Source organism: Saccostrea cucullata, unplaced genomic scaffold (assembly GCF_032062105.1).
Source record: "Saccostrea cucullata isolate Sc308-1 unplaced genomic scaffold, CSIRO_AGI_Scuc_v1 ctg332, whole genome shotgun sequence".
NCBI lineage: Eukaryota > Metazoa > Mollusca > Bivalvia > Ostreida > Ostreidae > Saccostrea > Saccostrea cuccullata.
In genome coordinates this window covers 185,826-257,914 of record NW_026932235.1, presented here as the reverse complement: position 1 = coordinate 257,914, position 72,089 = coordinate 185,826, and the positions used below count along the sequence as shown (strand labels likewise).

Here is a 72,089-nt window from a genome sequence, read left to right as displayed (position 1 = left end):
GAATGAGTTCACTTAAATACGTCATTTGGAACCTTTTCGGCTACCCATTTTAAGCTTAACATTACAATATATCGCTAAATTAATCTATGATTAATGTGCAAGCATATGCTCTTGATATTTATTTCTAGAATTTTTTGTCATACATATTTCTATGATTATAGAAAATGTAATTGAAAAGAACATGTAAAAGCCTTAAATTCCGGAAATTTGAACGGGACCACTTTCAAATCTAAGGTATCTGCAAATAGGCGGAGACAGTTAAGTCGCATGGTTGTGGAATGTAAACATTAGCACATATGATTTTTTCGCATTGCGAATTGAAATGGAGAAGAGAGAGATCGTGATGATTTCATGGTGCACAATTATTAAATGATTCTAATGTTAAGGGATGGTGTAAATGTCTCGCTGTGCAGACCATAATACAGAGGCGACATTAGCTTATACATGTACTTACTAATGACACTCTCAATACCAGAATTCTTTCAAAACACCCCTAATGAAAAGCATAAAGATAAATAAGAGACATATTATCTTCAAACCCTATTAAAATTTTCGCAAAAATTTCCCATAGTTTGAAGTTGGAAGTACGATAGATAATGTCACAACAGAGACTTAAACACAATGAAATTTTCAATGAAAGCGTTAGCGTATCGAACAGCAGAAGGTCACGTGAGAAAGGTGATTATAATATCAATCGTTGTTGCTCAGTGACCGGTTAATTTAGTAGCTATCTCGACCCTAGTTTGGGGACATTTTTTTGAAAATTAGATATGAGCCGCAACTTGGCCAACATTGTCCTTTGGATATGTATAAGTTTAAGTTAAAATACATATTATGTGCAAATAAGAAAATGGCCAAGTTGCCGCTCGATGTAAACAAAGTCGTTGAAAACTGGTATGCATATGAATAACAATAGAAATGAGACAAAACTGTTAGACCCCCGTCTCAAAAGCTAGTGTCGTTCGGCATTATTTAATACTTTCATGTAATATAATATACCAAAACCTGCTCTTAAGACTTTGTTTAATACCTATAAAACGTAAATTTAATGAATTTTGGAATTTTATTTTGCGCAAAACATCGGGATCCAACTCTCATAGCTTAAGTGTACCCATTCTTTCATTTGTATATAAAAACATTTTGGATATCTATAGTTAATCTTACTCAGACATGATATTATTTCTCGTAATTGTTTCCATACCCAAACCCATACCTTTACTCATTCGAACATATCAATTCACTGAGCACGAGGAACATGGACTCAGACCAGTTACCCGATATTTCAGAAGGTAATGTACTTGTCTGAGTGTTTTATTATTAAGTTTTTTTTCTCTGGACATAAGATAAAAGTTCAATGCAACTTACTTTAAACTTAGGTGTGAATATCATTCAAACAGCAAAACTGGGTTCGTTTCAGAACTATGGGAAGCTATGTGTTGATCTCTCAGAAAAATCCGTTTTTACGATGAAAGATACTAATACACAGAAAACTGCAAAAACATATGTTACTCATATTTCACTTATTTTTCTTAACTTGATTTTTGTCTTATGTTTGTCAAATATTTTTGTTTCGTATCATTTTGTTACCATTTGATTGTTGCAGATGAAATTCAAACCATTATTCAAAGAAAGAAAAGGAATGTGAAATTGCCCGACGAGGAAATTCTTTTGATGCTACGTTCGTATCAAGTTTATCCTTGTTCATGGGCAAAAATCATTGAATGCATCAAAGAAAACAAACACCATCTCCCCCAAGCCGCACAGAAAATGATAGGAAGTTCTAGCTTCCAGAAGCTAAAAAACAGGTTTTCAAACAAATTGGCAAAACTTCTGGCAACGCCTGAAAAGGCTATAAAAAACGAATTGATCAGGTAATGACATATTTTAATTTTTATAAATTAATTTTCTTTGCCCATCTTATATTACATTTTTGAGGCATCTCTTCATGGTTTTTACTTACAGAAAGGAGGTACAAAAAATAAAAAAGCATGAAAAAAACTAATTAAGGAGCCCCAGAAAGATAGGCGGGAGGATATTCTCCAAACACTTTCTAGTGATGATGCCATTCAACCTTCCACCAGTACAGGCACCACCCAAGGGACCAGCACAGGCACCAACCAAGGGACCAGCACGGCCACCACTCAAGGGACCATCACCGCCACCACTCAAGGGACCATCACCGCCACCACTCAAGGGACCATCACCGCCACCACTCAAGGGACCATCACCGCCACCACTCAAGGGACCAGCACGGCCACCTCTCAAGGGACCATCACCGCCACCACTCAAGGGACCAGCACCGCCACCACTCAAGGGACCATCACCGCCACCACTCAAGGGACCAGCACCGCCACCACTCAAGGGACCATCACCGCCACCACTCAAGGGACCATCACCGCCACCACTCAAGGGACCATCACCGCCACCACTCAAGGGACCATCACCGCCACCACTCAAGGGACCAGCACCGCCACCACTCAAGGGACCATCACCGCCACCACTCAAGGGACCATCACCGCCACCACTCAAGGGACCATCACCGCCACCACTCAAGGGACCATCACCGCCACCACTCAAGGGACCATCACCGCCACCACTCAAGGGACCATCACCGCCACCACTCAAGGGACCATCACCGCCACCACTCAAGGGACCATCACCGCCACCACTCAAGGGACCAGCACGGCCACCACTCAAGGGACCAGCACGACCACCACTCAAGGGACCAGCACGGCCACCACTCAAGGGACCATCACCGCCACCACTCAAGGGACCATCACCGCCACCACTCAAGGGACCATCACCGCCACCACTCAAGGGACCATCACCGCCACCACTCAAGGGACCATCACCGCCACCACTCAAGGGACCATCACCGCCACCACTCAAGGGACCAGCACGGCCACCACTCAAGGGACCAGCACGGCCACCACTCAAGGGACCAGCACGGCCACCACTCAAGGGACCAGCACGGCCACCACTCAAGGGACCATCACCGCCACCACTCAAGGGACCAGCACGGCCACCACTCAAGGGACCAGCACGGCCACCACTCAAGGGACCATCACCGCCACCACTCAAGGGACCAGCACGGCCACCACTCAAGGGACCAGCACGGCCACCACTCAAGGGACCATCACCGCCACCACTCAAGGGACCATCACCGCCACCACTCAAGGGACCATCACCGCCACCACTCAAGGGACCATCACCGCCACCACTCAAGGGACCATCACCGCCACCACTCAAGGGACCATCACCGCCACCACTCAAGGGACCATCACCGCCACCACTCAAGGGACCATCACCGCCACCACTCAAGGGACCATCACCGCCACCACTCAAGGGACCAGCACGGCCACCACTCAAGGGACCATCACCGCCACCACTCAAGGGACCAGCACGGCCTCAACTCAAGGGACCATCACCGCCACCACTCAAGGGACCAGCACGGCCACCACTCAAGGGACCATCACCGCCACCACTCAAGGGACCAGCACGGCCACCACTCAAGAGACCATCACCGCCACCACTCAAGGGACCAGCACGGCCACCACTCAAAGTCCAGCACCGCCGCCACTCAAGGGACCATCACCGCCACCACTCAAGGGACCAGCACGGCCACCACTCAAGGGACCAGCACGGCCACCACTCAAGGGACCATCACCGCCACCACTCAAGGGACCAGCACGGCCACCACTCAAGGGACCATCACCGCCACCACTCAAGGGACCAGCACGGCCACCACTCAAGGGACCATCACCGCCACCACTCAAGGGACCAGCACCGCCACCACTCAAGGGACCATCACCGCCACCACTCAAGGGACCAGCACCGCCACCACTCAAGGGACCATCACCGCCACCACTCAAGGGACCATCACGGCCACCACTCAAGGGACCATCACCGCCACCACTCAAGGGACCATCACCGCCACCACTCAAGGGACCATCACCGCCACCACTCAAGGGACCATCACCGCCACCACTCAAGGGACCATCACCGCCACCACTCAAGGGACCATCACGGCCACCTCTCAAGGGACCATCACCGCCACCACTCAAGGGACCATCACCGCCACCACTCAAGGGACCATCACCGCCACCACTCAAGGGACCAGCACGGCCACCTCTCAAGGGACCATCACCGCCACCACTCAAGGGACCATCACCGCCACCACTCAAGGGACCATCACCGCCACCACTCAAGGGACCATCACCGCCACCACTCAAGGGACCAGCACGGCCACCACTCAAGGGACCAGCACAGCCACCACTCAAGGGACCATCACCGCCACCACTCAAGGGACCATCACCGCCACCACTCAAGGGACCATCACCGCCACCACTCAAGGGACCATCACCGCCACCACTCAAGGGACCATCACCGCCACCACTCAAGGGACCATCACGGCCACCTCTCAAGGGACCAGCACGGCCACCACTCAAGGGACCATCACCGCCACCACTCAAGGGACCATCACCGCCACCACTCAAGGGACCATCACCGCCACCACTCAAGGGACCATCACCGCCACCACTCAAGGGACCATCACCGCCACCACTCAAGGGACCATCACCGCCACCACTCAAGGGACCAGCACGGCCACCACTCAAGGGACCAGCACCGCCGCCACTCAAGGGACCATCACCGCCACCACTCAAGGGACCATCACCGCCACCACTCAAGGGACCATCACCGCCACCACTCAAGGGACCATCACCGCCACCACTCAAGGTCCAGCACGGCCACCACTCAAGGGACCATCACCGCCACCACTCAAGGGACCAGCACGGCCACCACTCAAGGGACCATCACCGCCACCACTCAAGGGACCATCACCGCCACCACTCAAGGGACCAGCACGGCCACCACTCAAGGGACCAGCACGGCCACCATTCAAGGGACCAGCACGGCCACCACTCAAAGTCCAGCACCGCCGCCACTCAAGGGACCATCACCGCCACCACTCAAGGGACCAGCACGGCCACCACTCAAGGGACCAGCACGGCCACCACTCAAGGGACCATCACCGCCACCACTCAAGGGACCATCACCGCCACCACTCAAGGGACCATCACCGCCACCACTCAAGGGACCATCACCGCCACCACTCAAGGGACCATCACCGCCACCACTCAAGGGACCATCACCGCCACCACTCAAGGGACCATCACCGCCACCACTCAAGGGACCATCACCGCCACCACTCAAGGGACCATCACCGCCACCACTCAAGGGACCATCACCGCCACCACTCAAGGGACCATCACCGCCACCACTCAAGGGACCATCACCGCCACCACTCAAGGGACCATCACGGCCACCACTCAAGGTCCAGCACGGCCACCACTCAAGGGACCAGCACCGCCACCACTCAAGGGACCAGCACGGCCACCACTCAAGGGACCATCACCGCCACCACTCAAGGGACCATCACCGCCACCACTCAAGGGACCAGCACGGCCACCACTCGGCCACCACTCAAGGGACCATCACCGCCACCACTCAAGGGACCATCACCGCCACCACTCAAGGGACCATCACCACCACCACTCAAGGGACCATCACCGCCACCACTCAAGGGACCATCACCGCCACCACTCAAGGGACCATCACCGCCACCACTCAAGGGACCATCACCGCCACCACTCAAGGGACCATCACCGCCACCACTCAAGGGACCAGCACGGCCACAACTCAAGGGACCATCACCGCCACCACTCAAGGGACCATCACCGCCACCACTCAAGGGACCATCACCGCCACCACTCAAGGGACCATCACCGCCACCACTCAAGGGACCAGCACGGCCACCACTCAAGGGACCATCACCGCCACCACTCAAGGGACCATCACCGCCACCACTCAAGGTCCAGCATGGCCACCACTCCAGGGACCAGCACCGCCACCACTCAAGGGACCAGCACGGCCACCACTCCAGGGACCATCACTGCCACCACTCAAGGGACCAGCACGGCCACCACTCCAGGGACCAGCACCGCCACCACTCAAGAAACCAGCACCGCCACCACTCAAGGGACCAGCACGGCCACCACTCAAGGGACCATCACCGCCACCACTCAAGGGACCATCACGGCCACCACTCAAGGGACCAGCACGGCCACCACTCAAGGGACCAGCACGGCCACCACTCAAGGGACCAGCACGGCCACCACTCAAGGGACCATCACCGCCACCACTCAAGGGACCATCACCGCCACCACTCAAGGGACCATCACCGCCACCACTCAAGGGACCATCACCGCCACCACTCAAGGGACCATCACCGCCACCACTCAAGGGACCAGCACCGCCACCACTCAAGGGACCATCACCGCCACCACTCAAGGGACCATCACCGCCACCACTCAAGGGACCATCACCGCCACCACTCAAGGGACCAGCACGGCCACCACTCAAGGGACCATCACCGCCACCACTCAAGGGACCAGCACCGCCACCACTCAAGGGACCATCACCGCCACCACTCAAGGGACCATCACCGCCACCACTCAAGGGACCATCACCGCCACCACTCAAGGGACCATCACCGCCACCACTCAAGGGACCATCACCGCCACCACTCAAGGGACCATCACCGCCACCACTCAAGGGACCATCACCGCCACCACTCAAGGGACCATCACCGCCACCACTCAAGGGACCATCACCGCCACCACTCAAGGGACCATCACCGCCACCTCTCAAGGGACCATCACCGCCACCACTCAAGGGACCAGCACGGCCACCACTCAAGGGACCATCACCGCCACCACTCAAGGGACCAGCACCGCCACCACTCAAGGGACCAGCACGGCCACCACTCAAGGGACCATCACCGCCACCACTCAAGGGACCAGCACCGCCACCACTCAAGGGACCATCACCGCCACCACTCAAGGGACCATCACCGCCACCACTCAAGGGACCATCACCGCCACCACTCAAGGGACCATCACCGCCACCACTCAAGGGACCATCACCGCCACCACTCAAGGGACCGTCACGGCCACCACTCAAGGGACCATCACCGCCACCACTCAAGGGACCATCACCGCCACCACTCAAGGGACCATCACCGCCACCACTCAAGGGACCAGCACGGCCACCACTCAAGGGACCATCACCGCCACCACTCAAGGGACGGCCACCAACCAAGAGAAAAGTCCTAAATCAAAGGCAGCCTCAAAAAAGTCCAGAAAAAGACCTCTTTCTGATTTAGTGAGAGCTAACCAGGAGGCTTACAACGGTTTTATTACCAAAAAAGTTCCAAACTTTTTGAGTGTATTCGATTAGGACAACCCTTGTCGCACTAGTGTTAAATATGCGCATGCTCATTGATTGAACTCTAGTGATCTAAATAAAACAGCTCGTGTTGTTTAGTGATAATATAAATATGGCGGGGAAAACAGTATATTCCCTGTATATCGGGTTTGAACAGGACAAACAATTGATTAACAAACAATATACAATTATCAAATAAAAAATAGCAGATAATTTAATACAAGACATCAAAGCTGAAATTAATTGTTCAACAAAATTTATTTTTTACAGATACAACCACAGGAACCTGTCGTTACTTATTTTTCTTTTAATAAAAAAAAATATATATTTGGTATGGGTATATTCTTTTTTATTAAACGAAAAATAAGTACACATGTAACGTCAGGTGCCTGTGGATACAACATGTATTTTGTAGATTATTTATCCTTGCAATATTATTCAACAAGTCAATACCTCCTCTTATTAAGATAAACAAGATGTGTTTGTGAAACACAGATGCCCCCGTATGGCAACATTGTAAAGATTAAACTTTTTTTTAATGCAAATTCAATTAATTGGTAACAAAAGTAGGGCATTCTCACTGGAAAACAATTGTGAAATTTGAAAATAAGCCAATGTTTAAGTTTTTTCAATAAGTACAAAAATCTCCAAGGTCAAGGTCAAAAGGTCAATGTAATTAGTATCAAATGAAAGCTCTTGCAACATAGAATACTTATGGAGAGTATAGAAGCCCTAGCCCTTACTGTTCAGAAGTTATGGCCAAGGCTAATTTTTTTTTAAAAGTACTAGTAGGTCAAACTCCAAGGTCAAGGTCATAGGGTCAAAGTTCTTGTTATCAAATGAAAGGTCTTGTCACAAGAGTTAAATATGTAAAGTATGAAAGCAATAGCCCTAATTATTTAAAAGTTATGTCAATAATTGCATTTTTTAAAGAAGGCCAGTACCAAAGGTCAAGGTCAAAGGGTCAAAATTCTTGGTATCCGATAAAGGGTCTTCTCACAAGGATAACGCATATGAAGTGTGAAAGCCCTATCCTTTCCCGCTCAAAAGTTATGGCCAAGGTTAAAGTTTTTTTCACAAGTAAGGAAATCTACAAGGTCAAGGTCAAAGGGTCAAGGTTGTTGGTATCCAGTAAAAGGTCTTTTAACAAACATTACATATTGGAAAAAATAAATGTCCTGGTGTCTACTGTTCAAAAGATATGGCCAAAGTAAAAGTTTAAAATTTTCATGTAAAAGTGGGTCAAACTCCAAGGTCAAAGTCAAAAGGTCAAATTTGGTGGTACCCAAAGAAAGGTCTTGTCACAAGGAATACACATATGAAATATGAAAGTCATAGCTCCACTAAATCAGAAGTTATGAACAAGGTTAAAGTTTTTGCGGACAAACAGAGAGACGGATAGACAAAGAGACAGATAGACAGACGTACACGACAAAAACTATATGCCCCCGAAACTTCGTTTACGGGGGCATAAAAAAAGTAGAATAAGAATGTCTCCAAATATATACATGGAAATAGTTTTAAATATCATAGTGACGTACCATCGTTTTTGAAAGGGGTGGGGGAAGCCAGAGAAAAAAACGACACTTCTATTTAGTTAGAGGAAGAGGATGTAGGTTCCATTTCCTTCAGTACCAAATGTTTATGCATACGATACGACTTCAGCCTTGCTTGGCTTTACTATAACAAAAAGGGAGAGGAAGCAATCGGTGGTCTTTCAATGAAGATTTTTTAAAAGGAAAGAGATGTTTGGAAGAAAAAGTGTAAGGAGCGCTTCCACCAGCTGCTACGTGCATGTATCTCCCCTTTCCCCCTGTAAAATTTTGCACGGGTTATAATAATTGGTCAGAAAAGTACCATAGCTGACATTTTTCATTAATATAGTGTAGGTCATAGGATGTGAGAGACATATACTTTTACAAAAAAAAAGGAAAACTTGAGTGTATGTGTTTTTCATAGTCTTACATTTCTGTGGATTTTAATTTTGAGTCTGTAAAAATAATGTTCAATATTTCACATGTTTCCACTAAAAAAAAATTTTTTTTTTTTAAAATACACATGAAAATGTTCAATAATTATTACGATTGTAGTTAAAGGCTGAAAAAGTAATTTCTATATATACTGAAAGGAAAAAGAAACGCAGGGTAAACTATTAAGGTGAATTAAATTTGTTTTTCTTAAATTATGTTTTAGTTTTCCTATCTAACTTTTAAAATCATCTTTAAAAAAGATATAACCAAATTTCCATTTGATTTTGTCAGATAATTAATGAGTTTTTGAAGCTCAAATGACGATACCCCCCAAAAGTTAAAATCGGAAACCTTCATTATCTTCAATGTCTCTCCCGTGCATCTGTCAGAGCCTTATTTCTCCTTTGAATGAAATATCCTCAGAGTGTTAATCTTTCAAACCCTGGCTATATTTGGCATGGGTTACCAGGCAAAAAAATAAGTCAAACGGCGCGCGCATGCGCCAGTGAAAGGAATACAACAGTAGGTTGACTGGCACAAAAAAACAAATTGCGGAATTGTTTTCTTTCAAATTTCGTATGAATGTAATGATAATAATTGTCTACTGTATAAATGGCTGTTTTTGTGGTAGTAAGGTGGCGATTTAAGAGATGACAGGACGAATAATCCGCTCGAAACATGGCTCTGTCTGACGTTAACGTCATCGTCACGGTTGATTAAAAACCATTCCAGGAATTCAATGACAACAAGTAACAAGTTTTATGGGGGGAAATTTACAGGAAACTGCTTAGTAAACCGTTGTTGCCTTTTTCATTAATCAGTCAATTCAAAAACAAGACTCCATTGAGCTTCCGTAAACTGTGCCAAGATCGCAAGAAACTCATAAAGTCTCTTAATATTGAAAAACGATGTGCATACCTCATGTGCCTCAAATAATGCAACAAGATTTGTTGACAAACTCGTCGTTATCAAATTGCACGTGTTTTGGGCTTTTTAGCGTTTTCCCTACGTGACGTCATAAAGTTTATGGTTGAGTGATTCTGAATACTGATTTTGGTGCACAGAAACTAAATTTATCTTCTGACCAATTTTCGTCATTTTTGGTCAAGTGGTCAATTTTATTTCGAACATTATGCTACCCTGCGTTTCTTTTTCCTTTCAGTATACTTATAACATTTATTGTAAACAAAGGACCGGTTGGTTCTGGGGACCCGACCTCCATATTTATAAGATTACATTGTAATACATGCATGTAACTGAAATTGCTCTCACATTTGATCCTGTAATTATGTTAAAACTGAATTATTAATAATAATTTTTTAACTTCATAAGGTAATTAACACGAGATATCTATGCTGCGATTGTTAAATCTATCAAAATAATTTTAGTAAATCAATATGCATCTATTACTGGGTATACATTTTTGTAATCAAGGGACCCGTTTTATAAGAACTTACACCTAAGACCAAAATTGATTCTGCGATTTTATTCTTCTTGAAAAGAATTTAGAATGTTTCTATGGTAACAATTTCCAAAAAGGTAAATTTTCAAAAATTTATAATCAACATAAGTTTTTTGGTTTTAGTCGTAAGTTCTTTTGTAAAACGGGTCCCAGAGGTTCGGGCAATAATTATAGGCAGATTTACAAAAAATATATATATATAAACTTTGTTTTTTTTTTTAAATTAAAAACTGCCAATGATAAAACAGCTGTAATTTTAAGAGGTTGACCTAAAAACTAATAAAAGGGGGGAGAGATATCAAAATTGTAATGCAGACTTTTTTCATTGACGTTGTAAATTTCTAATACAAACACTGACAAATTTATGCAGAAACAGTTTTCGCATTAACAATGCGACTTCACTTCCCGCCATTTCTTTCACCTGTTACTCCAGGTAAACTGAGGAGTATACTCGCGTAACACGGGTTGATCACGCGTGTCGAAGATAGGTTGTTTTATTTACAACTCTAGTGACTCGTGTAACCCGTGTCGCTTAATCGAATATACTCTTTGAGAGCTTTGGGTGTAAGCTCCGATTCAGATTAGCGCAAATTACATCAAATTTAAAGTTATCTATATTAAAATACATAAGTTGAGATCATTAAAGTTAAACTTTTAATGTCAGAAAAATATACAAATACAGAAAACAGAAATAAAGATTTGATATGTTTTATGTGTTAATTTTTACAAGTAAAGATTAAATGACTGTTAAAAGGCCGTACAGGGTACATACATGTATGTTAAGTATTCAGGGTATGAAATGCCGATAAGTAGATTTTATTAAATGATAGCATACATAATGTCAAAATGAAAATGTAAAAAATGTATTTTTTTAATTTCAAATTATTTAAAGCTGTAAATAAAAGCTGTCGTCTAAAACAATATCATGCTTATATAATTGCAAGATTTTTGTATTGTTTGGTAAATTTAACGTGGTATATAATTTGCAGTTTTGTCCAGAAAAAAACCTTAGAAAAGGAAATACAGATATGTCTACAAACAAGACTATATCAAAGTGTTTAATGTAATCAACATAATAATATAGAGTGAATTCATGGATTATTTAGTCAGTTGCATTTTTCTCCTACGTATAATCTAGCAAAGAAATCTTTAAAAAGTAAAAAATTGTATTCAGAGCGCTTACATGGTATACAGTATGCTCATATATTACAGACAGCTAAAATAACAATTTGCGGATGATGTAAGGGTTTTAAAAAGTGCAGTTGCAACTATAATGTATAAATGTATTTTGTTCATAGGCATCGGGACCGGGGAGCTGAACCCCCCCTCCCCCCCTTCCCTTTTTTTTTTTTTTTGCAAAAATAGATAATATATAGGCATTGAAAATAGGAATTTATCTTTTTAAGCTTGGTTTAGCCCCCTCTCCCTACTATCGATTAGCCCCCCACCTTTTCAATTTGCTTCCGACGCCCATATTGTTAACTATAATTTACTATGTAACGTTACTCTATAGCATTTTAAAGATTTTTACCCTTGACTCTTCCTAAATAATATACCAGCTGCATCAGAAAATTGCTTGTATAGCACGATAAAATATATCTATCTGATAACTATAGTAAAAATGCCCTGATTTACTATAAAAACTTTTGAAAAAAAATTACTATATACAGTAACTATAATTAACTAAAAGTAAACTAAAAGTAAACTAATGTTAACTATAGTTAGCTCAAATACCTTTTAGCAGGGAGTTCCTTATCTGGACAACGTATTATTTTCTGTAAATGACCAAATTAATCGCATTTTATTATCAACTGTTTATTTCAATAACACAGATACAAGTATATATTCACATAAAATAGAGACAATGTACATAATGAAACATTAATTAAAGCAATTTACCCATGGTGGTATGCAAATATTGTAAATACAATATATAGTAATATTCAAAAATCATATACAATATTTTGATATGAATTGACTTAATAATCTTACAATTTACTCTTTTTCATTTGTAAAAAGTCATATTAGCTTTTCATTAATGAACATAATAAAAAGATTAAACCAATATTAAAATGGTGATGTGCTAATATAGTAAATATATCGTAAGATGCAGGTCTAATAATAGTTGCCAGTCTATAAAAGACATATGTTTCAGGAAATGTACAAATTGTTGTCTAACATCTAAAATGAATAAAAGGTTGCATTCCTCCTCATGTCTAATGTAGATAGGCAAAATGAGCACAATTATAATTTACAAAAAGTGACAATGTAGTAATGCTCAAATATTTACACTATTTTGATATGAATTGACTTAATAATCTTAAGATTGACTCATTTTCCTTTGTTTAAACGAGCAATATTATCTTCTCACTAAAATCAAGATCAGGAAAATTTGTACATCAGTACTGAGATAGATTTTCAAAAAGTTTCTCTTTCATCTTTGAATTTAGTGCATTTAGTACAAGAGAAAATGTATTTCATCCAGCACCTCATTTAAATCACATTTTGAACATAATCGCATGTGTGCTGGGATACCCTGAAACCTTCAAACTTCAATCTCTAAATGGTGTAAAGATATTCTAAATCTACTCAGGCATCTCCTCAACTCAAAGTTTTTGATGATATCAAGATAATTTTCAAATCCAAATTGATCTTTAATTTTAACATAAGTGCGCAGTTAACCATCTCTATAGCTACCCAAATTGTCATGCCATAAATTAATGTAACTTTTCTTCAGGATTGTATATTTACAAATTTTTTTTATGTTATTTAAACATCCCTTAAGATCTGGTATGTTTTCTAGGATGAAGTTTATTGATCTGTACCAAAAGGATCTATAATCAGCATGTAATTTCTTAGAATGTAGATATGGATTTCTGAGTAAAGGAAATTCTCTATTATTTACTTTCAATCTTTCAAGTATTTGCCAATATCTAATCAAGCTTTTTACTATGTCAAAATGTAATGGGAATCTATCAAGCTTTGATAGAACAGCAACATTTGTAGATTTTTATGTACACTAAGAAGAAATTTACAAAGCTTTAAGTGAAGTTTTCGCTTAGGGAACTAGAATATATCTGATCAAAGGGGACTTTATTCACCCTTCTAAATTTACTAGATTTGCAATTGAATGATCCCCAAATCTCGCATCCATACAGAAAAATTGGTTTAATTGTGTGATCAAATACATGTAGGCATGTTTTGACTTTGGGATTCATTGAAAGATTTTTTTTCTTTAGTTTGAAATATGCTTTTAAAGCCCTTTTATATAAATTACTTTGAGCAAAAGAGAAAATGTCTGATGCACTGAAGTATATACCAAGATATCTACAATGTTGTACACATTCAAGATTATATTCTTGATATTTAAAAATATGCTTAATATGTCTGCCCGCCTTGTTAAATACCAGAACTTTTGTTTTTTGGGGTTTAGGGTAAGACACCAATTTTGGCAGTATTTTTCTAAGATATTAAGCTTGGATTGTAAACCTTCTACTGTGGTAGATTATAAAATAATATCTTCTGCATACATCACACAATGTATAGGAGAATCATTTATGACAACTAGAAATATGTCCATAGGACATGAATGCCCCGCCGAGGATATATCAGTAAAGCAACATGAAAATTTGTATGTGTTTAAAATTTGATCAGAATATCCAGAATAGTGATGCAGCTGAATTGCTTGTTTGGAAAATATAGGTCAGATCCAGCATCAGAAGCAAGTCTGGTAGTGTCCATCCCTAGATGCATCATCCATGCAAATTTGGTTCAGGTAGGGCTTATAGATACTTGGGAATGAAAATATAGGTCAGATCCAGCATCCGAAGCAAGTCAGGTAGTGTCCATCCCTAGATGCATCATCCATGCAAGTTTGGTTCAGGTAGGACTTATAGTTACTTGGGAATGAAAATATAGGTCAGATTCAGCATCCGAAGCAAGTTTGGTGGTGTCCATCCCTAGATGCATCATCTATGCAAGTTTGGTTCAGGTAGGACTTATAGTTACTTGGGAATAAAAATAAAGGTCAGATCCAGCATCCGAAGCAAGTCTGGTAGTGTCCATCCCTAGATGCATCATCCATGCAAGTTTGGTTCAGGTAGGGGCTTATAGTTACTGAGGAATGAAAATATAGGTCAGATCCAGCATCCGAAGCAAGTCTAGTAGTGTCCATCCCTAGATGCATCATTCATGTAAGTTTGGTCCAGGTAGGGCTTATAGTTACTTGGGAATAAAAATATAGGTCAGATCCAGCATCCGAAGCAAGTCTGGTAGGGTCCATCCCTAGATGCATCATCCATGCAAGTTTGGTTCAGGTAGGGCTTATAGTTACTTGGGAATGAAAATATAGGTCAGATCCAGCATCCGAAGCAAGTCTGGTAGTGTCCATCCCTAGATGCATCATCCATGCAAGTTTGGTCCAAGTAGGGCTTATAGTTCCTTAGGAATGGACCTGCTCTATAAACTTTAACCTGGTCACTCATCTGAAAATGTAGATCAGATCCAGCATCCGAAGCAAGTCTGGTAGTGTCCATCCCTAGATGCATCATCCATGCAAGTTTGGTCCAAGTAGGGCTTATAGTTCCTTAGGAATGGACCTGTTCCTAAAACTTTTACCTGGTCACTCGTCTTGAAAATGTCAGTCAAATCCAGCATCCGAAGCAAGTCTGGTAGTGTTCATCCCTAGAAGAACCATAGCTCTCATCAATATCTATCAGCATATGAAGTTTGATGAAAATATCTTGGATAGTTTCTTTGAAACTTAGCTTTGAACAGAGCTAAACGCAAAGTGTGACGGAAGGACAGAAGGACGGAAGACGGACATGACAAACACTATATGCCCCGGCCATATTCATATATATATATATATAAACTCTCTCTCTCTCTCTCGTACATGCACGATGTTTATAGCTAATAGTACTTTTTATGCCTCCTCCTTCCTTTACCTCAACATAACATGAACACCATATATATGTTGAAATTTTAATTTATTGATCAAATAAATCTTGATCAACAATCCAAACATGTAGTAGAAACAAATCAAAATATCAAACCAAAATATTCCTAAACTACACATGCAATTATACAGTTAACAAAAATAAACAAATACAAAAGAATGTACAAAATGCAATCAGTACTTCAAAACCAAACACTCAAGAATTTATTTTTTCATACCATGAACATAGCTAAGTTAAAAGTTGACTTTGAATCTGTCTTGAAAAACGGATCATGTTGGGCATGATCTTTTCAACTTATGGGTAATGGACCCCACCTTTGCCCATTATTTGATTATTAACATTTTAACTTATCTGTTAGTCCCATACCTGTTACTTTTTATGTTTACGGATATGTATTTATGTGTGTAAATTTGTATGTATGTCTGTCCGTTTTTCACTTTGATTTGTACCCGAACGGAACACCTTACTTTTCTAACAACTTGATGATTGTTGTGTCTATAACAAATAAGGCTAGTTAGTAATGTAACTTTTTGTAATTATATACAAAAATGCTATTTTTGGGAATAATTATTATTCATAAAACTTATGAACACACGGAAATGATGAATTTTAATCCTCAAATGTTGAACAGTCGAGGGAATATCATACGAAATACATCAATCTATAATATCCTTGCATTCCCATTTATCAGTAAAAACCACGTAATTGAATTTCAAAATTATGAATTAAATTGTCAGACATACATAACTAACTAACTGTACAATATCACTGCACAGTGACCCGACATGGCATCAGGCGATCGACAGGTTCAGGAAAATCACTTATTATAACAAAATTATACAGCTTTTGTCTAATCTCTGAACATGTCCTTCTTTCTTGTTGAATTATGTCTTTTTTTTCCCATTGCTTCGCGTTTTGCGTCGTCTTTCTCCTTTCTCAAGGTCTTATTTTTTTCTGTAATCCTTTGACTTTTTCTTTAAGTTCATCTACTTCAGTATTTTCATCTTCATGGAAGGTTTTCTAAATATTGAATAGATTGTTCATCAGAATGTTCTTTCCGTTTAAAAATTACGAGATACATAATTCATTTACTTCCATAAAGTGATTCTCTAAAAAAAATATATATGTTTTTCATATTCAATTTATAAAGTTGTTTATCATTTACTAAAGAAATCAAAGTAATGAAAGTCCGGTAAGAGAAATTAACCAACAAACCTCCAGAAGCATTGAAAAAGGTTTCGTAAACAAATCCTCCAGGGACCTTTATGCTCCGGCCCTTGTAGTTTATACTTCTAGAAAAATAACAAATTTTAAATTCTTATCAAAACAACATATAAAATAAGAAGTAAAATGGAAGATTTGAAAGGCTTTTTTTAAATATAATATCTTAAATGTATATCATCATCTTTCCAAAGCAATAAACTAGATCACTTGAATTCCAATCCTCTGTAGGAATTCGAACCACTTCTTTATACAAAATGCTTGCAAGTGGATTGGCAACACGTACACTGTCTACCTTTACTATCTTCTGAGAAATTGTTTGATGCTTGATGTATACCTGCTGCAATGCAAGAAATAGCTGAGACTTGCTTTGACAATTTTTCTTTGAACCTGATATTTTCAAGAAAATTTTGTTTTTTTTTTTATTTTTTTTAGCCCTTGACATCATCAACATTATCATCTTTAAGATCATCAAAATCTCGATCTGATCTTTATTTTTTAGCTCTACTGGTCAGAGACCAGAAGAGCTTATGCGATAGTAATGCGTCCGGCGTCCGTCCGTCTGTCTGTCTGTCCTTTTGTCTGTAAACAATTTTTCAAAATGCTAATCCTCCTACAGTTTTGGTCAAATTTTAATATAACTTGACACACATATGGAATACATTAAGATACAAAATTCTGTGTATCGGCTTTTGATTTTGATGAACGGTGTTCTCGTGGTTACTAAAAATAGAAATTTCTATGAAATTCTATCAAAATGCTACTTCTACAGTTTAAATCTGATTTCAGTATAACTTGGCACACATGTAGAATACACTAAGATACATAATTCTGTATATCGGGTTTTGATTTCGATGAACGGTGTTGCCATGGTTACTAAAAATAGAAATTTCTGTGAAATTCTTTCAAAATGCTACTCCTCCCACAGTTTTAATTTGATTTCAGTATAACTTGGCACACGAGTAGAAAAAACTAAGATACATAAATCTGTGTATCGGTTTTTGATTTCGATGAACTTTGTTGCCGTGGTTACTAAAAATAGAAATTTCTGTAAAATTGTTTCAAAATGGTACTCCTCCCACAGTTTTGGTCTGATTGCAATATATCTTGGCACACAAGTAGACTACACTAAGAATATAAAGAGACTTTATCAACGATCATTATTCTATTTTTTTGCTGTTGTAAAGTTTCAAATCCAAGCTGCTTAAGTACTTTTCTCTTCCTTTGCTATAAGTTCAAACAGTAGAGCTTCAGTCTTGACAGAGACTTCTGTTTTTTTTTTTACATCTGAAATTGTTAATTGAACAGTATTATGACACAGGATGCCGTTGTACTCATCTAGAACATTGAGGTTTTTTTTCACATATTCCCATTTATGAATATTTTTTTTTCTATTTTATAATGAAAATTAATTAATAAGACAGTTTCACCCTGTTAAGCTACATTTAAAAAGTTGTCTATATTTTCCTGAAGCGATATGAGCAAACATAAATCAATTCAAATAACTTATTCCAGATTTATTATGAACAGGTGCTTGTGGTGGATTTTGATCCGCTCCTGGCTAAAATGTTTATTCGGTCAGTACCATACCGCATACGAAGTCCTATCGATAAACTACTCGCTAAGTTTATATTTCAGAGCAACATGTGCAACTGTACTTAAATGTACATGTATTTACATTTACGTACCTTCTAAAAATTTCCTGGTAAGCCTCTACAGTCCCGTCAATTTCTTTTGAAGTCACTGTTGTGCTGCCGACTTTGCGTGTTTTTGTTTACAAAACAAAGTAGCATTGTGCGAATGAATATGAAAAAAGTAGTTCGATCTCTATGTTAGGCCTAATATGTAATTTTTATAAACCCCAACGATGTTGGCAAAGAAAAATTAACCAATATTTTATGCAATTAGTCTGAAAAATTTTAAAAATCGACAAGGCACATGTACACATATAGGAATATGAGAAGTGACGAAATACACTTTCATTCTTCGGCGGTTTAAAATGCTTTTTTGTCGGACCGACACAATAAGGCTTGTCAATAAAAAATGTTTTTGTTTATACTTGAAATAAATTTCTTTTCACAAAAGAAAAATTGACATATGATCAATATATATGTTTGCTTTTATTTATGTAGAGTTTTTCAAGATGTGAAACAATTTATCGTAGAAGGAACTGAATAAACGAGGTGTGTTATTTGGTTAAAATAAGTCAACATTTGTAAGAACATAACTGAGCTGATGTCTATCAACTCGTAAAAATTATATAAATTTTATTACAAGACGGAAAAAAGGCTGAAAGAAATCAACATGTAATTAAGGTATATTCTTCTTAAAAATGTTATACTACTGCATAAACAAGGGATGTCACAGTAGTTTTAAGGTCATTTCATACGTCCCTTTTTTGTAAAAGTTATATTCAAAATACGACGAAGCAAATGCATGTCTCACAGTCTGTTCTCTATACAGAAGAGGTGGATTATTGGCAAACAAGTCGGTATAACAAGGAAAGCAAAAATCTGCTTCGAAGTCATCATTTCGCATGTTTAAGGCCGAAACAATAACCTTTCAGAAAATGTAATTTATCATTAAATCAAATACGCTTACTGCCGTTTTTTATACTGATTTTAAGACAATTATCTACAAACTGTAAATTCTACGAATTAGTCATGACACAGGTCGTGTGGTGCTTGTAAATGGGCGACAACTTTGCACAACTCCATCGCAGGAGTGCTAGCTAGGCGAATTTTCTACCGATGTCCATATCATTTGACCTCTAGTGGATTATTATACCTCTACTGCTTTTTCACTTTATATATGAGAGGCATCAACGTTTGAACATCTGTTTTATATTTAGATATCTAACTACCAAACGATTATGGTGGTGATTAATATGAAAGTATTATCTATACTCTTATTAACTTTCACTTCAAGTACTATTATCAGTTTTTACCACTCATGAGCAATATATCCATATCACCTGTACTTGGAGTTTATTTCTCCCAGTTGTTTCGATAATAAAAAAAAAATGCTCTACGTAATAGACAGGAGTGAACGGTCAACAGGGGACGCTCTCTCCCTCCTTGCTCCTGATCCTGCTTATGTTCGTTTTATTAGTCCGCGTTCCCTCTGCTCTAGATTTGTATCGTTTAATCGACTTTGAGCCTATATGATAAACGTTTGCTGCCTCTAAGATTTTTTTTATAAGAATAATATTTAAATTCACAATGCATTAAAAATCAACGAAATATTTGAAAAGGTTAACTTATTAGTTATCATACATTGCTTTTGCAGCCGATGCATTTACTGAAAGTTTTGTCGTTAGCGAAAGAAAACATATTGAGTTATAAATGACAAAAGTTTTCATTCGAAATGCTGAAAGAGATAATCGTTTTTATTGCTGTTCATATGATAATTATTCATAAAAGAGACATATATCTTTATATTAATGGCAAAAATATGCGACTGCAATTGTTCCAAGTCCATTTTTTTAATGAATACCGGTTTATAATATTTCAATTAATTAAACTGCTGAAGAAACGTCGACCTTAGACTTGACCATTTCACTTCCAAGAAAACTAAACCACATTAGATTTTTATCCAGTACATATATTTAAGTAAACGATGATACAAGTTATTTTGGTAAATTCTTGTTGGTCTTTGTTATTCTAAATAAAGTAAGGAAACATAAATATCTGCAACAAATGACTATTGTGTAATGCATGCAATTAATTATTTTGGACTTCTATTTTTGCATGTTGGCAGTAATTGTTTTTGGAAATTCCTTCTCTGTAGGGAAAAAGACATGAAATTAATATTTTTCATTAAAGCTAATTTTTAGAATAATTTGTTGTCTCTGCCTGATGCATTTGACATTATTTAAATATACCTACTTGTAGAATAACCATGAAATTGTTTTAACAAAAGTCTTATGATTATATAAACTTTGTGTACGTTTGTCCTTACAAGCTTTCTTATTTAATGTTAGCTTTCCCTTCTCATATTTCTATATTGAGATTTCAAAACACTAAAACTGTTTTAAAAGTTAAAAACACGATTTAAGCAAGCATACCACATGTATTTTTCATTTCAAGAAAGGAATTCTATACATATCTAAAATAAAACATTAATTTAACGTTAATTTGAAAGTTTATTTTTCTGCTCTTTTTCAAACTTTTACATATACATATGTATCCAAAATTTTCTCTCGAGTGTTTTAATAAAAATGCAAAATACGTTTTTATAGATAAAAGTGGTCACCATCATTTCTATATATTCCTACACAGATACCAGTAAACAGGTTCCAGTAAATTTTCAACCAAGCCTCATTTTTTGCTTCTTACGAAGACATTTTCAGTAGTGAGGAGTAAACTTCAAGGGTATTGTGCAAAAATATATTCGAAAAATTTCATGGAACTTTTGAAACATTTCAAATTATAATACACATTGCCAAAATCAACCGCCTTTAAACTCACAACTTTTAACTTTATACACAACCATTTACTACAATAAATTTAAGATGTCCGAATTTCTGATTGATAATATCTATGTGGTTTTTGGATACCAGGTATTATTCAAACAATTTATTAGAAAATCCAATTAGTGCTAATAACGCTCTGTGATTAACAGACCTATTTTTGTATTCATATGTATCATTCAATCAAATTCAATCAATCAGTCAATCATTAATCAATCAGTCAATCAATGAATTCAAATATCAATCAAGTCAATAAACAGTGGAATGACCGAAAGATCATGTATTGCACTCGTCCAATTGTGTTGAGATGCGACAAAATACGCAAACACTAAGAATTCCAACCACCATTAGGCTGAAATGGACGCTAAAGTCGTTACGGTATAGGTAAAATGGAGACTTCAAAACCGCTACATTTGTAATTGTGGATGCTTTACCCAACTTTGTAGAATACGCAATCATATAGAATTCACGCAGCACCAATTAATGAAGAAGCTTGACCAAGCGGGACACTATTAAGGAATATTGGAGCACACGATCCTCACTACGACATAGGCTGTTGTGGATGCAGGGCCAAAAATGCAGTCTTCATCTACAATGACATAATAAGAACAGCAGCATTTGTTCTAAAACAAGAAAAGAGTGGGTGGGAAAAATTAAAACATTGCAACAATTCAACTTCATTATTTTTCTCATGACCTTACCGTTTTATAGAATCATCGAAAAAGGAAGAGGAGGAAACAGCTAAATACAAGATTCTATAAAAATGGACATAAATTATCCGGAATGATAGGTTTTGACTAAGGGTGAATATAATTATTTATCTGAAAGGACTTAAGATATCCGGAATGGATCCGGAGGTACATAGGGGAACTGAAATAAACTCACTTATCCGAGATCAGGCTCGTATAAGTGATATTATAATTGTTGTTACTGCTTGGAAAATACATTTTTTTCATTTTCATCAGCACCATCAATTCAATACAATTTGTTTGCTTTTGCAATTTCAGAGGGAAGTTTAGTCTACAACTAGATAAAGAGACTCTTCTTTGTTTTTTTTTCTGGTGACATGCTTGATCTTTATTGTAACAAGTGATGATAGTAAGTCTTTTTTATTCATTCCAACATAAGTCTTATAATGAGTGAAACATGTTCATGAATTTTTCTAAAAATGCTTTTAATTGCCGTGTTCAAATCTTAATTTACACGAACATTTTACATTATCTTTATTGTTAGCTCACCTCATCGAAGTTTGGGGAACTTATCTAATACCCTAGGCTTCAGCGTCGGTTTTGGCGTCCCGGATTAAGTTTAAAGTTTTTTTTTTAGCAGTTTTCTATTTATGTACTTCTTTGTTCTATATCGATTAGAAATGAATGGAAGATTTTTCTAGTGGGTTTCATTGTACCAGTCAAAGTTTAAGATGCTGCAATTTCAGGAAAGGAATAAACAGGCTAATGTTTTTGGCGCAGGTTAACATTTTTGGTGCAGTTTGTAGTGTCAGTCTCATTTCTGAATTACATTTGAGTGAACAGATTAATGCTTTCGGTGCAGGTCTAATTTCAAAGATACTATGAGCCCTATATATAAACTTGGATGGTACATCTTAGCATGCATAATACCCGACTTAATTCCGATGCTGAAACTGACCTACATTTTCCGGTTGAGTGAAAAGGTTAAATTTTATTTTGAATTTTTTATTTCAAAGATTACTATGAGCCCTATAATGACCAAACTTGCATGGATGGAACATTTTAGGATGCATACTATCAGACTTGATTTAGATGCTGAATCTGACTTACATTCTTTGGTTGAGTGAACAGGTTTACGTTTTAGGCGCAGTATTCATTTTCATGTAACGTCGGGCTCTTCAATAGCCAAACTAAAATGGATTAATATGTTTTACGGTGTGACCGTTGGGGCGAGCATAGTTTATTTACTATCATAAACCTACACATATACTGTATATCATTCAAGAAAAAGAAAGCAAAAAGAATAAAACAAAACAATAAAAATAAATAACTTCTCAAGCATCGGGATCGAGATTCCAAACTTCTCGGAACTTTCCGACAAAAACCGTTAAAGTGACGAAAGTATGACGTCAGATAAAAATTTCTGTTGACTTAGGACGCAAACGCTAGTTTTATGGAAAAGAGATTGCATTAAATCGTTCTTTTCAAGTAAGTTGTTGCTATGTTTTAGCAAGCATGTTGCTAAGCACCGCACACGTTTTCCGAGTCTCACGGAAGCAACCGACATAACTTCGTCAAAATTCGTAAGTTTCCGGTGACGTCATTTGTATCATTTCCTAAGGGCAAAGTGAAGGCCGTTGTTGTGGCATGGGGGTATTTTTTTGAATAAGGTAAGGCAAAATCATTTCGTTAGGATTTCGGTAAGAAATAATGTTTCTTTATTTTTTTACTATTTTTGATTTATTCGCGCAAAGGACATTGGGTAGTGCAGGAATTCTGGGAATGTTGCACAGAGAAATTTGGCTGACGTATATACAGATTTCAATCCGAATTTCCTCTGTTCATACACGTTAGTCTATTGAGCTCGCTGCGCTCGCTATAAATCTAAGGGTCCATTCTACATTTTCTGAGCAATGTTGTTTGGAAAAAAGCATTAATCAGTTAATTTTTGAAAGGTTAAAACCCAAAAGTGGTTCCAACCAATCCTTAAAAGGGAGAAGATATGACTTGAACTAACCTGAATCTACACAAACTAAGAATGCTTGCATATTTATTTCTTTGAGTACCTGTGGCTTTATTGTCCTTCAAATTTGAACTTACATTGTGGCCCCACCCTACCACAGGGACCATGACTTGAACAAAATGGAATCTACACTATGGATAGGATTAATCATGGCTTTACTATTCTTGAAAAGAAGATTTTTAAAGATTTTTTCTACATGTTTCTATGTAAAACTTGGATTCTATGTTGTGGCCCTGCCCTCCCCCCAGGGATGATGATTTAGATCAACATGAATATCCACTATCTGACAATGCTTCCATTAAATATGATCATTTATGCCTTTGCTATTCCAGAAGATGATTTTATAAGACTTTTCCAACATATTTCTATGTGAAATTTTGATCGGTCAGTCTCCACTACCTGAGGATGCATCCATGAAAATATGATCAACCATGCCTATGCTATTCCAGAGAAAAAGACATTTAAAGAATTTTCCTATATATTCCTTTGTATAAAAAAAAATTGTGGCCCCTCCTTACCCCCCGGGATCATAATAATAATAATAATAATAATAATAATACTTTATTTAAAGAAGGTAACCTGATTAGTGCAAGCACTATTCTTCCCCAGGGCCTTCTGACAATCGACAATATATTAGATACATAGTTATACATATACAGACATATTATAAATATATACATGAATATACAAATACAAATAAACATGAATCACAAATTATTCTGACATTGTTTTACATAAAGTTTTACTTGTTTCTTGAAAGCATTTAGAGTTGGTGACATTTTTATGTGCACTGGTAAAGCATTCCATAAAATGGCACCAGAGTACTGGAAGGAATTTTCAAAAAGTTTACATTTATGAATTGGTACACACAAATCAACATTTGATTCAGATCGAAGAGTATATTGGTTATTAATTTGAAATTTAAACATTTCATGTAAATAAGTAGGACAATAATTAAAGAGGGATTTATATAACAATACATATTTATTTACAGTAAGCTGTTCATAAACAGTAAGCCAATCAAGTTCATCAAAAAGGGGTCTTGAGGGTGCATCAGGGGGAGCATCTAAAATATACCTTGCAGCACGTTTTTGAAGTTTATGAACTCTGTCAAGATTTGATCTGGACGTATTTCCCCAAATTGTTAGGCAGTAATCAATGGTAGGCATAATGTATGCATTATAAAACAACTTGCGTGTTTGGAGAGGAAGATACTTTTTAATTCTACGGAGTGCTGAAATTTTACGTGACAGAGTTTTACACACATGGTCGATATGTACATTATATTGTAAAGAATTATCTAAATATACCCCAAGAATTTTTTCATATGTTACACTGTCTAATTTCTGGTTCGAAACGAATAAGGGAAAATCATGGTCTAAGAATTTTGATCTCTTCTGATGTGTCCCTATTAACATGCATTTAGTTTTTGAGGCATTAAGTATCATTTGATTTTGAGTGCACCATTTTTCTATACAAGCAATATCCATTGATAATGAATTTACAATAGATTGGGAATCTTTGCCTGAAACATGTAAAGTGGCATCATCGGCAAACAAATCTATGTTTGAATTTTTGATATAAAGTGGAAGATCATTAATGTACAGTAAAAACAAAAGAGGTCCTAGTATAGACCCCTGTGGAACTCCCGCTGTGACTAAGGATTGAAAATTAACTTTTTTCAAGTCTGAGAGAAAATTTATTTCATTAAACTTTTTGAAGTCTCTGTATGTTATCTCTGTGTGTTTATGCTTCTTTACATAATCATGTAATTTTCTTGTAAAACAAATCGGATAGTGGTCAGAAATTGCATTTGGCGGTACTACAGATTCACATATGTTTTAGGTAGGTTAGTATATACATGATCAATTAGGGTTGAGGAGACATTTGTTATTCTCGTTGGTACATTAATTATCTGCGAAAAATCATATTCTTCAAAAGCAGAGGTCCAGTATCTTGGGGGGTCTTTCATCAGGTCAATATTAAAGTCACCTGTTAAAATAATTTCAGCATCGTCACAGCGGGATGCACAATTTATCTCCCGTGTTAGACTTTCTACCCAGCAGGTGGTGGCAGATGGGGGCCTATATGCGGTACAATAAAAAATTGGTTTTGAATTTGGGATGTTAATTTCAAGCCATATTGTTTCTATGCCACCTATTTCAAAATCATTGCGACGTTTGTAATGCAAATTATTTGAGATATATACAATTATTCCTCCTCCTGATTTCCCTAATCTATCTCTTCTCTCAAAATTAAATCCATCGATATCTAATTCACAATTGTCTGTCTGTTCATTTAAAAAAGTTTCACAGATACCAAATACATCAATAGAATGATAACCTGATAAAAGAAGCTTAAGCTGGTCAAATTTAGGCAAGATGTGACATATATCATGATTTGAAGAAGCTTGAATCTACCCTACCTGAAGATGCTTCGCTATAAGTTTCATCTTTCCTGGCACAGAGGTTCTTGAGAAGATTTTTAAAATTAACATAGCATCAAATTTTTACTATTTCTTAATTATCTTAGAATAGGTCCTCAGTACCCCCTTGCTTGTCGTAAAAGGTGACTTAATGGGGCGGTCCTTCGGATGAGACCTTATAAACCGAGGCCGCGTGTCACAGCAGGTGTGGCACGATAAAGATCCCTCCCTGCTCAATGGCCCTGAGTGCCGAGCATTGGCCAAAATTTGCAGCCCTTCACCGGCAATGGTGACGTCTCCATATCAGTGAAATATTCTGGAGAGGGACGTTAAACAGTATACAATAAATCAATCATTTCTTAATTATCTCCCCTTGAAAAGAGGCGTGGTCCTTCATTTGAACAATTTTGAATTCCCTTTACGTATCGATACTTTATGGCAAGTTTGGTTGAAATTGGCCCAGTGGTTCTTTAGAAAAAGATGAAAATGTAAAAAGTTTACAACAACAACTACAGACGACGGTTCAAATTTTGATCAGAAAAGCTCATTTGAGCTACTTACTCTTTTAATGAGTTTAAACAATTAAACAGTAGCTTACATATTCAAAAACATGTCGACTTGGGATACACAGTAATTGGTTTTGTTTGTAAATTAATTATTTTAGCAGTTATGAGAGAAAATAACCTAGAATGTACGTGAGCTTGATATTGTTTATTTAAAAACAGTTACTTTTGCTTTCTGTGGCTCACGTAATTTTTTAGGTTTATGTAGTCCACGCCTTGTTTAATGATGCTTTATAATGACTTTAAAAAACCATGACTGGTTGTTTGTTCATTTGTATTTCTTTAACATCCTCTTCTATTATTTTTGGCATATATTTGCCGGTGCTGACCTGAAAATTTAAAGCAATATGAGCTGTATCTTAGAGAATTTTATTTTTCTGGTAAAATGTGCCATTATGATTAATTTGTATGTTATTAAACCCTTATGACCAATAAGCCCCCCCCCCCCCCCCCCCAAGAAAAAAAATTTGAAAATGTTTCAGAAAAAAATTTCCGTACAACCGAATATACAGTTTTATATAAGAAATCATTATTGTACAGGACGAAAATAATTCAATTTTGCTTAAATCAAAGCTAATAATAAAAATTTCCATCGCAAATATGAGCAATAGAAGTTTATAAATGATCTATTTATCTGTCATTAAATTAGTTAATTACAAATTTGCAATAATTTTTTCTGATGTCAAATATGCAGCTCATATTGCTTTAATTTTCTATACTCAGGACTATTGAGTGGTATGGGATCATTTTCCTGTCAGCGCCGGATGAGACTGTATAAACCTAGGCCCCGTGTCGCAGTAGGTGCTGGCACGAAAAAGATCCCTCACTGCTCAATGGCCCCTAATGCCGAATATAGGACAAAATTTGTAGCCCTCCACCGACAAGTGGTGGCGTCTCCATATGAATGAAAAATTCTCGAGAGGGACGTTAATTAACATACAATCAATCAATCCTGTCAGCGCCTACATGACCGAAGAACCACCGTTTTTACAGTCTCACTCGAAGGAACAGTCTCCCCTTCGCACCACAGTGGGTTTTGAACTCCTAACTCTACAGAAACCCTAACCACTGCGCCAGCCGGGGGATGTGTGTAGTTTTTCTTCCTTTTATTTTTTAACAGAAAGAGTTTTGCACGTTTACTAGAGAGACTGGAATATTAAACTACCCTAGTAGTAGATCTATTTAATTTTAAAGTTTTTTTATGTCATGAAAAAAGAAAAATGTAATCACTTGACTATTTCAGCTAAAATGGAACAATGCTGTGGAAATCATTTAAAATAAGAGTGCGGTCAAAACCTGTAGGACGTAGTTTGTAGTGGAAAAATGTACAAAAGGATTAGAACAAAAATATACATTTTACATACACAGTTTTTAAAGACCAAAATGGCATAACTGCTGGTCATTCTTTGTGAAGTAGTATTCCATCGTATTGTCATATTGTTATCGTTCCATTTCTATATTTTCTGCTTGATATTGCACCTTCAACCAAAACTTTAATTATATGCTTATTTTAAACAACAATCCTCCTTCTAGATAGTTTTTCCAATTGTTATCAAGTTAAATTAGATTTGGAAGATATAAGCGCATTTGTAAAACATTTGCTTTTTGACAGTTATAGTTAAAGAGTGTGAGAAAGTAAACGCTTACCCGAATATGCTCAATTCCTTATGAAGACATGCACTGGGCGCTGACGATAAGTAGATATGACAAAGCAAAGATCACTTTCAGTGCTGTTCTTTGATTCTCATACTAGAAAGTCGCCATCTTTCAAAAGAAGAAGTTCTGCTTCTTCACGAGTGATATATCCATGAAACCAAGCTTCTTTTTTTTAGCATATGGAGAAATGGTGTTCATTTTGCTCATTTGCGTAGCGGCCATATTGGGGCTATAATGGCGTTAATTTCTATAAAGGTTTATATAGAGAAAATACAAAAAATCGGAAATTTTCATATGCTAATTATTTCGGATTCAGTTCTTCCGCCGATTGTTTGGTATTCCCATATATCTTCTCCCAGAAATGGCATGTTTGTTTTTATGAAAATGAAAGTTGCCACCGCCTTTTCAATATGAAAATTTCAAGCGAGAGTTTATTGCTTTATTTAAGGAAATGGAGCAGAATTAGCGTCTGCACCCTTTTTGCGGGTGAAATGTAAGTATTTATTGCAAGTTGTTACAGTTCTTCCGCCGATTATTGTATGCAAAAGAAACTCTATTTTTACAAAATGCAGACCATATTTCAGTGTGTAAGAAAGGACTACCGCTTTTTTAATTTGAAAACGCTAATTTCATGCATCAGTTTGACCTACATTTTGTATACCGCTATATAGAGATGTGTCATTAATCATGCCAACCACAAACTTCTAGATTTTCATAACTCTTACTCAAAGATTGAAAAAAAAACAACAAACTTACAAAATAAAATTTAAAAGGAAATGCGAGTATATGGACAGCTACATGTATACGAAAGTCGAAGGGGGGGGGGGCGTTGGCGTCGCAAGCAAATTGAACTTAAACGGGAGGCTAAGTATAAGAGAAAAAAATCAGACCCCCAAAAATATTAAAAACTGTTACGCAAAAAAAAAAATTGAAAACAGTTCCACTGTTCAAACACGAAAATCCTATTTGGTGGGGAGGGGGCGGGGGGGGGGGGCATGGCTCTTACCTATTTTAGTATATTTTTTCCAAAACACAAAAAGGGTCAACCCCTTTTTAAAAACCTAAACTGCAACGTATGTGGGAAGGGGGGGGGGGAGGGGGGGGGCGTGCAACCATGTCACAATGTTCACTGCTTTAATATTATGTAAATCTTTGTACCCCCCCCCCCCCGGGTCCGACTACTATGGACCGGTTATAATTGATGGAAAGTCAAGCCTGTTATTACTTGTAACTTTTGATAAAATTCAGTGAGATTCAGCCGTTGGATCGTGTTTGTTTGACTTCCTATGATAAATCATTTTGATGTCATCATTGCATTTTTCGACACCTTGTCCTGTAAATTGTTTGATCCCATTGAATTTTTTCATCAAGATGGGAACATGGTAAACTATGATATGCATATAGGGTGTAATATTTTTATTGTCAAACCCTTCTAGAAGTGAACTCATGGATTTGAAATCTACGACCCACTGCTTGGCTAACCCAAAAAATTGTTGAAAAATTTCGAGACTGGGGGACCAGGAATTCATAACGCTATATAGATTTCGAAAGTCATCTCAAAGGCTTGCCAATTTTACTCGTGCAAGTTGGGGAACTCCTTCACAGATAAGGATTTTTCTAAGCAACTGCGATAGCAATTTTTTCATGTCTGACCCTGTGAGGCTCGTCCACTCTAATTTTTTTAAAGCGGAATCCCCTTTCCCATCTTTAACGGTGCTTTCCCAAACAGAAAATGAAACACCGTATTTTCGAATTATATCTACCACGGAATTTAGGTGTTATGTCGATTTAGAACTCCTTCCTAAATTCATACACTGATCTAAATTTATCGCATTTTCTATCAAATTTCTGACGAGGACATCGACTGTCCTCATCATCAGGTGAAGTTCATCGATTACGATGTGATCTTAATCAACATCGAGGAGAGGGGGGTGAAGTGACCCTTAATTGAACTTTCTTTTTTTAGACAAATCATGCATTTCATTTATTGACTTTTTCAATTTTCCCGTGTGGTAAAAATTCTCGTCTTTTGACATGTCGCAGCGATAAGACTTTTCAATTTTACAATAGGTGCATGAAAACTTAGAATTTGCAGCATTCATTCCTAACACTGTAAGTAAAAACTTCATGTCCCCGCCTAAGAAAAATTCTAACATGTAAGTCTTCCCGGTCAAACTCGATTTGTAAGGTACGAAACCTTCGCCTGATTTTGTTCGTAACAATGTATTGATGTCGCCAAAAATTTCTGAAAAGGAACCTTTAATTGATACTAAGTTTTCTTTTGCGTCAACTATCGCAATCGTAATTTGTCCGTGCACAGACATAACATCTTCACCTTTATTTAGTAAAGCCAACGACAAAACAAAAAAGTTGGAAACCCTGGACATTTTAGCTCCATCAGCCGCAATTTTTTTTTTGAACAACTGGTGGGCTGTTTGTATTTTGTTCAAATGTACTTTTTTTCTAACAACTGTTCAAGTGTCTCGTGAAAATTTAGTTGGACACCTGAAGTCTCACCGGGTGTTTTAGAAATTGTACACATTTCATTGATATTTTGACGACACTGTTTTACAAGATATGACCTAATTAATCCGTCATTTTGAACGGCAATCTCGTGATAAGCCTCGTCCGAGACTTCAAACGAATCCAGGATAAACAGGAGATTTTTTTACCTTTTTAGGTCACCTGAGTAAACTCAGGTGACCTATTGCTATCCGTTGTTGTCCGTCGTCGTCCGTCGTGCGTTAACATTTGAACATTTTTAGCTTCTTCTCTGAAACCGCTCAACCAATTTCAACCAATTTTAGCACGAAGCATATATGGGTGAAGGGGAACAAAAATTGTGAATTTCATGATCCTTGCCCCCCTGGGGCCTGGGGGTGGGGCCAAAACCACTAAAATTAATGCAATCTTTAAAAATCTTCTTCTTTACTCCTGGACATCAAGCAGTCAAATTGTTTGCATGATTGCAATCAGCAATGAGTCCTCTACCAAAATTGTGAAATTCATGGCCCTGGAGTCAGGGGTTCTAGTGCTAGGGCGGGGCTAAATAAGTAGGTAGTGAAAATGTATTATTTCTTTGAAAAGCTTCTTCTCTGCTCCTGGGTATTAAATAAACCAACTAAGTACATAGTTATGATGAGCAAGAGTGCCTTTAACAAAATTGTGAATTTTATGGCCCCAGGTTCAGGGGTTCTTGTGTTAGGGTGGGGCTCTATTGATTATATATAGTGAAAATACATGATTTCTTTGAAAATCTTCTTCTCTGCTCCTGGGTATTAAATAAACTAACTAAGTACATAGTTATGATGAGCAAGAGTGCCTCTACCAAAATTGTGAATTTTATGGCCCCAGAGTCAGGGGTTCTTGTTTTAGGGGGGGGGCTCTAATGATTGTATAGTGAAATGCATGAATTCTTTGAACATCTAATCCTTTGCTCCTGGTTAATATACAAAACTAATGATCTTATTTCATATTTAAGGCCAGGATTTATTTTATTTGCATTTTTACAAACCATGTGCTCAAGGTTTTGAATTTTCAGAAAAAAATAAAAAAAAATTCTTCCTAATGTCAAATTTAAGTCGGGATCGAGATTTCAAATTTACGAACTCGCACTTCCGGTTGTAAGAAAAGGCGGGTAAATAAAGCCAGATGGTCTGAGAAGACAGCTTGGTTTAGTGTCAAATTCTTTGATACGAATGCCATTCAAAACGTTTCACCCGTTCAAAGGGCAAATAAAATGCTGATGACTTTGTTGCACAATGACATGCTGGTGAGATAATTATGTATTCGTTTCAAAAGTATCTGTCTGTAAATTATTTTCCTCCCCCAGGTTTTAAACTGCCCGTGTTAGCTATTGCATATTGCCAGCGACATTGTTTAGGACTCTGTTATAGCTTACAGTCTAAGCATCATTCTTCAGAAAAGGGTTGCTTATGCATCAGATGTGATGAATAAAACTGTGGGAGAAGTTAAGTCCATTTGAGGAAGAAATAAACAATAACCTGAAGAAATTTAAAAAAATTCAACTATTAAAAGGCAAGAATATACAAATATATACAGGCATGTAGTATCATTTGTATCAGCCAGAAAAATTATTTTACACTTAATTGAAAAAATGTTCACCCTACTCCCCAATTCTCTCTGTCTGTTTTATGATAGGAATTATAATTTTAGGCATCAAGTAAATCTTAGAACAATGTCTACACATTTACCTAACACATATTTTTTAAAAAAATTATTCTAATGTTCATAACTAAACCTGAACATAAAAAAAAACGCTGGCCTTATAATGAAGAAAGGGGCCTCTTTCAAAATAGATAATTTCAGTGAATTTTATGGCTTTTGAATTTAAGCATGAACCAAAAGCAATCGCTGGAAAGTTGTTACATGATACTCAGGTGACCTATAAGGCCCGTGGGCCTCTTGTCTTTCTCTGTATCAGAGAGAGATTCATATGAACTACATGGATTCTTGGGTCTTTCAACGACATCGTATGTTTTTCCATTTTGATCAGAAACTTTCATCTCTTTCAGCTCTAAACCAAAAGACTGTGCAAACCACAGAGTTTTGTGAACCCTTTGTTTGAAAAAAATTAATTTGCTATAAGTACCATTCCTACTTTTGTGTTCACCAACCTGCTTTCCTTTGTTTTCAAAGGGGATTTTAATGTGATTTTCAATATACTGATTCAAGGCGGAATTCGCCCTTTCAAATTGATTGATAAGGGCCTCTTGTTGTTCGCATTTGACAAGACTGCTGTTGAGCTTCAGTTGTATAGAGTGAAGCTCTCTGTAAAGTTCGGCCAATCTTATTTCACAAGAGGTCATTTCGACATTTTTGATGTCCTGTTGGGACATTATTTCATCCCTATACACGTGAAATCGCACGTTCTTACTTATTTGATTTTCTTTATTCCTCCCCCCTTTTGACCTCGTTGAACTAAATTATTTCTTTTTGGTTTTTCTGACTATGTTCTGAAACCTACTTTCAAAATTTATGCAATTCTTTTTTAGTGGACATATGCTTGATTTCAAGTTTGCGTTAATAATATCTGCATAACTTGTTTTTCCTCTTTCAAAAACATCAGAAACCTTTAATACAGTATTTTGCTTTAAAAGCAATATATATCCTGTTTTGTCTTTGTATTTTGAATTGAGTCCACTGATGCTTCCATTTTCTGTTGTTACATCAATATCCAATTTGTCATTTTCTCTTTTGTTCTCAAAATTTTTTAAAGGTTGGTTTTGTAAAATCTAAAAAATAATAGAAAAAAAATCAACTAAAGTTTGGGCATATTATTTATTTATTCAAAATCATGTACAAATCTTTCTGTGCAAATTTCAACTTTCCAGAACTCTAGCGATCTTCTTGGAGCATAAACCATTTTCCCATTAACTGTAATAAAATGTTTCTTGCTCCATTTTAATATCGGCTTAATATAAATAGGGAAACGGATCCGCCTACCCTCTCCATGATTTGAGTAGATTAGTTGGTCCCAATCCTCTGTAAATTTAAAGAGGGAGAAATCTTCCTTCTTGTAAAGGTGGAAGATGCGCCGAATAGTTGTCGGTGCACTGATGCAGGAATCACGAGGTAGAAATGGGATCCTCTGCGTCCTGACGGTCTCTGTTCTATCGCTGTGCGAAATCTGTCGCTGATGTCCTATACCTCTTCAGACGATAGGGTCAACACACAATCCTTGATATTTCTGAGAAGATGGGGAGGGATGTGGGATTCTGGCTCCCAGGTATTCTCATAAGATGAATATCCTGCCCATTTAATGAGATATTCGACAGCCTAATAATTGAAATTTACAAGTATTAAGAATATAGTTATAGAAAATATTATTTATTTGAGTTTCAGATTTATTCAACAAACACATTTAAATTTAAAGAAACTTGAGAAGTACACGTAAATTCTGCGAAAATTAAGTTAACGATTTTATTTATGTAGAATGATTAAATTCATTTAGCGAAAAGTTGACTAATTATTTCGTGTTTAACAAAATAATGACACATGAATTGTCAAGTAAAGTAAATTTTGAATATTTAAAAAAAAACAGTGAGGAGTCATTGGTGGCTTATATTTGGACCATTGAAAGCTGAAAAATTCTTACAAATAGATGTTTTCCCCGTTGATTTTAGAATAATCGAAATATAAAATTTACATTCAAAAGTTTCACGAGGGGGGGGGGGGGGGCACGCCGGCTTGCCGGCCCTGGACATATGTTTATCTTGCATTTACTGTTTACTAGTAAGTTTGTAACAACAAATTTATAGCAACCGTATTTCAATTTTGTTGATTTATTGATATTATAAATAATAAGGATTGGATTGGGTCATGTATGCTACGATAAAAAGGGGTCATCAGTGAACTGTGTACATGTGTTTGGTATACTTACGTGTCCTTTTTCCCGATATGTAACTATTTTTTCTACAGCATAGGTTCCGGGTAAAATTCTGAAATGCCGATATGATGTACGTCCTTCTTTTAACTCATAATTCTCAACAATTTTTTTAAAATTTATCTTTTTTCCTCGAGTTACAACTGGCATGGTTGAAAAGAGTGCTCAGTAGGGGAGATAATATTTTCGTAATAAAGAGCGATAACTAGGATTCATGAATATTAATTAGATATGTGTCACGTGGAATCCGTCTCATGAATAAATTGAACACCATTTCTCCATATGGATTTCTCACTATGGATTTTTTTAAAGTAAATAAATAAGTTATGATTTTATCCATTTCTGTTTCACAAATTGTATAGAAAAAGCAATTTATTTGCAAAAAATAAAATAAAAGGAGAGGATTTAAACAAACCCAGCCTTTTTCATTGCGCATACGTTTACTCGCGCGGATGTTTCAGTCGAGTAACGTTACTCTTGATTGTTCAATGTAATATCGTCACAGCTGAATTTAATATCAAAGAAACATTTCTAAATGGTGTTTTTTTCTAATTTCTTTTACTATTATTATTTATTTCTGCTTCTTTATGCTTGCTTTTTTACTGTTGTTAGAACTTTTAATTGAGAATATGAAGGGCTTTTTTTTATTTCACAAGTACATTGCCTAAGAAAAGCTTTACAATTATAGTAAAAAGTTACCTCGTCTTGAATTAAACAATTTAATCATGGTAATACCAGCAGAAGGATCCATTACACCCATTCCTTTGGCCACCAGCAGAAGAATCCATTACATCCATTCCCTTGTCCTCAAGCAGATGAATCCATTTCCGCCGTCCTCGGCTACCAGCAATAGGACCCATAACCTCAGTTCCCTTGGATACCAAAAGAACCTATAAGCGTCATGGCTTTGTTACGTCTCATTGAAATGCAAAGTATATGGTCTTCTTACAGGCTGTCTTTTAATGCTGAATCGAATTTTGCTACATGTAGAAGCTCGTTGCTGATCCTGTTATCTTCCAGGGCCAGTGGCCAACAATTGAGCTTCCGTCATTGTACCTTTGCTATTGATTCTACGTCATATACTATTGATAAAGTCGACGTAGACCATTGTCTTTGTAATACATTGCTACCTGCTTATTGCAACTTATTTATCATTCAATATCATTGCATATTATTGAATAACATTGCATATCAATGCATATCATTTAATATCATTGTACCCATTGTGTTAATACATGGATGCACTTTGCTTACATCATTGATTGAATATCATTGTTTATCATTGAATATCATTGTACCCATTTTGTATTAATTATTCAATTTACACTTTGTGTACATCATTGAATTGATACTTTATGTACATAATTGTAGAGATACCTTGTGTACATCATTGTATTTATGCCTCCTATGAGAAATGTAGCCTGATAGAGCAGTGAAAAATAACCACAAATATGCAGTATTGTTGATTTATGTCATTTAATTGAATGATATAAAATAAAATGCTTGACAAAACATTAAGGGGGATCACTTAATTAACAATACAAGATAAAACATGTATATATGTGAAAGTACAAGTGTGACCCCCCTTAAACTGACTAGAAATATACATGTAGTGAAAATAAAGGAATACATGTACATATGCATAAAATATAATATGAGTTAATCCTTGGAGGCGTCCAAACATTTTGCGCCAAACTAAGAGTGAAGACCAAAATATCGAAAAATACAAATTTGACTTAAATGAACAATAATACAAAACTGGACCCATAAAAAGGGGGGGGAGGGGTGGTGGGTTTTTAATTTTTCACAGCACTACACAGGTTACGGAAAAAATGGCGCAAAGTAAAACAATAGTTTTGATTGCCCTTTCTTACTGTTTACTTTTCTCTGTATTAGCATGACCCAACTGATGGTCACATTACATTAAACATCTACAAATATATATAGGGACAAGTATTGGCACTTATATAACCCCAAAACCAACTGTTATACTGAACAGATTCATGCAGATGTCATACTGGGTATTCCTCTATATATGTATAAACACAACAAGACATGCTAGAAGCACCAATGGATCCACCTGTTATACAAACCAATTGTTTGGTAATGCTTTACAAGTTTATATCAAGTGACGCTATAATCATAATAGTTCTATACTGAGCATTTAACGAGCGATGTCATCATAGTACAAATGCTATACTGAGCGTTTTTTGAATAACCATAGTAACGCTATAAACCTAGTTAATTTACAAATAATTTTTTGAATTATGTTATGTTTATATTATGCTATACCGAGTATTGATCAAGGGAGGCTATAAACATAAATCATGCTAAACTGAGCATTTTCTGAATGAAACTATGAACACAGAATGCTATACTGAGCATTTATAGATCTATATGATGATGCTGTACTGGATATCATTCAAGTTGACCAAACTGTTATACTGAACAGTTATACATTGATGTTTCATTGTTTTACTGACATCACTCAAGCTGCCCGAACTGCTATACTGAACAGTTATACATTGATGTTTTACTGAACATCACTTATAAAAACAAATCATGATAAGCAATGCTATACTCGGCATGATTTAAAAAATGGTGCTATACTGAACATCATTCAAGCTGCCAGAACTGCTATACTGAACAATTACACATTGATGTTTTACTGAACATCACTTATAACAAGAGGCCCATGGGCCCCATCGCTCACCTGAGAAGCTTTGACCAATCTGTTCTTTACCAGATTTCCCCCTTGTTATACATAATGCAACCCTTCCCTTCCCCACTGATCATAATTTAGACATTTTGAAATCTACACTACCCCAGGATCCTTCAATGGACACACATGTTTCAGCTTTTTTGGCCCAGTGGTTCCTGAGAAGATTTTCAAAGATTTTTTCCCATATATTTCTATGTAAAACTTTGATTCCCTATAATGGCCCCGCCCTTCCCCCAGGGTTCATGATTCCTACAATTTAGAATCTACACTACCCCAGAATGCTTCCACATAAGCTTCACTTTTTCTAGCCTAGTGGTTCGTGAGAAGAAGATTTTCAAAGATTTTTACTATATATTTCTATGTAAAACTTTAATACCCCATTGTGGCCCCGCCCTTCTCCTGGGGGTCATGATGTGAACAAATAAGAATCTACACTTTACCAGGATGCTTCCACATAAGTTTCAGCTTTTCTATCCCAGTGGTACTTGAGAAGAAGATTTTCAAAGATTTTTCCCATATATTTCTATGTAAAACTTTGATTCCCAATTGTGGCCCCGCCCTTCCCCCTGGGGTCATGATGTGAACAATTTAAAATATACACTATACCAGGATGCTTCCACATAAGTTTCAGTTTTACTGGCCAAGTGGTTCTTGAAAAGAAGATTTTCAAAGATTTTTCCTATATATTTCTATGTAAAACTTTGATACCCCATTGTGGCCTTGCCCTTCCCCCGGGGGTCATGATGTGAACAATTTAAAATCTACATTATACCAGGATGCTTTCACATAAGTTTCAGCTTTTCTAGCCCATAGGTACTTGAGAAGAAGATTTTCAAAGATTTTTCCTATATATTTCTATGTAAAACTCTGATTCCCAATTGTGGCCCCGCCCTTCCCCCGGGGGTCATGATTTGAACAATTTAAAATCTACACTATACCAAGATGCTTCCACATAAGTTTCAGCTTTTCTATCCCAGTGGTACTTGAGAAGAAGATTTTCAAAGATTTTTCCTATATATTTCTATGTAAAACTTTGATTCCCCATAGTGGCCCCGCCCTTCCCCCGGGGTCATGATTTGAACAATTTAGAATCTACACTACCCCAGGATGCTTCCACATAAGTTTCAGCTTTACTGGCCCAGTGGTTCTTGAGAAGAAGATTTTTTTATGACCCAACCCTATTTTTGTCTTTTCATGATTATTTCCCCTTGCGAGGGGATATGTCCCTTCATTTTCACAATTTAAATTCCCCTTCACCCAAGGATGCTTTGTAATAAGTTTGGTCAAAATTGGCCCAGTGGTTCTTGAGAAGAAGTCAAAAATGTGAAAAGTTTACGGACGGACAGACAGAGGGACAGACAGACAGACGGACGGACGGACGACGGACAAAATGTGATCAGAAAAGCTCACTTGATGAGCCTTCGGCTCAGGTGAGCTAAAAACAAATCATGATAAGCAATGCTATACTCGACATTTATGATTTAAAAGATGATGCTATACTGAACATCATCCAAGCTGACCGCACTGTTATACTGAACAGTTATACATTGATGTTTTACTGAACATAAAGACAAATATTGATCAGCATTGCTATACTCAGCATTATGATTCATAAGGTGAGTCGTGACGCTATACTGAACATCATACGACATTTTCAAGCTGATGAAAACTGTTATACTGAACCATTGTATATGATCGGTTTACTGAACAGTACTGAAAAAAAATCACGATAAGCAGCATACATTGTGTGATAATAGGAATGTATCTGTGAAATAATGAATGACATAAAAATTTTCTTGCATCATTTTGCCTGTGTTTATAATACTGTAAACGTATTATATTTGGCTGTGTATTCTTTTTAGCGCCTTTCGCGGAAAGCAGCCTCCGCTAAATCAAGTACATTGCTAAATGCTTTGTGTATAAAGGTTTATGTAGAGCACATTCAAAAAGCGCTAAATCAAATCTACGCCAACTTTTTGAAAATTCAATTTCCGCTAAATATCGTACACGCCAAATATAATACATTTACAGTAGTTTACGGCTTATAGAAAATGACACATTTTGGATTCAAAATGATTACGCTGCTCTAATTATGCAAATACATACGAACAAATCATGGTTTTGTTATAGTAACCAAAAACGAAATACTGGCCTTAATTGCCCGGAATGCACAATCTGACACTGCATTCCTGATGCTCTTCCAATATTTGTATTTTTGCATTATGTAAAAAAGTAGCAATGGCAAACTATTACAACAATATTGAGACCAATCTTATCGAAGCAAGTATCAAAAGTTCTAAAATTTATTGGAAATTATTAAAAGATGTTTTTAAAACCAAGGTTAGGTCCGATATTCCACCGCTGCAGGACACTACAGAAAATGGAAATATACATATTACTTACAGCGATATTGACAAGGTTGAAGCGTTAAACAGCTATTTTGCTTCGATTTCGTCTTCGCATGATATCGAACCTGAATTACCTGCCTTTTCTTTATTGTGTAATAGTGTTCTTAATAGCATTGAAATAGTTGAGCAGGATATTATTGATATAATTTCTATTCTCCCTGTGAATAAGGCCATAGGACCTGACAATATCAGTCATAAAATGTTGAAAGCTACCATTTTTAGCGTCTCTTTTCCTTTGTGTATTTTGTTTAACAGATCTTTAAGGGAATGTGTATTTCCTAAACAGTGGAAGGTAGCTAATGTACTTCCTTTATTTAAAAAAGGTGACCCATCATTATTATCAAATTATAGACCTGTGTCATTATTAAGCTGCGTAGGCAAAATTATGGAGCGAGTTATTTTCAAATATGTTTATAATTATTTTCATTCTAACAATCTTTTTTATAAATATCAGGCTGGCTTTTTACCAGGCCATTCAACGGTATATCAACTTATTGAGACATACGATTACATAGCTAAAGCCATTGATGAAGGTAAACACTGCTGTATGGTTTTTTGTGATTTGTCTAAGGCATTTGATCGGGTGTGGCATAAAGGTCTTCTCTTTAAGCTACAAACATATGGTGTTAGTGATAAGTTATTACTATGGTTTCAAAGTTATTTAGATTTAAGGACACAAAGAGTATTGCATAGGAATACTATGTCTAGTTTTAAATCTTTACATGCTGGAGTCCCCCAGGGGTCTGTATTGGGGCCACTTTTATTCTTGATATATGTCAATGATGTTGCTGAAAATTTGTCGACCTTAAGCAGATTATATGCTGATGATAATTCCTTACAGAAATGTTCAGAAAATGTACATGATATTCAGTTAGGATTAAATCACACCTCCCAACCTTATTAATATTCAGGGTCATGAACCCAAGGGAGCATTCATTGCATCAGATATTTTCTTTAAACAAGGAAAGACAACTCAAGATGTTCTTTAATGGTATAGTCAGTTTCTTTTATCATTTTATATACATTTAAATTGTGATAAAATTGGGGGAAATATATTGTGAGACATGTTTTATTTCAATGAGATCACTTCTGGTCAATTTTTATGTTGAATAAGTAAAAAATTGACACAGTGTATTTTCAGTATGAAATACTGCATAGGTATATGAATGATTGTGTTCACTAAATTTCTGTCTAATAAATACAGGTAAATTGAGTTTCAAGTATACCTGATTTCACATAAGCTACATATCTGCAGCTACTAGTACATGTAAATATTTCTGGAAGGTAACTATCTACATAATTATATTCAGTTATTAATTTTTTCTGTTAACTGAAGTCAACAAAAATAATTTAAACTGATATTTACACCATTTATATATCATGACTCATATTGAAAAATAGACAAAGTAAACAAACAGCATGCAATCATGTTTTTATTTACAAGAAATTTACTAAGCACTACATGTAGACAGACAATGGAATGTTCAACAACAAATAAGTTGTATATTACAGGCATATGTTATAATAAGAATTATGCTGTTTATAAATGAAGTAAATATTTATAAATCAATATTTAGATACCCTTCACAAGATCTCCAAATTTTGACTATTTTTAATGAACAAAATTAAATGCACACGTACATTCTAAATATTTTTTTCCTAATCAAAAAATTTTGAAAAAGTTCCATTTTTTAAAGATAATCAACCTTATAATAAAATTCATAGTAAAAAGATTCAAGTGATTCTTTCTTTAATGATCTGGTTTAAAATACATTTGAAATTACAATATGTAATTCATATAGTTTAAGCATGCAATACCAGTGAGAGCTACATGTAGCTATTACCTCCCTTTTTTGCAAACATTTTCTATACTGTGCTTGAATTAAAAACATCAGTTTTAAGTTATAAATCTTATCTTATCATTTTATAACCTATGAAGTCACCTGCATGGCACAGTGGCAAGAGCATCTGCTCGAGAGTCATGAGTAAGGAGCTGATCCATAAATTGCTGGTTCAAAATCCCACAGTCGGACATAGATGAGACTGTATATACAGAGGTCCTGTGTTGCAGTAGGTACTAGTACCAAAAAGATCCCTCATTGTTCAATTAGCCATGTGTGCCAAGTAAAGGACATAATTTGCAGCTCTCAACCGACAAATGTTGGCATTCCCATATGAGTGAAAATTTCTCAAGAAGAATGTTAAACAATGTACAAATAAACTATAGAGTCTTTGAATATGCAAATTCTTTTTTTCTGAGAAACGGATCCTCAAATGATGTTTAAATACGATTCATATGAGTAGAAAAGTACTGTATCATCCCAGCTAGTCTTCATGAATTCAGCAACCATTTGTTATATGGCCTGAAAAATATAAAATGTTAATGCATTAACATAAAAGTATATGATTGATATTTTTATAATTCATCAAAAATTAATTGAATCAATTAAATAAAGTCACACTTGTTATCTTGAAATGCTCATGGGACTGCTGAAAAAAACCCCGGAGATATCCAAGAGATTCAGGGTAAGATATATAGAAAAACAAGAGGCCCAAGGGCCTTGAATCGCTCTTCTGATAAATTGTACAACCTATCACTTGTATTTGAAGCCTCTAACCCTAAGTATTCTAAGACCAAAGTTGCACCACCTGACAAAGTTTGATGATTCTTAGCCAATAAGGACTACTTCTTGGTCTACATTCTTGGAAAACCCAAAATGCATCAACTTACACAGTTTGATTATTCTAAGCCAATAAATACCTAAGATACTTAAATATAGCCATAAATCTCGAAAGCAGGTCACTGTGACCTACTTTTTGGTCGACATTCTCCGAAAACCCAAGATGCATCAACTGACAAAGTTTGATGATTCTAAAACAATAAGTACCAGAGATACTTAAATATAGCCATAAAATGTTGAAAGTAGGTCACCATGACCTACATTTTAGTCGACATTTTTCAGAGTCCAAAGATGCATCTGCTGACTAAGTTTGATGATTCTAAGCCAATAAATACCTAAGATACTTAAATATAGCCATAAAATGTCGAAAGTAGGTCACTGTGACCTAATTTTTGGTCGTCACTCTCCGAAAACCCAAGATGCATCAACTCACAGAGTTTGATGATTCTAAGCCAATAAGTACCGGAAATACTTAAATATAGCCATAAAATGTCAAAAGTAGGTCAACGTGACCTAATTTTTGGTTGTCACTCTCCGAAAACCCAAGATGCATCAACTCACAAAGTTTGATGATTCTAAGCCAATAAATACCCAAGATACTTAAATATAGCCATAAAATGTCGAAAGTAGGTCACTGTGACCTAATTTCTGGTCGTCACTCTCCAAAAACCCAAGATGCATCAAATCACAAAGTTTAATGATTCTAAGCCAATTTGTACAGGAAATACTTAAATATAGCCATAAAATGTCGAAAGTAGGTCACAATGACCTAATTTTTGGTCGTCACTCTCCAAAAACCCAAGATGCATCAACTCACAAAGTTTGATGATTCTAAGCCAATAAGTACCAGAGATACTTAAATATAGCCATAAAATGTCAAAAGTAGGTCAACGTGACCTAATTTTTGGTCGTCACTCTTCGAAAACCCAAGATGCATCAACTCACAAAGTTTGATGATTCTAAGCCAATAAATACCTAAGATACTTAAATATAGCCATAAAATGTCGAAAGTAGGTCACCGTGACCTACATTTTGGTCGACATTTTTCAGAGTCCCAAGATGCATCTCCTGACCAAGTATGATGATTGTAGGTCTGAAGGTAATCAAAAAATGCCTTTTTAACAATTTGAAAACATATGCCTGCAAAATTCTAAAAGTAGGTCACAGTGACCTACTTTTTCTTAAATATGTTTTAAGGTCCCAAGATGCAGAAACTTACAAGATTTGATGATTCTAACCCTTTCAGTGCCTGAAATAATGGGATTAAATGTTTTAAAAAGGTTAAGTCATAAAGTTCAAAAAGTAGGTCACGGTGACCTACTTTTAGGTTGACGTTGTTTAAGGACCCAAGATGCATCAACTGACTAAGTTTCATGATCAAAGGCCTTAAAGTGTCCAAAATATGCCTTTAAATCAATTTGAAAAGAAATGCCCGCAAAATTAAAAAAGTAGGTCACCGTGACCTACTTTTCAGTTAACATGATGTGAAGTCCTAGATGCATCACCCTACAAGATTTGATGATCCTAGCCCTTATAGTAAGCAAAATATAAACATTTTTATTAATTGTAAATTTAGGTCAACTTCAAAGTGACCTTGAGGCCACGCCCTTTGCCCCAGGGTCATGCCTTGAACAATTTTTTATCTTCAACATATCCTGATCCTTGTATGTAAATTTGGTGAAAATCTGCCAGGCGGTTCTGGAGAAGAAGATTTTTTAGCAACTAGTACTTTTGGTTATGTTTTCCTGATTATCTCCCCTTGTTTTAGGGTCCCAACCCTTATTTTAGTATAAATGGTAGCCCTTGGGCCAAGGATACCCTGTGGCAAATTTGGTACTGATTGGCCAAAGGGTTCTTGAGTTATGGCCCATATTCTAAAAAGTTAACGCACACCGCACACCGCACACCGCACAAATGGCCATAGCATTAGCTCTTTGAGCCTTTGGCTCAGAAGAGCTAAAAATGTCATTCAAGGGACTTTAAAATGACTGATATCTCAATATGTTCAAAATATCAGTCAGTGTCAACTGTCAAAGATATATACCAAAGTTAAACTCTATACAGAGTATATAAAATTCATATACATGTATGCCATTTACAGTTGCTAATTCAATCTACCATTGTTCATTAATAGTCTGCGTGAGAAAGAGATATGTGCAAAATGAGCAAATTAAATTAACAAAAGTTAATCATATATATATGCAATTTCAAGTGTTTGCAAATCATGCATCCATCAAATTTGTAATACTGTCATGAACGTCAACATACCCTAGGTAGTCAAAGTTTTTTTATTCTAAGATACTGTTGTTTAACTGTACTTAATTAGACTGCACTGTATTCACTTGTTTCCCAACAGTACACATTTTTCACATTATCTGAAATCCATCATTACTATCATGATGAGAGTTATGCCCCTTTTCTATAACCCCAAAATATTGCTTTCTTTCTGAAAAGTGTAGCTTTTTTTTACCTTACATAGATATCAACTTAAGTCTTCATAAATATGAAAACTTATATTATTTTAATCTCTACTTAACTTAATAAAAGCCAAGAAATAAACAAAGTGATTTTCCAATATTTACATAGGACTTTCCAAGATAAACATTCTGTTTCTAATTATGGCACATCCATTACCCTTGACTCTGGGATTCTGTACTAGGATGTATTCATTCAAAAAACATGATGTACCGGTATCGTGGCCTCGCATGATAATCTTGAATAGATTTCATGATAAAAGGCTTCAGCCTTAAATATTCCAGAATAAAACTTTGACCCTAACCCCCACTGTGGACCCACCCTACCCTATAGCTATATGATCTGAACAAATCTAAATCTGTTCTTAACTATCTCAGAGTGACTAATAATGACCTGCCTATTCTTGAAAAGAAATAAGATTTCATTTTTTGTCTACGAATTACTATTGTTCTCTCTATTTCATTGCTGTACTCTATATACATCAATAACATATCATCACCAGTAATCAAAATACCTTCTCTTTGGACTTGACATCCTTTCCTAGATTCTTGTGGTTGAAGCTTTCATCAGATAATTTGTTTTGTTACAGCTGAACTACAAATATGATTAATAAGTTAATACAATCCTCTACATTTAATTAATCCAAATAAAATACAAGCATTTGCAATAATGGTGGAAAGAAAACTGAATGAAACTTACTGAAAAATATCATTTATGCATGCACTACATGCAAATCAGAAAAAATATGTAATGCAATCATTTACAGTTTGCATAATATGCTGATTATGTATCAGCATAATTTTCAGTTCATTAAATTGTTTGCCGAAACAGACAAACAAGTGTATTTATAAATTCTCTTTTAATGGATTTTCTTCTGCCTTTGAACTTACATGTACTATTAGGCAGCATGATAATGTGAGAATTTTTTCACCCATTCTTTATTATTAAAGTATCTGCTGAAAAAAGAACAGAATGTGATTAAATCCTCTGAGAATTAAACAAAAACAAAAATCACTGATGCCTGATTTTCACTTATATTGACCCTTTTATCAACATCTCTCTTTCTCTCTCTCTCTCTAACTATATATATATATATATAACTTTACACAGGATTCTTTTATACATTTATATACCTGTACATATATATATATATATATATTGGAGTAATTGGGCATGCTTAATATCTTTTTATTTGTTTATTCCAATCAGCATGATCAGGATGATAATAATTAAATAATGTTGCATATTAAATATGTTATAATTTTATCCTTACAGTTACATATACAATACTCACAACAGGCGAACCTTGAACTAGCAAATCACTGTCTTCATAGTATATCCTGCAAGAAACATTCAATCATTGCACATTACAAATGAATTGATTTGATTTTCTTTTTTAAAGTTTATATTTGCTTTTTTTGTTTTATTTTAATGAAATTATAATTTTTGTGCATTTAATACAGTATCATCACTATCATGTGCATACATATTGAAGACCATTTTTAAATTCAATCAACAATGTCATTCTTCAAAAGAAAATTAAGACATACATTGAATACATGTAAAGATCAGTAAAGCCCATATTTTAAAAGTGGAGAAAAAATATATTTTCTTGTGTGTATAATTTGTATGGGATAGTGCATTAAAAAACAAACAACAAAAAAGGACGAAATGTCTCGATAGCTGACTTTACAATGCAAGGCTAAAAAAAAAATTGAAGGCCCACTGGACTGGGGTCAGTGAATTTTGTTTTATCTAGGATAGTACATGGTAGGGGTCATCTGTCTTTTGGGTCAGTTCTATGTACATGTATAATGAAATACAATTATAGTTGGGCTAGCAACTTGACAGGCTTGTTTCAAAGTTCTGTCATTTCGGAATCCTATTTTGTTTAGATCAATTATTGAATGTCCAACTGTGTATCACATTAAATAAACAAAATATAACTATTACATTTATCATGATAATTATTATTATGGTTTTGGGTCAGTCTCTTTTTTATTATATCTAGTAGCCTAGTGGGATAGTGATATTATAATGATCTGACCAGTAAAAAGCCTGAGTGAGCAGTGAAAAAAAAAAACTATTTCTAGCCTGGGCCTACAATGATTTCACATTTGTGCTTCATTTTGTACATTTTCTAAATTCAATAATGCTTGATTATATTTAAGCTTATAGGGTCAATTGTGTTACTTTTGTCATACCTGGAGATGGCTGTTCAAAATGTACTCTACAGCTGTACCTGCAATAGACAAACAAAAAAGAAAATTACTTTTCATTTAACACATTGAAATAATTAAACAATATGTAATTAAATACATGTATTCTTACAAACAAAAATGCAGGAATCTTTTTTGTGCCAGCACTTACAGCAACACGGGCCTCGGTTTATACGGTCTCATTCAAGGACCGGTCTCCACGTCCCTCAGTGGGATTCAAATTAGCGACGTACGGATTGACTACTTACTTCCCGACTCTAGAGCAGACGCTCTAATCACTGCGCCACGTGGGCGACAACTGCATATGTGAAGTTTCATACCTGATATATACATCACAAGTATGTGTGAACTGCATTAATATCATCTCATCATAAATTCTATGATATATTAAATAAGAAAAGTAACAACCACATTTTGATCAGAAGGCTAGAATTGAAAACTGCATGATTGATATAGGCTAAACAGCTGACACTATTAAAACTGCAAACAAATGTAAACAAACCTTAAATCCTTTATCAAGATACACATGTATATGTGTAGAGGAAATTCGGAAGGACTTCTTGTGCATACACACGAGTACGGATAGAATTAAATTTTAGTCTCATGGTATTTGAAAAAACACATATGGTCATCACCATAGACCTATTGATAAGTAAGAATAATTACTTTTATGCGCGTAACTCTGCATATGCATGCATAGTAGACTACCTTACAAGTAGGAACGAACTATAGCACACCTGCATTTTCTCTTCAGTTTTAGACATGCTATTAACAGCATTTGACAAACATACCCTAAAATATTTAGCCATTTTGTGCTAGAGGTAATCGAAAAAATAAATGATATTCTACTTACGAGTGTTTTTGTTCACTAAATCAATGCATGTGGGTTAATCATGATCATCACAACTACTCCCTTCCACGTGGAAACATGTTTACAAAATCGAGAGGTGCTGTTTTGACACTTTAAAGTGCAATAGCACTTGACAGAATAAGAAACTGCAAACCTACTTTCACTTTTCAGGTAAAGAAACGTTAGTTTTTCAACTTTTTGCAATTTAAAAAAATTATAAATCGAGATAACATAAAGTTTTACCTCTTTTTTCATGTCGAATTTCTCTCTCGATTTTCACCTGTAACATGTTGGTCTCGCTGAATTCTCGCGAGGAAAGCTGTTCGGACGTTTACGGATTTTGTTCATATTTCGTTACGTTTACCTCCGAATTCTTCCGATTTATGCTAATGAGGTTAGGAGGTGTGAAATAATGATTTAAATCAACTTGAGCGGTGGTCTAAACAGTGGTTATTGAAATTTAATCCTACGAAAACCAAAGCTGTATTTTTTAGTACCAAGAAAAATGTAAATTTACCATTGCTCAAATTTCAAGATTGTGACTTAGATTTTGTATCATCACATAATCACTTAGGTATTCTCTTTTCAAACGACCTCACGTGGTCAGCGTACATTGATTCTATCGTGACCAATGCATATAAAAAATTAGGTCTACTTAAAAAACTGCAATTCAGGGTCAGTGCTAAAACTTTATCTCTGTTATATACTTCTTTTATAAGACCTCAGTTAGAATACGCAACTGAAGTTTGGTGTGGGTGTTCTAGTCAAGATTCCGAAAAATTAGAAAAATTACAACTTGCAGCGGCAAGAATAGTCACTGGTTTAACTTCATTAGCATCGCGAGATTCTCTCTATTTTGAAACTGGTTGGGAACCACTTGCTGTAAGACGAATGTCAAAAGTTAGAACAACTATGTATAAAATATATTATAACATGGTACCCGAGTATCTGAGAGAAATATTTCCAAATATTCGATCACAAGAATCAAATTACGTAACAAGACAGTCACAAAATTATTGCATCCCGAAGTGTAGATTAAATATATATAAATCATCATTTGTTCCAATGGCAATAAGGGAGTGGAACTCTTTGTCTCTTGAAACAAGACAATCTACTACTATAAGTTCCTTCAAAAACTGTGTAAACTCTCGTAGAACACCTACCCTGTCCTTTTTTACTTTTGGCGATCGTTACTGGAGTGTAATTCATACTAGATTAAGACACAATTGTGTTCTAAATAAAGACTTATTTAGGTGTAATATTATTGACAGTCCATTATGTACTTGTGGAAAAACAGAAGACGCATATCATTTCTTTTTCTCTTGTGCGAAATACAATACTCCAAGGAACGACCTGTTTAATGCTATCTTTAGAATGAATAACTTAAGTATTGTAGACACTCATGTTCTGTTATGGGGAGATAATACGATCAGTATTTCTGAAAATGAAAGTTTATTTTTAAATGTGCAATTGTTTATCAAGAGATCTGGTCGTTTTTGAGTAATTTGATTCGTTTGTACATACTACAACAATTTTAGATTCTGTACATGCATTACTTATGTTAAATAATCTTATTGACCTTTGGTTCCAGTGTAAACTAATTTTTGAACAAAACTTTGTGTAATTAATTGTTATAAAGGAGAGGACGTTCTAAGTATTAAGTACTTGTGTCCAATCCTTTTGTTGTAAGATCTTAACAATAAAATATGTTCAAACAATTTGTACATGGGCGAAGGGGGATCCCCGGGCTTCAAATGCTTTAGAGGGGGGTTGTCGAGGTGTACGCCGTCCCTCGCTAAATGTGACAGGTTTTGCCAGAAACCCCTGTGTCTCCAGAAAAAAATATTCTCAAGTGACTGAGTCCTTCCTGTAAGGAGGCGATTAATTTCGAAAACGGAGTCGTTGAAACCCGCAGCATTAACAGATGGGTCCCTCCTAAGAAGCTGACTAATTATGACCCTCTTCGAGTCCAAACCATGAATCAGGAATTCGGAGAAAGAAATAATGTCTGTGACAATCTTTTCGTTGGGTAAGTGACCAATGTCATTGCCGCCTATTTGTAGGAAGTAAGTATCGGGCGTTCCAGGAATTCTACACAGCATCTGTCGGAGGCCACATGTACGTAGTGCGCACACAGATATTTTGTAATTTGCGGGATCTTACTTCAAGTTCTTCAAATCTGTATTAAAGTTAATGAACTCCAAGAGTCTTCGTATGTAAGAATGTCCCAAGAGACAGATATGCATAAACTGCATTTCTACAGAATCAGAATTGGGATCCACCCCCGCCATGTTTCGCCCATGCGGTATTACATAAACACAAGAAAATTAAACACTTCTAAGACGTACTTGTCTTGAATTTATCTGGTATTATAGCTCTTTAGTGTTACTTTGGTGTTCCTAGGACAAGGAATATAAACACGTACAAGCTTATGTGTCTCAAATATCCGTCGATATCTTTTTAATTTTTCACAGCACTTCCCTAATGTAGATTTTCCAAAGGGTTTGGAAAAATTTGGAATTCCATGGAATTCCATTCGTTTCCATACCAAAGTCGAAAAGTATGTCTGGAAGTACTTGGAATATATTGGAATTTGAAAAAATAAATGGACTTAGACATTTTTTGCTTTGGAAAGTATTGGAATTCTTTGGAAAAAATGATAAAATGAGAAACTCAACCATTTTCTGCACTGGAAAACTGCGGAAAATTACTTAGAATTTTTTAACTGTCGACCAATAGTACAATAACATCGGGATCGAAGTCGGGCTCGATGAACAATTAATTTAAACAACAAGCTGAAATTCAAAAATATCGAATGCCATGTTGATGTTGCACAGAAGGAAAGTTCAAGTTGGAAAGAGAGTGTCTAGAACAGGAGAATCATGATTAGCTTTAGATGGAAGAAGATGAAGACATTTTAAGACCCGGTAGGTACAATATTTTACAGTATTTTATGTGTCCTTGAATGAAGAACGCTTCTGCTAGGCCTACTGTTCATTAGTCTGGGCACCACACATAAACTGCCTGACTGTGAAATCGTTAGTGCACTATTTCAATTATAATTAATTATTAAAAAACTCTAAACATCTCATTAAGATCATGGATTTTAACCCAAATGTCCTCGTTTGGGGTCGAACTTATGTAAAGAATTTACCTATACGTTCCTTTGTTCAAGTCAAGATAACATTTACAGAGTCATGAGAGTATGATGCACAATGTAATTAATTATATATATTTTAAGGCATGTTCATCATCATTTTCAGCTCTTAATTTAATTATTTTATAGCTGTTGGTGTATTGTGTCTGAGATGATCCCCTCACTGGCCTCAGCGCTGGCGTTTGATAACTTGGTGCATGTAGATGCTTAGCCAATCAGTCTCTAGGCTTGTGAATATGGTGAGAACAAGCTCAAATTATCGCTCAAACCAAGTTAACTAACTCTGATTTTATTAATCCATGTCTATTAACATAATAATGTGTTCTACAGTGCGACCGTTGGGGGCGAGCACAGTTATTTACTTTCAAAATCCTTTATACAGATTTTACATGCACTGCCTATCCTCAGTTCATTAAAAAAGAAGAACAGAATAACAAATCAATTCCCACTACCCAGGCATAGGGATAGAGATTCTGAATTTTCGAAAGTTTCCTACAAAATCTGAAATACCTGAGCCGTTTAAGTGACAAAAGTATGACATCAAATAATAAGTCCTGTTGACTCTTCACCGCAAAGGATTATTGGATTTTTTCACGCTGTGAGATAAAAATTTCTTGGAACGAAGTGAAGATTTCAACCCAAATTTCCTCCGTTCATACACGATATAGTATATTGAGCTCGTTACACGACGCTCACTGCCCTCGTTATTAAAAAAATTATTGCAACTTTGCCAAGTAAACAAAATTTAAAGGTTTATTCTTAACACGCTTGAATTCCTTATTCAATTAATTTATAATAACAATGCATTCTGACATGTAATCTAAACATGAAAACTGCACAGACATGCCTAATTACTTTAGATCAAATAGCAATCATCTAATATGAAGTATACATGCATTTTATAGGAATCCGGGTGCTCACAAGGACAAGAGGTGTATGAAAAGAAAAACATAAAGGTAAGATTTCTGAATTATTTTCTAAATCAATAAATCACATGAATTGAAATTATCTTTTTCAGTGTAAGTCAGGCATTGAGCTTGAGCTCAAACCTTTTTGTTGTAGCTTACCTGAACTATTTTAAGGCCTTAGTGAGTTTTTTGATCAGTGCCTGATGTTGTCTGTCATCAATAAACTTTTCACATTTATACATTCATCAGAATTAATCCTAATTTGAACAAAATATGGCAAGATAGTGAATTAATTCATATTCAATAGTAAACTGATTTGCCAGGTAAAAAAAATCAATTGTTTTGTATAGCTTTTGTTTATTGTTTGTCATAAATTTACATGGATATCAATAATGATGCATCTAATGGTCATCTTTTTCATTCAGAAATCGTGCAAGGATCGAAAGTTTGAAGTGTCTGTTGGAATGATCAACATCGAACTTTCTGAGACTTCGTACTGAAAGTGAATCCGTTCGTGACACCAATTATCTGTCAACCAGGTTGACTCAACCTTCTAACATAACCATTTGCTAATTTCATAGAATATCAGTGAGGAAGTGATTCTCTAGCAAACACGTCAGAAGTTTTGGATCTTCATTAATTGGGATCTTTGGCACGTGCGTTGGGGGGAAATAGCATCTGTTGATTTTATGGGATCATTGTATCAATATAGTTGTGTAGTAAATATTTTTTGCATGTAATACATGTGTTTGTCACTCTAGTCAATAACTTTGTACCAGTACATAAGCATGATAAGCCACTGGCAGTTCATTGTAAATGTATACTTTGTTGAGGTGTCGATGACTATTTCAATTCCATAGCCGATTTCATTTATTAAAACTTACTTCTTATTTTAGAAAATGCAGACTGGAGTTTACTAAATTCATGTATATCATAACATGATTATAATTAATTTAACCAAGGTGACTGATTCTCCGGTAATCATATTTTCTCTGTAAATAACATTTAATGTAAAATACTTTCCGTGAGAATACTTTATGAAAGTGTGCTTATATTGTACATCTGAGAGTTATATCATATGCAATATTTGTCTCAAAAACATTATAAAGAAAAAATTAATTTTGTATTTAAAAATATAGATTTGATCTATGAAACATTGTGATGTTATTGATTTTTTTTGTAATTATTTGGCACTAATTATTATACCCCCCGCAAACGAAGTTTAGGGGGGGGGGTATATTGGAATCACCATGTCTGTCTGTCTGTCTGTCCGTCTGTCTGTAGACGAGACTTTGTCCGGACCATTACTCAGAAACTATTGGAAGGATTTGTCTGAAAATTTGTACACATATTATTCACCATATGAAGTTGTGCACCTGATATTTTTCATCTTGGTTGGATTATTATTTTGAATTTTACAGGTGTTTTTTCATTTTTATTTTGGGGTTTTGTTTGGACCATTTCTCATAAACTATTGCAAGGATTAATCTGAAAATTTGTACAATTATTATTCACCATATGAAGTTATGCACTTGGAATTTTCAACTCTTTTTGTTCCTTTTTTCTGCATTTTACAGGTTTTTTAAAATTTTAATTAACTTGTTCATTTTGGGCTCATGTTTAAGGTTTGAGACATAGAATCTAGAATATCTGTACAAAAACGTGAACTACAGCTTAAAACTACTCATAAAAACTTAAAAAAAAGAAACATCAAGTGTTAAAAACAGTTTTTACATTGCACAGAAGATAATGTAATTTCATTTGTCTCTCAGGAATAATGACTGGACATGCATCCAGTTAAAGATAAATTAATGAGTTTGGTGTTGGAAGTTGTTTAGGCATATCTCTTATCAAGTGTGTGTGTTATCAAATCTTCAGGGAATAAGGCACAAGAATTAAAGATCTCTCTTCTCTTATTCTCTTAATTGTAATTTATTGTCTGTCAAAACACTTCATTACTGGATGACCAGTTCTTTATTTTCAAAATGCATTTCAAATTGATATATCAAGATTAATTTGATTTTGTATAATGGTTTTTTTTTCAACAATCAGTTTGCAGAGTGACATAACACATAATTGCAATATATATATTTTTTTAATGCAGTAATGAAGAAAAATTAAATGAAAAAAATTCCAAAAAAATGTTACAATGGAATTACAATGTATTTAGTATTGATGTTTCATTTGGTTGCACCTCCGTTTCATTCATTAAGAAACATGATGAGCAATTTTATTTCACTGCAAATTTTTTAAAGAAAATTGTGAACATCTCTAGATCCATAAAGTATTTTTGAATTGGCACCTTCTCTGAAAAACCCAGCGGGGGGTATTTGTCCCTATTGGACAGCTCTAGTTTCAGTTTTCTTTGTACATGTATTTGGAATCCTGGAATTCCATGGAATTCCTTAGATTTACAAATATCCTGGAATTCCACGGATTTCCTCCGCAAATTTCCATTCTGGCATTGTTCCGCTCTTTTCCAGGCTAGATTCAAAATTCCAAATAATTCCGAAAAAGTTCCGTCCCAATACTCCGGAGAATTCTAAAGAAATCCGCGGAACAAAAATTCCATGGAATTCCATGGAATATGCTTTGGAATTCCATGGAAGTTGCGGAAAATCTACCTTAGGGTACACAGGCTACGGAAAAATTGCGCAAAGTAAAACAATAGTTTTGATTGGCTCAAAAATCCGTAAAAATCCGACGGTGTAAAATTTACCAAATTTCTCAAAGCTGCATAAATTGAATTATCTATGATAATATTTTTTCATTGTATTTATGATTGATTTGACTTTTGATTATAGTGATGATTGATTTTGACTATTGGTTGTATTGATGATTGATTTGACTATTAATCAATAAAGCCATGACAAAAACTGCCAATCATTTTTAATCTATTTTGTCGGCAACATAGTTTTATCGAGAAAAATTGCATTTACAGGATATTTACATCATATTTTTTTTGATCTGTCCAATTTTACTCTGAAATTGACCTTAAAGTTTGATTTAAATTTGAACAAAAGATGTACATAACATTTGAAGAGGGGAAGATAGGACATTAATACTTTACATCAGAATTACTTGTGAGACGATCTTTCTGAATTAACTTGATTGATAATCAGTTTATCTGTACAACCTTAATGTCCTGATACATGTAACATGAGGCACGTAGAAACGGGGGAGAGGAGGGCGATGGGGGGATGGTGGTGGCTGACTTCCCAATTTTTTCTAAAAATAACTTTAACTTTGAATATGGTCATTGTAAGGCTTATTGCCCATTCCATGTACTCCTCACTTTTTACAACAGTAAAATGATATATGGCTAGTGTTAAAAGTAATCTATTGTTTTATATACAAAAAAATTGGTACCGAAAGAAGTTGAACTGGGGCAAAGACCCTTCAGAGAAAAATAAGTTTTAAGACTCCGGAGATTAACGTTAAATAATGGCTTATCCGTCTTTAATTTGCTTATGACTTTTGTAAGTGTTAGACCCAACCAATGCAATCAGCACTTGTGTTTACATGTATGCAAACGAACATGTTATCTTTGAGAAATTACATTACGGAAGGTTGAAATTATTACGAAATTTTTGAAAACTGTTTGATAGGCAATAAACCATTTCAAGGAAATTTACCAATTTGAAACCATTTTAGAGAGCTGGAAAAAAAATTTGCTCTTAATTTTTGTTTTTTTCTTATTCTTATGACAAAATAACTCTTATAGAATCTCTTATGTTGAGCATACTGAAAATTGCGGGTTTTTTCTACCTGAGACAATCGTAAAAGTCCTCTTAAAAGCTTTTGGGGGAAAATGTATATGTCTGTGTAAATGATGAGTAGAAGTATGGCACTGTTTATCAGCATTTCAATATTTCATTTCAAGGTTTGATTATATCCACCCTTTATATACGGTTATTCTATCATGAGCATTTTATTTTTTTTTTTACATGATATAGCTGGATTTTTGGTCTTTCGGGCATGGAATAAACCTGTTCAGTTTTAATTTGAAGTATATTAGGCCAACGTTTTTATTTATTTTTTTTTTTGGATTTCAATTTTCTGACACAAAAATATGCATTGGGTGGTCGAAAAATAAAAATAATTTAGAACCTTGACATATTTTTTTCTCGAGTACATTGAAATGTCTAAAAATAATAAACAAATAAGATTTTTTAACTTTTAAAATTATTTTTATGAATCACACGTCAAATGACTCAAGAACAGAGACTCTGTTACTGTTAATGGCTTTCATTCTTCCGACTTACAAGTCCGAATTTCCATAAAAGACATATATTGCACTTGGACAAATATTGGTAAAATTAAGCAAATTGGCTCTTCTATGGTCAGCCTTTCCACTTTTTTGGAAACTCCAAAAGTGATTTCACAACAAACCTTTACCTAAAGATATGTACATTTGTGTCCAGGGACCAACCTAGACCCACCCGATTAAGGTGACTTCACTTCTCCCTCATAGAAATTTGAGGAGAAGTTTTGAAATTTAGAGAGACTTGAAGTTCTTGGTCCGTATACGTGGCACTTTTAATCGTTATAAAACTATTTCATTATTTAAAACTGACATCACATTTCAAAAATTTTCTGTATAAACATTGTATTTAAAATGATTAAAAAAGAAATCTATAATCTTAAAAGATATTTCCCCTAATTACAAGGTATATAAATATCTAGAAAAAATAATAAAACAGCAGTGAAATTAAATAAAATTTACTACTATTAAACCGTTAAAGTTTCTTATTGTCAGATTAATTGTTTATCAAACATTTTTTTGTTTCTTATATAGTAGTATAATCTTAAACTTCTAAAATTTGTCTTCTCATTAGATTTCCAGGCTTTTTGCATAGTCATAATTTTGTTAATTTCTCTTCAAACTTGTTTTCATATAAAATTCTGTTTCTAATAAAAGTTATGCAAACCTGCATGCCGATTAAACAGCTATATACTTATGTTTATCGAATCTGTCTTATGATGTGTAACTTCTTAGAAAGCTAATACCTTCACAATTTATCAATAAAAATATGTCTGTATTTGTGATGATTATAGATAACTTGTAACGTTTATTCAGTAAACATCAACATACTATATTGAACATCGAACCCGATCATAATTAAGACATGGTAGATTTAGTTAACACTTATCGTTACATCCCCTTTCTCAAGATTTTTCTTAAAAATTATGAATTTACAAACCAGGCATTTTTCAAATGTAAATTATACATAAAGTCCCATAATAGTCTATATTGTCCAGAATTTGAACGTCAGAGTATTAAAAATAATTACTGGGTTGCAATAACATACAAACAAACTAAACTGTTATGCAACTACTTGTAGCAACATAGAAAACAAAATGACTAGATTTCTTTGGAAACCTGAGGTAGACAAGGTATTATTATGACCTTATCACTATCTACCTCTCCTACACAAAACACTCAACATTACACACGAAATCCTGATACTTCTGTGGAGGTTTGATTTCGCGGCCACTCCTTGTATGACGTTTGCCCGATACTTCAGATGTTGGATTTGGTAAAGGACATGTTTTGGCTGGTGTGATACCCTTGTCAACTATCGGTGTGTTCTGTGCTTGTAATGTACTCTGAACTGGGGTTTCCACTCTGTCCATGTCTCTGTTAGTAGAAACACTAGTCTCCAAATTGTCTTTATTTACATCAGGGAACAAACTGGTGTTTCTGGGTAAGTCTTCCTTAGAAAACGGTTCCCTGCTAAGTCGTAGATGTTTTCGATTTCTCCTATATACGCGTCCATCTTCTGTACGAACTTCATAGGAGCGAATATCCACTTGATCTCTTACTTGTGCTTTTGTCCACGACTTCTCTCTCCCGAATGGACGAATTCGTACAGTGTCTCCCGCATGTAATTTCTGCATTTCCTTTGTGCCGCGGTTATAGTAGCTAGCTTCTTTTCCTTTCCTCTTGTACAGCTTCCTGGAGATCCCACTGGAATTATGAGTTTTCAACTGCTTTGAGGAAAGTGTGAGTCTAGTCCTGGTTCTCCTGCCAAACAGTCTTTCTGCAGCTGAAAATCCAATGGTCTCACTTGGTGTATTTCTCCAGTCCAAAAGTGCTAAGAAAGGATCTTTCTGGTCAAGGACACATTTGTGCATTAGGGCCTTAGCAATCTTGACTGCGTTTTCTGCTTTCCCATTTGACTGAGGGTAACGAGGAGATGAAGTCCTGTGCTCGAACTCGTACTTTTCAGCAAAATCCTGAAATTCTCTACTGTTGAATGGTGGCCCATTATCAGATATAATAACATCCGGAATGCCATGACGCGCTATCTGAGCTTTCATCTTTGTAATGACTTCCTTGCCAGTCTTTCCATGTAATCTGTCTATTTCGAAGAAATCTGAGAAATAGTCTGCACATATAAGGTAGTCATTTCCGTCAAACTCAAATAAGTCACAACCAACTTTTTCCCAGGCTCTCTTTGGGATATCATGTGAAATCATTGATTCCTTTGGCTGGTCAGGCTGACATGAACTACAAATTTCACAACACTGTATATAATTCTCAATGTCATTGTTCATATTGGGCCAATACACTGTCTCTCGTGCCCTTCTTAGGCATCCTTGTATTCCAATATGTGTTTCGTGAACCCTCTCAATAATGTCTCTGCGAACTCTATCAGGAATCACAACTCTCTCCCCTTTGAATACTAGGCCGTCCTGGATGACAAGTTCATCTCTGAATGGGAAGTAACACTGAACTTTATCTGGAAGTTCATCCTTGCAGTCTGGCCATCCCGACTTGATGACATGTTTCAACAACTTCATTGTTTCATCCTCCTCAGACGCTTCTTTTATTTTCATGATCTTTGCGTCGGATATTGATATGTAGCTCCTCTGATCAATATCGAATATGCTTGCTCTCTCCATGTCTTCTTCTGATGCTGGTAGATAAGCTCTGCTTAGCGTATCTGCTACGTACATCTCTGCACCTTTCCTATAGACTATCTCGTAATCAAACTTCTGGAGTTGCAATAGCATCCTCTGAAGTCTCCTAGGTGCCATCACAAGACTCTTCCTTTGGATGATTTCAAGCGGCTTATGATCTGACTCTATCTTGACGTGACGACCATACGTGTAATTCTCAAAACGCTCGAGTCCAAAAACTACGGCCAGCAATTCTTTCTCAATTTGCGCATAATTGCACTCTGTCTGGGTCAATGCTCTCGAAGCATACACAACCGGATGTCCATCCTGCATCAAACAAACCCCTAATCCATTTTGCGATGCATCACACTGTAGTATCGTCTCTTTATTTGGATCAAAGAAACTCAACACCGGTGCTTCTGACAAAATCTTCTTAATAGTGCTGAAGGCATTTCCATGGACTTGCTCATCCCAATGAAAATAAGTGTCACTTTTCAACAAGTCCCGAAGCGTAGAAGTAACTTCTGAAAGATTGGGTACAAATCTCTGCACAAAATTGACCATTCCTAACAAACGCTGTACTGCTTGTCTGTCTGTAGGAGTAGGCATCTCTCTAATTGCTTGTACTTTACTTGGATCAGCACTCAGTCCCTGCTTTGAAATAACATGTCCAAGGTAAGACACTGATGTAAGTCCTAATTTCAGTTTGTCAAGGTTCAGTTTAATGTTCTTCTGCTTACATCGGTCCATCAACTCAATTAGCTTTCGATTATGGTCTCTAATCGCTTCTTCATCTGTGTCTCCACAACCGTAGACAAGTATATCATCGTGAATTGCTTTGGTTCCATTCAAACCCTCAAGTACTTCATCCATCCTCCTCTGAAATTCTTCAGGTGCTGGTGCTATGCCAAAAGGCATCCTCAACCAACGGTAACGTCCCCAGGGTGTTCCAAATGTTGTTAGGAAACTACTGGTTTTGTCGAGCAGGACATGCCAAAATCCGTCCTTCGCGTCCACCACTGAGAAAATCCTGGACTTTGTCAAATCTGGTAGGATGTCTTCTATTGTTGGAGTGGGGTAATGATTCCTCTGAAGTGCTACATTTAGGGGTTTCGGATCAATACAAAGTCTAATTGCCCCATTTGACTTCCTCGCTACAACCATGGATGATATCCAGTCAGTTGGAGTCGTTACTGGAGAGATAACTCCTAGATTCGGTAGCCGATCAAGTTCTTTCTTTAGATCCGACTTGAGCGATAGTGGCACTTTCCTGGTAGGTATCTTTGTTGGCTGCACAGTAGTGTCAATCCTGAGGTGTAACACTCCTTCAAGTTTTCCAAGTCCATCAAATAATGTTGGATACTGTTGTTTCAAATGTTCTTTGGTAAGAGGCTCTGTAGTGTCACTACACTTTCCACCAATCTGTGCGACAAAGTTCTGCTCATTCACAGTGATAAGTTTCATCGATTGTATCGCCTAAACTCCAAGAATAGGGTTAAGTCCTGTTCCTGACACTATCTTTTTTCTGTTTCTAGGATTGCGAACAGTCAGCCTTCTTTTCCCCAATGGCTTCGTCTCACTCTTGTTGTACATCACTAATGTCATATTAGTTTCTGTCAGGTTCTCTTGGTCATTACACAGCTTCTTGTACAATGTCTCAGGTAGAATATTCACACTAGATCCACAATCCAACTGAAAATGTACGGTTTGGTCATTGATAAGCATCTGAGCTGTAATCTTCTTTTTCTTGTTGACATTGTGTACTTCTTCGACAGTGAGAACATATTCACATTCACTGGATGATGAATAGTCATTCACATCATGTACCAATTTCTTTGAATGTGGCCTTCTGCCAGGTCGGAACTTTTTCTGCTGCTTAGTGTTCCCTTGTTTACACACACGAGCAAAGTGATTCTTGCGTCCGCATGAAGAACACTCTTTGCCATAAGCCGGACAATCTGCTTTATCCTTACGGTGTCGTAAACCACAGTACTCACAGCTTACTTCATGTTTGTCTCTAGGAACCTTCTTCTGTTTATCTGACACTTGTTTAGTTTTCTTCACAAACTGCACTTCTTCTATCACTCGAAGTTGTGAACTTGACTTCTCACTAGCTCTACAAATGTCAACACAACGTTGTAAGTCTAAACCTTTCTCCTGTAACAGTTTCTTTCTTGTGTGATTGTCCCTAATCCCGAGTACGATCCTATCTCGAATCATTTCTTCTTGTAAAGCACCGAATCTACAGGTTTTCACAAGTGTGCGTAATGAAGCAACATAACTGTCAACGGTTTCATTTAACTCTTGTTCTCTTTTGTTGAACGTGTATCGTTCGTATATCACATTCGTCTGACCTATGCAGAAGTCTTCTAGTACTTGTAGTACTTTGATGATATCTTTACGATCTTCATCGTTGTTGAACTTGAGGCCATCGTAAACAGATAATGCTTCTGCACCTAAGCATGTTAATAAAGTTGCTACACGCAATTCATTATTCTTATCTTTCAGTCCGGTTGCAATTTCATAGTTCTCCCATACCCGTTTAAAATGGCGCCAATTCGTAGCCAAGCTGCCTCGAATGTCCAATTTCGCTGGAAACGGTATATTTGTCGGGACATACACTCTCTGCGGTGCCGCTGCAACACCATCTGCCTGATTTTCACCATCTCCGTTACTCATGCCGAATAGGAGGGATAGCATTCACCAAAATCAATGGTGCACGTGTACTTCTGACACCATGTAACGTTTATTCAGTAAACATCAACATACTATATTGAACATCGAACCCGATCATAATTAAGACATGGTAGATTTAGTTAACACTTATCGTTGAATTTGGAACTCTCTAGTAGAGAGAAGATCAGTTTTATTGGTTATCCAACGAGAATCGAGTATGCTACTTAGGATGGTATAAACGCGATGTCTTCACAGTGGTGTAACACATTCTGTCACATTCTGTCGGCTTTTGCAGAGAAGTAAGACGGTTAGAGAAGAAGCTGCTGAGGAAAACTTAGGTTAAGGTGAGACAGGGATAAGACGTGACTGAACAAGTCTTTCCTTCCCTTTCTTACATTAAGTTAGGCTTTAATTAAATAAAGTAAAACTTATAACACTTATAAATAGGTAATCCAGCAGTGTGAGATGCATTTGAGACAAGTAATTAAATAGAGCTAGGTTGAGATTCTTACCCCGTCCCATACATTATTTTTGTTGTAAATAATTTCTCTTTGTTAGGTTCTCAGAAGTTATCTGAGCTTTCCCACGAATCACTTTTTGAGCAAGTAGCTCAGTCTAAATTGAGAGTTAATATTTTTGTATATATTTGATTATTTTTATTATTGTTGTAACATCCGCTCGGTTACACGTCACATATTCACAGCATGAATTAATTATTTGACAATAATAAGATCTAAAATCTTCTCCTACATCTTTGGCATGACATCGATAGCTGTCCAGCTGTTTTGCGTCTTGTTCATGTTTTTGTGTATAACTTGTAACGATGGACTTTTTCATACCCGGAAGTGTAAAGTCTAGAGGAGTTCCGACGAAGTATTCGACGCAATGGTCATTGGCACAATGGTCATTGGCAATGTGGTTTTACAATCTGACTTCTGTATTTGTAGAGTTCATTGAATGTTTATAAGTGTTTGGGTCAATGATTAAGATGTGTTGTAAATTTTGGTTCGGTCAAGAAAATTTCGAGCCAGACATATTTTATATTTATTTTCGTAAATAGGGAAAAATAGCGTTGGCGGAATCGTAAACCAAGAGAAAAAAACTTTGGCCTTAATGCAGTTTTTTTTACAAATTTATCTTGAGAAACAGGACTTGTATCCTTAATGAATAATGTACAAAAGCCTTTCCCCTGACTTGTTTCATTACTTCCTTTGACTCAAAAAATGAATATAAGTTACAAACACTTGTGCAATTATATTCTGTTTTCTATGCATTAAAATTTGCCAATAGGTTGAGTTACCGTCGAGGACTAGTCTCCTATTGGAGACTATTTCTGCTTCATAAGACAATCTTAAGTAGGTTCGATCCGAGAAGCTTGAAAAAGAGGCAAAGAGTTGGACTTAAGTTTAAGAGTTTATTGATAGAGCGAAATCTTGAAAGTGATGCGCATTGCCCGACTCTTGCCTGTCGTAAAAAATTATGTCTTGAAAAAGTGACCAATGAAAATTTTTAAAATTGCGGATGTCAAGAAAAATATAAGTAAAAAGACAATTAACGTGTAATAATTATTCACCTTAAGTAAGTAACTACTTTTTGCTAAGGGGCTTAACTTGAGTAAATAAGAGTCTCAGGTATGACACCTTGAGTTTGAACAATTAATTGAACGACACCTATTAAGTAACAAAGAAATCAATAACATCAAAGGAAAACGAGCATAAGAAGACACAAAATGAATTACATTATATACAAACAACAAATGTCACAAACAAAATTAGCTTGGTACATAAATCTGGACTATGAGAATAAATATCGTTAAGAATTTCACACATTGTATTAAAATTACTTTAGAAATAAACATATTCTACAATACCATTTTACATAGTTTTCAAAAATAAAAGAACTTTAAGTTTATTAAATCTTTATGATAAATTCCAAAACAACGCTTTATATGTGCCTGAATGAAAATATATTAGAAAATAAAAATAGCAGATAAATTGTACGTGACACAACAATTAAAAATGTTATATTCAGTTTTTTTAAAATATAATTAAGGTCACTTTAATTTGTCGCCTCCGATGCAGAGTGGTATCAAGGGATCATTTTACCCGGTGTCTGTATGTCTGTCCGTCCATCTAGCTGTCTGTCCGTGTGTCCATCTTTGTATCTAATAAAACTAATATGCTTTTTGATTTTTACACATTTATTGCTTGACTCTATGTCATTTGTAAAATAGGTGTTTACTGACCTCGTGTCTTTGACATTGCCCTTTGACCTACTTCACCAAAAAGTACAAAATGCCCTTATACAGCATATTTTTAACTTTCAAGGGTGTTATTCTATGCTATTAAGAATGTGCACTGATTGTCATAAAATTATGCAAAATACCTGCATTATCATTCACTGTACCCTGATCTTTGACCTACTTTACAAAGAATACGCCAGACAATTTAGATTAAATTACAACTTTTGCATTTTGAGTGGCGGGTGTTTATACATCTAATTAAAATGTATACATTTGTATCAGCTCATAATAATGCCATTTGAAACTGAATGATATGATATTCAGTAACCACACAAGCTGATCTTTAATTATTTTGAAATTATAATGGTATTGGGATCCCACAACGGATTGTCTAGAGTGACAATTGTTAAGAGGGCTGGGATTTATATTTTTGGATGGATAGACTCTATCGCTGTGCAAAATATGGATGTTTTTTGTGTCTATATTAACTATCATGCTATTTTTTTGCATGAAATACTGTATATACCAGAAGCATATAGACAGCTGAGCACTCCTAGAATACGTTACATCTTTAAAGAAGCTTGTAACACTTGCGTTCCTTGGATCATTCTAGGGTCAATAAGAAGAAGTTTTGTCACTGTCAATGAAAAAATAATCGTAAAACATAAATACAAAACCTAGTAAATATAACCCTATCTGGTCAATACTGGACAAAGAATGGGCATAGGAAACAGCAATCTCTGAAGGGAAAATAATGAAACAATAAAACACAACCTTACACACTCTAAGGCAATATTAGAAAAGTACATGTACCTGTTTTTGATGATCAAAAACAAAATCGTTGCCTACGGACCATATTTAAGATCAGGTGGCCAAAAATAGTCTCCAACAACGAACTCAGGGAGATGTCAGGGCAGGAAGACATAGTGGTGGAGATTGTAAGAAGAAAGTGGAGATGGATTGGACATGTGCTCAGGAAAGACCATCATAACATCACAAGAGAGAGCATATTTTGGACAGCAGACGGCAAGAGAAAAAGGGGCAGGCCAAAAACAACATGGCATAGAACATCAGAGAAAGAGCTAAAAGAAATAGGGCTGACATGGAAAGAAGTAGAAAGAAAAGCAAAGTATAGGACTGGGCGGAGACATGGGTAGTGTGATGATTTCGGAATTTTCAGGTTTGACCATGCAGAGTTTTCAATTAGTGTTTGTTCATCGCGTGACGTTTATTTTGCATAAATAGCGAGACTCCGCAGAGATCAGGGAGAGTTCGTCGGATGCAGCCAAGGTTAGAAGACGAGTGTCATGAACAATGTATTCGCGTGTTACATCCCTCGCCTGTTTTACAGTTAAAGAGTGGATTTGGAAGGCCATCCCAGTTAAGGCCTGCCACAAACTTGGTAGACCTCCAAAATAGAGGCTAGCCATAGTTTGTTGTGTCTCGTCTGCATTGGCTGACCAGTCCGTCCAGGCTGCTATACTCATTGTCCGTCCTGAATAAGGCATCTTACAATGGGTGTAGTGGTTGAAGGGCTATCACATATACTGTCCGTCCTGAATAAGGCATCCTACAGTTTATGCGGTAGCCCGAGGGCGACTGGGCATCCTATATAAATGTTAGATCAGGACTCCCCATTTGATTTTGTTGATTGCCTCCGAATATTTTAGTGATTCATTTGTTAATCTTATAATTAACCTAGATAAGGTTAGGACATATTTGTATATTTCGGCAGTCCACTATGATAATACTTATTATTTCGAATCAGTTTATTTTAAACACCCCAAACCCTGGAAATGACCAGGTACGATCCCATTGATTAATTGTAAATACGTTACAGTAGTGTGAATTCCTACATAGATCCTTGTGAGACTGCTGTACAATATTCATCCTTTGATTCTGTAATTCAGATGATTGCTTTAGGGAAGGGAGCTTTCAAAGGTAATCGGGACATAAAATCGGCATCTAGACTTCTCCAATATTTCCCGGCGATTTTGATCTTCTTGGTTTTAAATTTCAGGGTAATTATTTCATGCACAAATGTTTACCTATTGGGTGTTCCATTTCGTGTAAGGTTTTCGAGGTATTTTCTACATTTTTGTAGTGGGCTACGATACAGCACTTTAAAACGTCAACAATTGATCACTATCTTGACGATTTTATATTTGCTGGGAGGGATGCCCATTCTTGTCAAGAACTTATGTCGAATTTTCAAGGCGTCTGTGATGAAATAGGTGTTCCCATTGCCGAGGACAAATCTGAAGGCCCTACTATAGTTATGACGTTTTTAGGTTTTGTGATAGATACTTATCATATGTTAGTTAAGGTCCCCAATTCAAAATGCGTGGAGCTACTGAGTATTTTACACCATCTCATAGCTAAACGCAAGACAACACTCCAACAAATACTATCTGTTTTAAGTAAATTGTATTTCTTTTCAAGAGCCATAAGACCAGGTAGGGCAATTCTGCGTCGGCTTTATAATGCTACAATAGGAGTTTCAGAATCACATTATCGCATAAGGATAACCAATGCGGCAAGACTTGTACATGTGGATTAGTTTTCTTGAGTCATTGAATGATATTGTGTATGTTTTAGATAATGAGTGGACGTCAGACAACATCATTGATTTTTATACAGATAGTTCTGGTTCGTTTTACTTAGATTGTGGTGTTTATTTCAAAGGAAAATGGTGTTTTTACCCTTGGCCAGAAACTTGGCCGCCCAGTACTAGTGAAGTACTTAGAGACATGACCTTTCTAGAGTTAGTGCAGGTGGTCTAGGCTGTTTATTTATGGGGAAACAAACTATCTAATAAAAAGATAATTCCCCATAAAGATAATAAAGCTGTAGTCGCTATATTAAATAAGCTGACCTCCAAATCAGGTGGGCCATGCTTCTATGAAATATAATATCTTAATTTACAGTTTACATATCAAGTAAAGACAATGTAGTATCTGACTCAATTTCTCGTAAGCAGTTGGCCAGATTCCGACAAGCAGCTCCATATGCCAGGAAACACCCTTGCCCAGTGCCCCTATCTTTCCGCAACATCATCTCCAGTAAGAGTTAGCTAAACTTTTAGACGCTTCAGTATCTGAAAACACACATAAATTTCATCGTGCTGGAATTGCAGCTTATTACAAAGTATGTAGACTCCTTGATTGAACGCCATGACCTCCTACATTAAACTCAGTCTTGCAATTCGTTTTGAATTCATCATCATCCGGTCTTACATATGGTACCGCGAGGTCATACTTGTCTGCCATTTCTTTTTATTGTAAATTGCAAAGTGTTCACGATCCAACCCCGGAATTCTTGGTTACAAAGTTATTGCAGGGTATAAAACGTTTGAAACATTAAGCAGATACGAGATTGCCAATAACGAAAACAATTTTGATAAATATTAATCAGGTTCTGCCTCTAATATGTACCAATGCTTTTGAAACAGCTCTTTTCTCTGCTGCATTCTCCCTGGCCTTTCATTGGTTTTTTAGAGTGGACGAATTAAAAGTTAATACCAGCAAAGGTGATAAAAAAATACAATTCAAATCGACCATTTGTACATAAATCACGAAACACAATCTCTCTCACTGACTATCCAGTACTCGAAAAGGTATCAGTTAGGTAGAGGCACAGTAATACAAATAGATAAGCAGGGGGTGTAGCATGTCCATATCAGCTCATTACCAAATACGTCAGCATCCGCCCAGAGGGATCAGGTCCATTATTTCTACACTTCGATTTATCCCCACTCACTCGTTATCAATTTACGGGGATACTGTGTAAGGCAGTAAAGCACCTGAATTTACCTGGTATTTCGGGTTAAAAATCTCACTCTTTTCGTATGGTGCACGTACTGATCTCACGTAATAAAGATATTCAAATAATGACATTCAGAGATATGACGTTGGAAATATGATTCTGACAAATCCTACATTCGCATAACAAAGTTCTAATTTAATTTTAGATACACAGACTATATGGTTGGTGGGTTTATCAATAATGAAGCACGCCTTTTTAGAAGCTGTATGAAGACCAGGTGGTACAAATTTGACAATAGAAAGATAGCACATCCCTCTGTTGTGGCAGGGAACAGTGGCCTCCTTTTAAGTAAAACGAGACAAAAGATAAGAACTCTTGAAAAGGTGGGCCTTGTACCTAATTTTATTCTTATACATTGTGGGGAAAACGATTTGGGCAATGTAGAAAATAAAAGGTTGTGGCAAAGCAGTTGGTTTTATTTTTAACGAATCACTTTCCAAACATTAGGATTATAGGATCATTTATCCTTCCTCGTCTTCAATGGCGCTATTCATCAAATTTAAAAGCTATGGAAAATTCACGCAAACGAGTTAATTAATTCTGGTAAAGCTGCAATTGTCTTGCAATCTCGGGGCGAAATAATTCGCCAAACAGACATTAAACCTGATCCGGCCTTGTTTTTACACGACGGGGTACACATGTCCTCGTTGGGAAATAACATATTTCTGAACTCTCGAGGAGGGACTTGAGGCTGTCGTTGCGCATGGTCAGTCCTGCTTTCCCAATTAGCAAGGGTCCTGTTCGGATATGCCGCTCTACCCCCACCATGGTGGTGGAGTTCCCTGTATGAGTTTCATTCTGATCCTCTTCTCAAGGAACTTGTGGCGTATAAGCCGCATTTGGTAATAAATATATTGTAAGCTTTGACCTCTGCACCTCCCAGGATCAATGCTTTCTAGATACATGTATGTCACAGCCTATTCTAAGTAATGTAGTAAAAAAAAACCCCCAAACACGGCTGCTGGGTTCGATGTCTTTTATATAATTATCGTTATAAATAGAAAAGGGGTGATCTGCAATATAATAAAACATGTAATTAATATTTATCACCTCACACACTCTTTTACGCGAATTAATTTTATCTTAAGAATTTAGATAATTTAGAAATTCACTTCAGATAAATAAAATGATCAAAGAGATACTGAATAATACATACTAAGAAATAATTTAACAATTATTACAATTATTTCTTACCGTAGTCCTAGACTTGTGCCACAATATCGTAGATATAAAGTTGTGTTGGGGAGAGGTTGGAGTGCTCGAGGTGTTAGTATCGGCGCGAACGCGCAGGAGACATAGAAAAAACCTGTTTAACCACTCACACACCCGAATACTCTCACTGACCACTCACCCGTATAAATGAATGAATGAATGAACAAGGCATTGAATGAACGTAGTAAATTCCGTAGTGACGACGGAATTCACAAGTTACTATAATAAAATGATGCCTTATAATAAAAGATGAAAATGATATGAATGATAATTAGTAATATTAATTAATGAATTATAATTCACCTTGTGACATTCTCCTCCTCTTTGAGAAAAATGTGTCCTCACATTTCATCAAATAATAGAGTACAAAATATATCAACTGAAATAAAACAATTATTAATAATAAAATATATCAACACACAATTGATTTCTAATGTTTTGCAACATCTTCTGCTTTGTAGCAGAAAAGAAAGCCTTTTGTATTAGCACAAGCTGAAATACAAAGTAATCTAATCAATTCATGTGTGTATAATTGTGATAAAACTGGCATCACGAATGGCAAAGCTGAAAAGCAATCCATGATAAATAATGTATCTTAAAATATAAGTAATATGATCAACTAACGATCACGTAAATCATAAAACTATCAAGTATCAGTACATCTTATCTCTACTAACTCAAGATATACTACTACTACTACTAATACTACGTCATAAAACTATATACAACTGACTATCTGAAATCTAAGTAATTTCTGTCTGTAATATTTCTGTGACATTCTCCTCCTAGACATACCATACTTGTGACATTCTCCTCCTAGACATACCATACTTGAGCCTCATGCTCACCTGTAAACCCATTGTCCGTATCTATTAGGAGGATTTTTTACTTTAGTAGAACGTCTTATACCTTGCTGAATAGTAGACGGGCTCGATGTACAATCTCGCTACAAATTATCACGCGTTTCGGATAAATTTGTACTCGATATTGAATCAAAAGAACCACTGTCCTGAATTTGATATCCAGGATAAACGGAAGAAGTATCTTCTAACCTTGATATAGGTCTACTAAAATCTGACATATTAAATGTGTTAAATGTAAATTAATTTATCATATGTACTAGAAACTCATTTTAACTCATTCGAATGCTTTGCTTTGCGACATTCAGACGCATACTTCCTAATGACAAAGGAGACAGGCCCATCCCTGTTTGGAAAGAAGATACTACAACCAGTCTACAAATTTTATATGGCATTACATTCGACCAGCCAGCTTTTCTCTTCAAACATTCAGTTTACCATCGAAAATACAGAGACGGTTCATTAAACACAGTTCTCTTGATGAAGTATCCAGCATAGCGCATGCAGACCGAGAATCTTCAATCATGTTTGTGTTATGACTCTTGACTTAATGGACTTGAAGTATTTCTCGGAAATATGCGAATGTTTTGTCAGAAAAGTTTATTTTTAAGGTATAGTGGGTCTTCCAATGAAAGGTGTTTTAAAAGTAGGTCAAACTCCAAGGTCAAGGGCAAAGGGTCAAGATTCTTGATATCCAATGAAATATGAAAGCTCTAGCCCCTACTGTTCAAAACTTATGGTCAAGGTTAATGTTTGTAAAAAGTAAGTCAAACACTAAGGTCAAAGGATCAAGATCCTTGATGTCCAATGAAAGGTCTTGTCACAAGGATTACACGTGTGAAATATGAAAGCTCTAGTTCCTACTGTTCAAAACTTATGGTCAAGGTTAAAGTTTGTAAAAAGTAAGCCAAACTCCAAGGTCAAGTTCAAATGGTTAAAGATCTTGATATCAAATGAAAGGTCTTGTCACAAGAATCAAATATGTAAAGTATGAAAACACTAGCCTAACTCTTTAAAAGTTATGGTCAAGGTTTGCTTTTTTTAAAGTAGGTCATGCTCAAAGTTCAAGGATCTTCGTATCCAATGAAGGGTCTTCTCACAATGATTACATATATGAAATATGAAAGCCCTATCCCTTACCGTTCAAAAGTTATGGCCAAGGTTAGAGTTTTTTTTTACAAGTACGGAAATCTACAAGGTCAAGGTCAAAGAGTCAAAGTTATTGGTATCTAGTTTTTAACAAACATTACATATGTGAAGTATAAATGTCCTGGTTTCTACTGTTCAAAAGATATGACAAAAGTAAAATGTTAAAATTTTCATTTTTTTAAAATTGGGTCAAACTCCTAGGTCAAGGTCAAAAGATCAAATTTGATGGTACCCAAAGAAAAGTCTTGTCACAAGGAATACACAGATGTGATATGAAATTCATAGCTCCCCTACATCAAAAGTTATTGGCAAGATTAAAGTTTTTTTGCCGACAAACAGACAAACAAAAAGACAGACAGACACGACAAAAACTATGCACTCCCAAAACTTCGTTTACGGGGGCATAAAAAGAATATTTGCGGCTTCTTTGCGTCATTATGCCCATGCTAGGTTAAGCATGTAGAAATATACATGTAGAACTCTGCATAATATGTGTATCCCGATTCTTTGATTAGAAGTTTGGAATATAAGAAGTATTATTTTTATATTTTTTAAAGAAATCATGGTTACTTGTAATATAACATAACGAGGCCTCTTTATGAACAAGCACAAGTCTAAATAAGCCTTCCACCACCATGTGTTGGCATTTCAATATAAATGAAAAATTC

General features: G+C 36.3%; 1 protein-coding gene, 3 long non-coding RNA genes and 1 pseudogene across 4 annotated transcripts; 1 reads left to right on the top strand and 4 right to left on the bottom strand.

The window, feature by feature from the left end:
• Positions 1–34,030: 34,030 nt before the first annotated feature.
• On the bottom strand, positions 34,031–35,991 carry LOC134234681 (uncharacterized; annotated as a pseudogene).
• Positions 35,992–41,999: 6,008 nt separating this feature from the next.
• Positions 42,000–46,373, bottom strand: LOC134234692 (uncharacterized). Its single transcript, XR_009985237.1, has 3 exons — positions 46,308–46,373; positions 45,932–46,011; positions 42,000–42,624 (listed from the first exon to the last, which is right to left on the bottom strand). It is a non-coding gene; the product is annotated as an uncharacterized LOC134234692 (long non-coding RNA).
• Positions 46,374–47,509: 1,136 nt separating this feature from the next.
• On the bottom strand, positions 47,510–48,887 carry LOC134234691 (uncharacterized). The gene is made up of 3 exons (XR_009985236.1): positions 48,490–48,887; positions 47,611–47,659; positions 47,510–47,539 (listed from the first exon to the last, which is right to left on the bottom strand). It is a non-coding gene; the product is annotated as an uncharacterized LOC134234691 (long non-coding RNA).
• A 2,924-nt stretch (positions 48,888–51,811) lies between these two features.
• On the top strand, positions 51,812–53,380 carry LOC134234690 (uncharacterized). Its single transcript, XR_009985235.1, has 3 exons — positions 51,812–51,882; positions 52,549–52,599; positions 52,977–53,380. It is a non-coding gene; the product is annotated as an uncharacterized LOC134234690 (long non-coding RNA).
• A 4,601-nt stretch (positions 53,381–57,981) lies between these two features.
• LOC134234688 (uncharacterized protein K02A2.6-like) lies at positions 57,982–60,921 on the bottom strand. Its single transcript, XM_062716744.1, has one exon. It carries the CDS (start codon positions 60,919–60,921, stop codon positions 57,982–57,984), a length of 2,940 nt encoding a protein of 979 aa, XP_062572728.1.
• Positions 60,922–72,089: the final 11,168 nt, after the last annotated feature.

Bases quoted from the DNA above. Each gene is read 5' to 3' on its own strand.
- LOC134234688 (XM_062716744.1), bottom strand. From the start codon at position 60,921: ATGAAACTTATCACTGTGAATGAGCAGAACTTTGTCGCACAGATTGGT.